This window comes from Miscanthus floridulus, chromosome 1 (genome assembly GCF_019320115.1).
Source record: "Miscanthus floridulus cultivar M001 chromosome 1, ASM1932011v1, whole genome shotgun sequence".
NCBI classification, from domain to species: Eukaryota; Viridiplantae; Streptophyta; class Magnoliopsida; order Poales; family Poaceae; genus Miscanthus; species Miscanthus floridulus.
The window spans coordinates 147766162-147836480 of NC_089580.1; the positions used below are offsets into that span (position 1 = coordinate 147766162).

The 70319-nt window shown below is 46.2% G+C and overlaps 5 protein-coding genes and 2 pseudogenes across 5 annotated transcripts; 2 read left to right on the plus strand and 5 right to left on the minus strand.

Annotated features, from left to right (window-relative positions):
* Nucleotides 1-2083, minus strand: part of LOC136497344 (branched-chain-amino-acid aminotransferase-like protein 1) — a 9620-nt pseudogene extending 7537 nt beyond the window's left edge.
* A 3667-nt stretch (nt 2084-5750) lies between these two features.
* On the minus strand, nt 5751-7916 carry LOC136497352 (phospholipase A1-II 7-like; annotated as a pseudogene).
* Nucleotides 7917-8965: 1049 nt separating this feature from the next.
* On the plus strand, nt 8966-11587 carry LOC136465013 (E3 ubiquitin-protein ligase SP1-like). The gene is made up of 8 exons (XM_066463921.1): nt 8966-9102; nt 9245-9297; nt 9744-9844; nt 10340-10531; nt 10907-11029; nt 11102-11167; nt 11283-11398; nt 11506-11587. Exons 1-8 carry the CDS (start codon nt 8966-8968, stop codon nt 11585-11587), a joined length of 870 nt encoding a protein of 289 aa, XP_066320018.1.
* Nucleotides 11588-16161: 4574 nt separating this feature from the next.
* LOC136465021 (uncharacterized) lies at nt 16162-16797 on the plus strand. Its single transcript, XM_066463928.1, has 2 exons — nt 16162-16180; nt 16301-16797. Exons 1-2 carry the CDS (start codon nt 16162-16164, stop codon nt 16795-16797), a joined length of 516 nt encoding a protein of 171 aa, XP_066320025.1.
* A 21355-nt stretch (nt 16798-38152) lies between these two features.
* LOC136497369 (putative MO25-like protein At4g17270) lies at nt 38153-42636 on the minus strand. Its single transcript, XM_066493162.1, has 11 exons — nt 42417-42636; nt 41667-41831; nt 41461-41579; nt 41049-41123; nt 40428-40521; nt 40270-40329; nt 39948-40013; nt 39769-39867; nt 38824-38868; nt 38631-38733; nt 38153-38481 (listed from the first exon to the last, which is right to left on the minus strand). The coding sequence occupies exons 1-11, from the start codon at nt 42525-42527 to the stop codon at nt 38420-38422; spliced, it is 999 nt and encodes a 332-aa protein (XP_066349259.1). The 5' UTR covers nt 42528-42636; the 3' UTR covers nt 38153-38419.
* A 4428-nt stretch (nt 42637-47064) lies between these two features.
* Nucleotides 47065-48776, minus strand: LOC136543567 (probable galacturonosyltransferase-like 4). Its single transcript, XM_066535976.1, has one exon. It carries the CDS (start codon nt 48415-48417, stop codon nt 47362-47364), a length of 1056 nt encoding a protein of 351 aa, XP_066392073.1. The 5' UTR covers nt 48418-48776; the 3' UTR covers nt 47065-47361.
* A 144-nt stretch (nt 48777-48920) lies between these two features.
* LOC136543577 (ER membrane protein complex subunit 4-like) lies at nt 48921-55010 on the minus strand. Its single transcript, XM_066535981.1, has 6 exons — nt 54791-55010; nt 54649-54705; nt 54283-54436; nt 52898-52995; nt 52748-52813; nt 48921-49193 (listed from the first exon to the last, which is right to left on the minus strand). The coding sequence occupies exons 1-6, from the start codon at nt 54902-54904 to the stop codon at nt 49155-49157; spliced, it is 528 nt and encodes a 175-aa protein (XP_066392078.1). The 5' UTR covers nt 54905-55010; the 3' UTR covers nt 48921-49154.
* Between the last annotated feature and the right edge of the window lie 15309 nt (nt 55011-70319).

The following is a 70319-nucleotide window of genomic DNA, read 5'->3' on the forward strand; positions in this document are numbered from 1 at the left end:
AACTAAGGTAGCACTAGAGAAGTTGGTATACTCATGCAAAAAGAAGGGGGGAAAGTAGTTGGTGTAGCATATAAGCTAAGGACTAAAGTGGCATGCCCTTTAAAGCAGCTTACTATATCATCGTGAAAGATGACATCTCATACTTTTAGATTAGAATCATAAGATGGACAGTGGTCACTGTAATAAACCACTGCATTAACCAGTCATAGATTTACCTCAGGATCCTGTTGCAGATCATCTGCATCTATCACTGGGGGTGGGCTCCCAAGTCCACATAATTCACTGTATATCGAGACAAGTTCACCTATGCCAAGCTCCATGAAGGATGGTGGAACAACTTTATCAAAAGATGGCTGGGATAATGGAATAGGATATCATTAGTGGTACACATTAGGTAACACGTACACCACAGAATATGCAAAACCTGCTAAAGAAAAAGATCTTGCAAAGCATCAGGTATTTTCTTTTGAAAAAATAAAGGCAAACGCAGCAGTGGCATGTCATAAGATAAAACTTGTGAAACAGAACAAAAAAAAGCTAAACTGCATGTGTGAGGCTTAAGGTGCCAGATACCAGTATATTCAGAGGGTTACGTATCAATATGAAATGCTTTCCCTTCTTCATGAGGTCGCTTGACAGGTTTGGGAGACGTTGCTTTGAGATGTGCTACTCAAAGAAAAGAAAGGGGGTTATCATATATAAATAAAACTTATCATTTCACAAAGCTGTGCAGTAGGTCTTTGAAATCATACCTTGCAGTAACGGTACTTTTTATCCCCTAGGCCAAAAATCACCTCTTTGACAACCTTATTTCCATCAGGGTCCTGCACCAGAAATGCCCCCCCAAGTGACTCAATTAGACACAAGGAACACAATTCGTAAACAGCATTTTCTGGGTGGAAAAAAATGCTCTGCTCTCGCCAAAAAGAGGCGTACATGAATACAGGATTATGGTACATGATAGTATTTTCCATACAAAATTTATCAGGATTATTTGAAACACAAATTTCCACCTAATTGGTCCTAGAGGCAGACATCTGTTTGAGACCAGAAAAGGATATGAAAGCGGGGCATTGCACCCTGAAAGCTTGAAGGTCGGCACTAAATTAGTTGCCTGTCTGCCAACCACCTCACTAGTTGAAACAAGCCATAGTTCCAGGCAATTCAAACTGTAACGTAAGATAGAGTTGAGCCAAGCATGGTGCCGCCGAATCTCACCATTTTAGACAGGAGCTCCTGCCGGTAGGGCCTGTCGACGCCGGTGGCACGCAGGAAATTTGCGTAGAGAGGCTCGTCAAGCACCTCCATGTCATCCCTCTGGAGGCATACATACAGGAAACAACAATCGAGAATCAGTTGCCAAGTTAAGCTAGCGCACATGAAGAAAAGTGGGCGCGAGGCTAAGCAGCAGCGCTCAGAGTGACACTCGATTACTCAATAATCAATAAGACAATAACGCAACAGTTTCCTTGGACGCGATGAGCATTCGCATAGGCCTCCTATCGCCTACCACAAGCCCTCGCGGGTCGGGGCACCGAGAACGCTCGCGTTGCATGCAGCTGAGCGAACGCGCGTGCACTGGAACGGGTTCCCGTCCGTCTGTGATCTCCCCTCTCCCGCCTCAGGATGAGTTGAGGCGCGAACAGAGCAGGGAAGGAGGGAGGAAGAGGAGGGTGGCGGACCTGGGCGAAGGAGTACATGAGGCTGGTGCTGAGGGAGCGCGGCGCCGACCACGCGTGGATCACCACGGGCGACTCCGCCTCCGCCTCCGGCGCCATTCGCCCGCGGCCGCAGCGCCTCGCCGATCGAGTGGAGACTCGAGAGGGGGATTTGCGGGTGGTTGGTTCCTCCCGAGTCGAATTGACCCGCCCGACTGGAGTGGAGTGTGAATTGGGAAGGGAAGGCCGAAGGGGGAGTACAGGAAGGCTAGTAGTAGGACTGTAGGAGGGAGAGGCGGGGAGCACCAGCGATGGTGCCCCGCCCTGGTGGGTGAGGCGGCGTGCGCGCGGCGAGGAGCACGACGCGACTGCCAGGTCCCGAGCGCAAAAGAACGTACGGCGAGCGCCGTGTGGATTATTGGTGTGAACTTATTGGTGCACGTGTTTACACGATTAAACAAGGAAGCAAAACTCAGTCGTGATGGATGCGATCGGTTCTCACGCTCCCTTTTTTTGTATTACAAATGAGTGATGACACGACGATCACCTGCATCTACTTCTTCTGTACTGGATAAGAATAACACTCGACTAGTTGCCTTTTTTTTTTCTTTTCCTTCTATCTCGGTGGCCTGTTAGTCGCTAGCTTTGCCGCCGGCTGACTTCCTTGCTAAACTAAACACCAATTGGCACGCACACTGCCGCCTACCCGCCACCGCCCGCCGATTGCTCCTCAGGGCCCAGGGGAATTTTTGTATTTAACATTTCTTATATATATAAATACCATTTGCATATTTAGCCATTTAAGGCGCTCGGAAGAGTTGGCTGCAGCAACGCTGCGGGCATATGCCGCTGCAGCTCTCCTCTCATCTTTTCTCGTATTTCCTCTTATGTTTTCTCTTAGCTGCAGCTTGGCTCTCCTCTTATATTTTTTATTTCCTCTATGGCTCTATGCAGCTGCAGCTTGCTCGTCCGAATATATGCAGCCATAATTTTAGCAAATATAGGATCACGTAATTGTCATCACATCCAAAGGAGTGAAGAACTCCTCCAACATATCAGTGTTCAGTGGAATGTAACCAAACAAAGATCAGATTCAGATAACTTCCAAAAACAGAAGAGATTGTCACTTTGGCGGTTTATGTTGCTGTTACAGAAGCTTTGCCACCATTCATGAGCGGCCACTGAATCTAACTCAGTGGTAGCACCAAGGATGGATGGCGCTTAACACCCCCATCTGGTCTTCCTTGTGTGGCTGCAGCTTGTTCAGTCTTCCTTGCAGCGTCTAGTCCTGCCTTCTTTACTTAATTTCAATACCTTGTACCACTGCTTCGCAGCGTCAGTCCACCCCACCTTTTGATCAGTGTCAACCGTTCTTGGATACTCCACCTTTTGATCAGCGTCAACCCTTCTTGGATAGCCTTGTATCCTCCCTTCAGCATACATACGCCTGATTTCATCAAAGTACTCCTCCCAGTAAGAGTCATCCATCTCGCGACGAGGACCATACATCTCTTCGTAGGTCCAGTCCGCGAGGTCGTTTGGGGCAAAACGGGCGCTGGCCTTGGACTGTCTTGATGCATTGGCCTTGTCACTTCTGATTGCGCACGCCTTGAATAGTTCATACCTCATAGCTTTCTCCTCCTCGTTCTTGTAGGTCCTCCCAAACTATTTCATCCACTCCTCAAACCTCGCCTTCATCGCCGGTTCATCAACGACGCTCATCATGCCCTCCAGTTCCTCAGTCTGCTTCACATTCTCCGGCTTGGTAGTGGGGGCCCTTAGGAAATCTTCTTCGAATCATCTCATCATGGTCAGTGACCTCAGGATGCCGCATTAGACAGTTGATGTAGTCACGGTACTGAACCCAAGCAACCTTGCCGTCTTCATCCGTGAACTTTGCTCTGATAGCTGAATCATCAACGGGGGGGCCTCTTCATGCCAGTCGTCACGACGTTCGTGATCTCCTGCTCGCTGGTCACCTCCAGAGATGAAGACGACGACTCATCTTCGTTGGAGTAGAGAATCCCAATCAATGCAGCTATCCCACCCGCGGCGGCTAAGGCGCCGATAGCGCCGTCGACGACGTCAAGATCCGTCGGAGTGTGGAGAGACCGAAGTGGCCTATGCAAAGCCAATCCTAGGGTTTCCGCCTGCGCCTGCGACTGCACCCGCGCGCGGGGCGGGGATCCCGCGTGGCGAGAACCGCCGGCCGATCGAGGAGAGAACCGAGGGCCCGGAGGGACATGATCACGATCGCTCCTGTCGCCCCCGCCGCCGCCACCCAGCTCGCGTAGATTGAAGGGTTTCGCTACTGCGTTACGTTGCAGGTCACGATTGAAAGGTACGTTTCGCTACTCCGTCTCACCAGACCGCCTGCGGCCCAGCAGAGAGGCACACCGCTGCCAGCCCAAACTCACAAGAACCGAAAGAACGCCTGCGGTCCAGCCGTTCAGGAGAGCCAGAGCCGAGACAGCCACACCGCCGCTCAGCCCACGAGCTGATCCTCAAAAAAAAAATGCTATCGCTCGGACGTCCGATCCGGGATGCTAGCGTCGGACGATGCTTCCGCGTACACATATAGATCTCTCGCCCTGCACCAATCCCGCTCCGGAGGACGTGTCTATCGATCCGTATGGAACTCCCATGTCTGGGCCCAACGCACGCAACTCGTTCGCCCATACCCATGCATGCGCGGGACTACTCCGAACACGCTTTGTTTCCCGTGTCCACATGCACGCAGCAGCAACGCAAGCAGGCGGCGCACTAGAAGCAGCACATATGTGCCCTCCCGAGATCTACTTTTGAAACATCCAAATGAAACACTTGTAACATACGTCTAAAACAGATGAAACACTTGAAACATGCGTGTATAGCCATAGCAACATGTGCAAAGACCAGATCTACTTTGTAACATACAGATGAAACATTTGCAACCTACGTCTGAAACAGATGAAAACTTGAAACATGCGTGTATAGCCATTGCAACATGTGCAACACCAAGATTTACTTTTGAAACAGTTAGATGAAACATTTGCAACATACATCAAAAACACCTGGAACACTTGAAACATAACCTTGCAACGTGCGTATTGTCATGGCAACGTATGCAACATTCTAGATCTACTTTTTGCAACGTCCAGATAAAACACTTGAAACAAAAGATCTGAAACACTTAAAACACAGCTTTCGCCGCGCGTCCACGGCCTACCTGGTGGTGAACTGCGCTAGATCGGCGAGGGGGACAGGGAACAGATGGAGGCCACCCTGACGAGGGCGCTGGAGTGGCAACGACGAGGCCCAGCCGAGTAGGGAGCCGCCGCCTAGAGGGGCCCCGCGAGGAGCGGCGTCTCCCAAGCCACCCTGGACGTCGTGGGCTGCTCTAGCACCCTCGCCACCATTGACAACATGTGCCCCATCGAAGCCGGCTGGTCGGGCTGCGACGGGGTGAGGGGACAGACGCGGTAGTGTGTGTGGGTGGGGAGGAGAGAAGAAAGTGAGCGGAGATTTTTTTTTTAGTTTTTTTAGCAACGTTGGTCACCGTTCGGGCGGGTGAGGCCCACGGCCCACCAACATGGACGTCATCGGACGTCTTATCCACAGCATTACCGAAAAAAAAAACGAGCTGACAGGACAGATGCCAAGACAGGGAACAAACCCCCGGAAGCCGGAAGCAGACCTGAGACCTCTCACTTTGTTTTTTGAGTTTTTCAGTTCAACATCGAGAGGTAGCGTTAGCGTGTGGTGTGCTGGTGTTGTGCCTTCTGTTCTGCACCTTTTCTGAAAACGATCCTACTACGAATGATGATACTACTCATACTCATGGTACGTGTCAGTCCTTTTGACGCGTAAGATCAAATCCAACAATTCAACGGTACTCACTCCGTCACAGAATAAACACGTCTCGCTTCCCGAGTAGTTATTTTTTAAAAAATCTAACTAAAATTATACAAAAATATATTAATATTTATTATGTATAATAAGTATTATTAAATTGAGTATAGATATACTTTCATAATAAAATTATTTGTAGATACAAACAATGATATTTAATTGTATATTCTTAGTCGAACTTAAAAAAATCAACTTCTCGAAAATAAAATTTGCATTTGTTTTTGGGACCGAGGAGGTATTTTTCTTATTCCCACAGATGGCCTGACCAGACTGTACAAATGCTTGCTACACATCTGTAGCACTAACATGCAGCAAAACGAGCATTTGAGTTCTGAATGGCCCTTGAAGGTCGTGCATTACAATTACAACATGCATGATGAGCCGTGCAGAGGCAGCTTCTTGATAAAGCTGAATCAGAAAGTCTCGAAGTCCTTGAGGACCCAACGCCCATCTGCGCCCCTGACCATGCCCTTGTTGAGTGCCACCCGCCACTTGGCCGGCACGGGGTACTCGTCCCTGAGCGCGTCGGCGGCCTTGTTGACGAGCGCCACGTCGCGGTCCACCTCCAGCTTGAACCCTCCGCCGTCGGCGTCGGCGCCGCCGCCGCTGCCCTGCTCCCCGGCCACGCCGTGCAGGTAGCACTCGAGGTTGTGGAGCGTCTGCGGCGTGCCCGGTTGGCGCAGCCACGGGGAGCGCGCCGTGTGGATGGGCAGCGGCACGGCCACGTCCACGTACCCCAGCGGCGGGTACAGCGGCACCACGTCGCCCTGGTTCTTCACGTGCAGCGCCCTCAGGTCCCCGAACGAGGCGAAGGCGGCCTTGAAGAAGGGACCCCCCACGTGCGGGCTCGCGAACACAATGGCCGTCACCGGGGAGGAGGAGGAGGAGCCGCCGCCACCGGCGGCGGGCGTGTTGAAGCCGTTGGCGACGATGTCCACGGCGTTGAGGGTGGCGAGCGACGCGCCGAGGCTGTGCCCGGTGATGGTGATGCTCGTCTCCTCGTGCTTGTACAGCTCCATCAGCCTCCTGATCTCCTCAAGAACCTGCACGCATGTTGCATACTTACTTTGATCGTTCAATAGGAGGACTACCTTTAGGAAGCTATCAATCGGCCAATTAATCTGGGATAAACCAAATAATCAATTGCTTCAGACAAGGAAAATGGCATGTAGCTTTCGAGTTTCGTGCATCCGACAGCTAATCCGGGTGTCCCTCTCGTGGGTTGATGGCTGAAACATCAGAGGCCGAAATGCTTGCAGGAATAATCAACGAGATACTCTAGCTGAGATCATCGAGATGCCATGGTGTCTTCCCGCAGAATACATTGGGAGCATATATAGTTATCGGCCAGGTCCACCAGCAGTGACAGGGAAATAGCGAAGGTAATGCCTCAGTCACGCCAAACTTATTAGTATTGCAAGTCAATATTAGATAGAAGAAGTCACGTCAGTTTTAGTCAGTAACCACCATGTGGAGACCCGGTACAAGTGTTGCAGACTTGCAGTGAAAAAAATGCGTTCATTTGAATGTGGAAAGGATAAAAGAGTTGAAAACCATGAGCACCAAAATCAGAATGACGTGTGTGAGTTCATGTTCATGCGTCCTATTCCTACGTTAGTTTAGACTAGTGATGTACCACGGATCGAACAACAACACAATCTCTCTGCAAATTATGTGCAGTAATGCAGTATTAAGAATCAATAAAAATTTTCATAGAACTAAGCTCAGTATAGTAAGATTGAATGAAATTCTCCAAATGAAACTATTAAAGTGATATTGATACCGATCCACATGCCTGGTCTCTGGCGCTGAGCTTGTTGTACTTGGAGCTGGCGTTGCTGGACGTGTAGAGCGACAGGAACCCCCTGTGCACCATGGCGCGCGGGTGCGCGTCCGCCGCGGCGCCCAGCACGGGCGCGGCGGGCACCGGCGTGAAGTCGAGGTCGTTGACCCACTCCAGGCTCCGCACCGTCCCGCGCCACGCCACCACGACGTCGCGTCGCCACCGCCACGTACCCCATCCAGTTGGACTCCCTGCACCACGGCTCCTGTCCCTGCAGCCCCGGCTGCGGCAGGAGCAGGAACGCGTCGGGCACCTGCAGCCCCGACGTGGCGTACACGAACTTGGTCACCCTGTACCGGTTGCTGCCGCCGGCGCTGGCGGCCAGCAGGTCCGCGAGGCCGTACACGCACGCCCCCGCGTGCGGCGACCGCGCCTCCGTGTTGAACCCGTCGTAGGTGGCCTGCGAGCTCGCCGTAGGAGATGACGGACGAGCGGAGGTCGATGTCGAGAGGGTCCAGGAGGCCTTTCCATGAGTCCTTGCCATGGAGCTCGCGCCACCTGCTGGCTATGCTTCCAGGCATCATCGCCGATGGAACTCGGGTTTCTTTGCTTTTGCTTGGTGCCTTAGTGTGTATTTGTATCACAGAATCACTACACGCAGATCGCTTCAATGTGGTTTTACTCGGTCACCTGCTCCTAGCACACTTAGGCCTTGTTCGCTTGAACTTATCAGCCGTACCGTTTCAGCGAAATAACAATATTTTTCTCTTATAACAAACCAGTATCAGCATCAGCATCAGCCGTTTTTCCAGCCAGCCGAACAGGGCCTTATCTTTCAGTGATATGCCATTGTTTATTTGCGAGGTTTTCATTAACGTGTCTATGTACACTCGTCGACTAAGTATGCCCAAGTATGTTATAGGAAACTGGTCGGCAACTACATTTGCGGGTTTATAGAAATACTCCTGCTTTCAAAATTATTTTATTTCATGACGTGTATGCATATCTTAAAATTGAAAGCTTGTAACTTCTGACCAGTATGCAGGCCAATAACATATATTAGCTTATTGATGATTGATGTAGATAGAACAGATACAATTATACTCAATGCGTATTTCTACGGTTATGATAGATCAGTATGTATAGACTATAATAGTCGTATTGCTCACCAGCAGGATTGTAGCTGTAACCGTTTCCAACAACTAGAATCAGAACGGGCACAGAAAGCATCCATGTTAATCAGCCCGTCCTGTGGCCCGGTCCGTAAGAATGCAGCGTTCCACGGCGACTGTATGGGCTGGGCTGATCGCTCCAACTAGTGTTGGGCCCTTCCCGACACGTGCGCGAGAGAGGAAGGCCCATCCGCGTGTTTCTTCTTCCCCGTGTTCAAAGCGGGGTTTCAAACGTAACGTAACAGAGAAGAACCACGACGCCCGCCGCGGATTAGTGTTCCTCTCGAGTCCCGACCACGGCTACCGCCTCGGCGCCTCCGATTATTTGTCCACCGGGCAGTCCGGCACTGACCCACCCAGGATCGCAGCTCTCGTGAAGTTCGAAAATCACATCCACGTTTCGAATAGGGTTTTTGCTTGCTCCGAGAGAGAACAGATCGAACGGATCGAAGCGCTCCGCAATGTACGGCCAGCACCGCGACGGCAATGGCGGCGGTGGCCGCGGAGGTGGCGGCAGCGGCGCCGGCTTCCTGTGGGGCGGCCTCGCGTGCTGCTGCGCCGGCGAAGGGTGCTACCTAGCGGGGAGGAGCTATGCTCGGTACGTACTACGGCCTCCTGCTTGCACGCACGCTTTTTTGCCCTCTCCTTTCCTGTCGATTACACAGCTACTCCTGCCGTCCTGCGTCGTGGTGGTGGGTTTCCTTGTGCTGAAAGCATGGTTGCTTGCTTCGTGCCTGCAGGAGCGCCAACGAGCTGCGATCGGCGCGCAGGTTCTCCCGCATCTCTGATTTGTGTGAGTATCCGTTTGCCGAATTGCCGATGGTTGTTTATTTTGCTAGTGACTAGTGAGTTTGCTTGGTGATCAGATAAGATAGCGGCTAATTTCCTACTCATATGCATTAGAGGTTTTTTATGTTTTAAATATAATTGCCAGCGGTGGTGACAGAACTGCTAAATCATATAACCCTTGTTGATTGACCATCAAACCAATTAGTTAGACAGGTAGGGAACGATAATTTCAGGTGCCACCTGCTATATATAACCTAACCAGGAGCTTGGTTTTTGTAATTCGTTAGTTTGATCCTAAAGGGTGCGATGCCCCACTTCTGACACCAATACTGTATTGGTAGTATCTTTTAAGCAAGAGTCTTGTTGGCATGTTAGAAGACAGATTCAGTGGTCTGATAGATTATCTGAGCAGCATCAGCGCTCTGACTTTATACTGTGTGTGTTTGACAGCTATGACGCTGGTCGCCTCATCCGCATACCTTCCTCTTGTAACTCTCTCTGGAAAAGTTGGATCAGACACATCCAGCCTGTTCGTTTGGCTGTGGCTTGTCGTAAACGATCGTAAATTTCCAGCCGGAACAGTATTTTTCTCTCACATAAACCAGCCAGCAGTACTTCTTCACGAACCAGCAACGATTCGAACCAGCCAACCGAACAGGCTCATAGGTGAACAGAGTGGTCAGGAGGCTGCAATTGTAGTAAGGCATTGTTTAGTTGGCGAAATTTTTTGGGAAAGGGTACTGTAGCACTTTCGTTGTTATTTGGTAATTAGTGTCCAATCATAGTCTAATTAGGCTTAAAAGATTCGTCTCGTAAATTTCGTCTAAACTGTGTAATTAGTTTTATTTTTTATTTATATTTAATGCTTCATGCATGCGTCTAAAGATTCGATGTGACGGGAAATCTTGAAAAATTTTGCAAAATTTTGGGAACTAAACAGGCACTAAATGATGTATCTACTGATTTCACAAAAAGCCTATGTTCGTTGAAGATGTGTTCACCTTCTTGTGCTTTCAGTTACGTGTCTCAGTGTCTGCCATTTGTAGGTAACTCAGATCTTCTTGAAAAAGGAGAAGAACAGGAAGGATGTCAAGGAATACATAGTGGTGAAGAAGGCAAAGGAGAAAGATGGCACTGAACACTTATTCCTCAAGAATAAGGAAAATGATGATCCCGAACAATGGATACGATGTTCTGAGGAGATATTTTCGAAAAAAAAAGAGGTTCCTTGGTATCTGGTAATTTGCTGCAACTAGCTCTAGCTTGATTGCGATGTTGATGCATATAATTTCAGGCGGCCTTCCTTTAAATGCCTAATTGCACTTCTGTCATTCTATACTTAATGAAAAATTTGTTAATTTTTTTTTGCCTACGAAGAAAAAAACCTGTTACATTTAGCGATTTGTGTAGACATAGATTTATGCTTGTGGATTATATTCACCCATAAATAATTTATGGCATTTTGTATACCATTTTTCTGTTTCGACACTCCACTGTCTACTGTCTAATCTTATCTTCTTTTGAGCATCTAATTAGGTGCTACAGTATCTATCATGTGAGTCCGGCTTTAAAATTTCTTGTTCAAATATTCTCTGATATCTTGCTTTTACTAGGATGATGGTACTGGCCGGTTGGAGATTGTCAGGGATCGTAGCACAGATGGTTCTCTTTTGTGCCTTGCAAGTGAGGATTTTGAGAAACAACCTCGTTCATGTGGATGTGAATGCTCAATCAAGGTCAGCTAACATAACTTAAACTTTATGTTCTGCTACCAGCTGGAAGGTTGTTTGTAATATATTTTTCTGCAGCTACTTGGACTAAGGCGAACTGAATGGATTCTTCCAATCGGTGATAAGTTAACTGTTGTTGGCGAGGTAATACTCATAAGTTCACTTAGGTAGAAATGTGTTGGTAGACCTGCGGGAGTCTTCTGTTTTGTCATATTTATTTATAGTCTATATTTTGGTATTTTTCATGTAATTGGAACAGGCTGTCAAAGATGAGTCTGGTAAAATTCTGATTAAACGTCCAACAAATGGTGGACCGTTTCATGTTACAAGAAATAGCATTGATAAAGTTGTTTCAAATCTTGGGAGTGACGCGAGGTACCAAGACGCTTCAGAATATTTTGGTCCCTTTTTTGAGAACAACATTTTGGTCCCTTTGTTTCTGAAATAGTGTTGCGTGCTCTAAGCCTCTTGTTTCTCAACAGGTGGTGCAAGATTTGGGCTGCGACATTTGCAGCTTCTGGCGCACTGCTTCTTGGAATTGGAGGCTATGCCACCATGTGCTGAGAAAAGGTAATACCTCTGGCTGGGTTTAGTTGACAATTTTGGGCAACCAAATTGACCTTCAGTTAGTTCTATCATATCAAGCTGTCAGGCACTAAGTAGTACAATATGTTCTTCCACTCTAGGCCATCTGATTTTTAACATGAACACCAGTTATACCGCAATGTGCTGTATCCATAACACTTGGTAAATGGTAACGAAGTATACAAATTGTTGTGAGAACGTCGCCTCTAAACCTGTTGGCGGCACGAGGAGTTCTGTTCTGGAAGTTGGCAGCGCTAACTTTTTTTTCCTGAAAGTTTTGCTGCCACGCAATTTGTTTAGTAAATTAGCTTTTACATGATGTAAGAGCAGATTTGTAAGAGCAGATTTGTTTTCTGGGGAATGTGATGCCGCTTCTCGTCGGTTCATAGAAGCCCACTTTAGTTTGTGCACGGAGCATCAGTTGAAAAGAACGGACATAAACTGCACCGCACAGATCCATCTGTTTCACGTCACCAGTAAACTACCGCCTTTTGTTTTGCCTATAAAAGTCGCAGTTCATTCTGCGCTTTGGCGCGCGCTCCAAGTTTGTGCGTGATGCAGGCAGACAAGGAGCCTGCAGCTGCAGCTGCAGCTGCCGCGGCCCCCGCCGCTTGCAAGCCGCCGAGCATCTGCCACAGGCTCCAGAGGGCCTTCCACGCCCGTCCAGCCTTCCGGCCCCTCCGCCGCCTCACCGTCCGCCACCAGGACGGCGGAGCTGCCAAGCCTGCGGGTGCCGGTGATGGAGCCAGCGCTGCGCCTGCGCCTGCCCCTAAGCACAGCGCCCCGCCATTGCCGGCCGCGCCGCGGCCACTAACGCCGTCGCCGGCTCCGGTTGGCGGCGGCGCTACCCCGGCCCCGGCACCACAGGCTGAGCAGCCGGTTCCCGTGCGCTTACCAGCCGTCACCACTAAGGTGGCGGCGGGCAGCGCGCCAACAGGGCCGCCGGTGCCTGTGCCACCGCCGGACGTTATGGCAGGGAATGGCGACAGCGGCGGATGACATAGGCCAGCAGACCAAAGGGAAGACCAGGTTGGGCTCCAGGGTCCGGAAGGCGCTCTCGTCCAAGTAATACTGTAATAGAGAGGTGAACAGAGTGGGAATTAGGAAGAAGTTAATGATCCTGCATGGTCGCGTGTATGCAGCAGCGTTCCTTCCATTTGACGATGGATGTGGTTTAATTAGTCTCTGTGAGACCCTTCTGTGAGCGTGAGAACGTTGATGTCGTGGCAAAGTTCATGGAATAAGAACAAAAAGCCCGTCATATGCCTAGGCCCGAACCACTTGTTGCCATCCGCCAAGAAGACCACACTTGTTACTAAATTATACGCCCGGTCCGGGTTCTTCTTTTTTTAATATAGGCAGCAGCTCTCCTACTACATCCGTTCTAAATTATAAGTCGCTTTGACTTTTTTTTGTTGATCCATTTTGTTATGTATGTAGATATATTATTATATTTAAATGCATAGCAAAATGGATGTTTAAAAAAAAAGTCAAAGCGACTTATAATTTGGAACGGAGAGAGTAAGTATCAAAGAAGTTAGTGATCGATTTCCTTAGGACTTTCACTTCTTCAATTAATTGTGTGTTATGGGATTTTAGTTTGTCCACTAAAGCAACTCCACCAGTTTCAAGATGGGAATAAACAGATTGAGAAAACACAGTCACTCTTACGAGACCTAGTACATGTTAGTGGACTATACGTTTTCCCTTCTTTTCCTCTCTGCCCCTTCTCGCCACCCGACTTCCCCTGTCCCTGCTCCAAGGTGCCTTCTCAAAGCCTCAACTCCCAACCTCCCCTGTGCACCTTCTTCCTCGCACATTCGGTGAGGCGGGCACGGGTAGCTGCACAAACTGCTCCTGACAGTGGGAGCAATGACAGCTAGCGATGATGAGAAGTAGCCCTCTGTTGGAGGCGCCACCACTGTGAGTTTCAGAAAGGTCGCTAGTGCTACGGTATGCCGATTCTGATCGATTTCCAACCTCGCGGCAACAAGCTAGCCCCGATGCGTTGGATGTAATGGGAGGCGGCGGTGGATGCGAGCGAACGGAAGGAACAATGGTGTGCGAAAAGGGAAAGGGATCCAGGGTTCTCCCCTTTCTTTTAGCTCAATTGAGAAAAAAATAGAAAAAAGGGTGTAAAAACTAGAGTAAGTTTTTTCACCTCATTCCTTTATACGATAGTTTTTAAGAAAAGAAATTATTTTTATCAATCGGGTGAAAATGCTTTAATAGCCCTCTATGTAAGTTTTATGTAGCAAATTAACTAAGTTTCATTTTGGGCTCTCCAGTGACTTAGGAACTAGACTTGAGAAAAACAAGTCCGATAGAAGCCCACCGAGCATATACAAGAGTATAGTTCTAGAGAAGAATAGAAGAGAGGTGCATCATCTATATGACGGTTGAGATCTAGCGAACACATTGCACAAGTAATAAGGAAATATATAAGATGTGGTTTTGAAGCTCTAGTGAAAAATATGGGCATACAAGAGTAAGTAGCGACGACAGTTTTTTTTCCTAAAAACACAGGAGAGCTACGCTCATTGTATTAAGAAGAAAGAAAGGGACTAGAGCCCTATAACACACGCCACACACAACCCCACACAACTCAGAAATTACATTCGCGCCCGAAAAACGAAAGGGGGCGACCAAAAGACTAGCACTAAGCTAACCACCAAGGAGAGGGGCTGTCAAAGAGGATAAACCCTTAGCTCCTGCTAGACTCCACAATCGACGCTCTTCTCCCAGCAAGGGTAAGAGCACCACCAAGGTTGGGGTCAATATTGTAAAAAACACAACGGTTCCGATGGTTCCAAAGAGTCCATGCCCCAAGCACAGTGATAGAGTTGAGACCTTTTTGCATCAATTCGCTTGTTGCTCCAATAGCCTTTTCCCACCAGCTGTGAAAGGAAGTGTCTGAAGGCTATGGTGACAAGGAATAGAGGACGACCTGCCTTAAAAAAGTAGTGATGGCAGTTGTAGTCTTGTAGAGAAGGATAGAAGAGAGGTGCATCATCTATGTGATGGTTGAGAGCTAGCGGACACATTGCACAAGTCATAAGGAAATATATGATGTGAATATGTGATAGGCCACAATAGTGTGGACGACCATTGCAATGAGCTGGTAGAGAACCAAAGAGCGGGGTGGTGGAACTTGGTGAAGGTAGGGTTAGCGTTTCACATAACGAACTCCATAATTTGGGACGTTCGGCCATGATCCACTAAGGTCCCGTTCGTTTCGCTGAAAAAATAAGCCGAAACACTGTTCCGGCTGATTTGTTGTGAGAGAAAAACATTGTTCCGGCTAAAAAAACAAGCTGAAAAAGACGGATTATAAGAGAAGCGAACAAGGCCTAAATACAAAAAGTCAAGGGTTTATGAGTAAAAGTACTATTCGATGTGTGATGGTGATCATATAATATATACATCGTAAGTATGTAATTTTATAGCTATAGTGTAAATAGAGAGCATAGAAGAGTAGACACGACCGTAAGTAGTTCTAGAGAAAGACACAAGAAATATGCATCATTAATATGAATAGTATAGTAACGTGTGGTGTGCTACACTAAGATAGATGACCGTTACAATAAGTTGGCGGGGTGGGGGGGGGGGGGGTTTGAGAAGGGCAAGAACAAAGGTAGAATTAGGGTTTCCAAATGAATCTGAGCCGTTGGGTCATTGATCCTATGAATATATAAAAGAATCAACAATTTTTAAGAGAAATTATTTATTTAAAAATACGACGACCTTTTTTTTATAAATCCCCCCCCCCTTCTGGCTATCTTCCGGGACGAAACGCGATTGCGAATCCCCTCTCCTTGATCTCAGCAATGGCGAACGACTGGGTTATATCCACCATTGTTCCAATCGGGCTATCAGGGCATCGAAGAGGAGGGGGAGCACTGGGACATGGGGAGCGAAGATGCGGCGGGGTCGAGATGAGCCACATTGAATGGGCCTTACCAAAAAGGGATGGGCATTGACAAGCTAGGGACGAAACGAGCGCCTGGGAGGGGAGCCGCGCCGAGCTGAGGGGCTTCGCCGGGGAGCCACACCGTGTCGAGGGAGGGGAATAGGGCAGCAGTGTGGGAGAGAGTCGGGACAAAAAAAAAGACGCGGATTGGGTTGAGGGGCTTCACCAAGGAGGAAATTGGACGACGTGATGGGAGAGAGCTAGCATGAAAAGAGAGAGAGACATGCACGAGTGAGTTGATGGGGGGGGGGGGGGGGGGATTCCTGGAAAGTAGGGAGATAGTTATCCCTAAGAGATGGGGGCTGAGGTGGGAGATTTGGGGGCTCCAAGAATTAGGGACATTATTAGTTAGGATTATATTGAATTAAGTTTTTTTTGCTCTTACACCAAAAGATAGAATAGGTGCCCTATTTAGGGTCGCTACTGAAGATACTCTGCAGGATTAAGGATTAATTTCTTAGCTATTTCTAGTTCTTACGAGGGTCGTGGACACTCGATTGTTTATGGTTTCATACAAGTTCATGAAAAGGTCCATGCATTCGAATATTATATTTATCCCATATATAGAAGACTAGTAGGAATAATGGTTGGTGCATTTGCTGGTTTGAGGAACGATTGGTGGCAACTCAGAAACCTATCACCGAATTTGGGGAAAAAACATTCCATTAATAACTTTTAAAGAAGGACAAAATATCTCTTGATCATTTCAAACTGATTTTTAGGTGATTCTACTGAACCGGTCAGAGGCGCTGCACAGTTGTGGAAGACAGCTGCGCCGCCCCGTGTCCGCTTCTTCTATTGGCTGGCTTTGCAGGATAGATGCCGGACCGGCGAGCGTCGTCACCGCCATGGCCTTCAACCAACGGACGCTTGCATCACCTGCGACCAGGAGCCAGAGACAATTGATCACATCTTGCTGGGCTGTGCGTACAGCCGCGAGGTCTGGGTGACCTGGATGGACTGGCTTCACTTGCCTAATGTGGATGTTCGGCCGCAGCTGTTCATGGAGTGGTGGCTGTCCAATAGGAAGCGCGTCGACAAGCACTTCAGGCGCGGGTTTGACTCCATCGTGTTCTTAATCGGTTGGATGCTCAACGCGAGGACCTTCGATGGCAGTACACGTACAACGAGGGAGCTCGCCGTAGACATTCGCCTCGTCGCGGAGGACTGGCGAATGGCTAGGTACAGGCAGCTCGGCATCCTTCTGGCTGGACGCTGAGCGCAGTCCCGTGGAGTTCTTAAATTTAGTTCAATCATGTAGTACCCTGTGTTGTCCGGTGGGTGCGTGTGTGTTGGCCTTGGTAATCAGAGTATTACCGGGTTTGTTGTTTCGCTTAAAACTCTCTTTCTGCTTAATGAAATACGCGTCGAAAGATGTTGTCTCAAAAAAAATAAGAAAAATAATATTATATAAAATTGTAGAGCTCGATACAATCGGCAACTTCGTATTATTTTGTATCAGCTGAACCAGTATGTGACCCTTTTCCTTTTAAACTAAGACCAGTTTGTTTTATTTTGTGCTCTAACTAATCGTGCTGGTTCTAACGCTCTTCCTCTGTTTGGACTGTGTGTGTGTGTGCATGTGCAGACTTACTATGACGAGGAGAAGGGTCACATACTGGTTCCGCTGCATCCTCGTCCTCGTTGTGGTGGGCGCAGCTGAGAAGGTGCTGGTTGGCCCGGTGCACCGGCCAGCGAGCATGACTGCTCCGTGCTGGCTGACTATGCTGGCAACCAGAGCGATAGACTTCTGGAAAGTGATCAGTTGTGAATTTTTTTTAACACTTTTTTAAACTAATTTTAAATCTAACCCTGACTATGGATGGATGGATGGATGGATGATGTGACGTTAAATAATAGAAACAGCACGGATGTCACCTCCAGACTACCTAGCTAATCTAATCCCCTAGCAAATGCATCACATAACGACAGGAGTGGCTCGCATCACACTAGCTCAACACTACATCTATACTAGTACGTCTACCACTAGTAACCTAACCTATTTTTTATTTGGTAATACACCAATTTATACTCAAAATTAGTTCAATTGTTGTAAATTTATTTGGTGTCTATGTTTTTTATACATATTTCCAACTATTAGCATGGTATTTGAACTTTTTCTATTGGAATTTCTTTGTCAAATTTATGACTTATTTTGTTATTTTGTACTTAAATTCCGAGTTGCCAGGCAAATTTAACGAGTGTTCACCAAATTACTAAATTACTAAATGGATTTTACCGAATCATATATGGAAATTTTAGTGCGGCATACCCCACGAAAAAAATCATAGATCCGCCACTGAGAACAAAGGGTGGTCTGGTGGCGAATTTGGTGGTCATCCAGTGCTGACCCACCGTCGAGGACCTAATACTGGGGTACCCGAAGAGGATGAGTTAATAACCATCAAACATTGATGGTTCCGAATAGACAAGAACGCAACTACACTTCTTGCCCAAACGACTAAAGATTGACTCCGCCTCGCCCGACCCCTGAGGGCTGGCTCCGCCTCGCCCGACCCCCGAGGGCTGGACTCCGCCTCGCCCGATGTCTGGGGACAGACTTCGCCTCGCCCGACGTCTAGGGACTGACTCCGCTTCACCCAAACGACCGAGGGCTAGCTCCGCCTCGCCCGACGTCTAAGGGCAGGCTCCGCCTCGCCCGATGTCTAGGGCAGACTCCGCCTCGCCCGACGACTGAGGGCTGGCTCCGCCTCGCCCGACCCCCAAGGGCTGGACTTCGCCTCGCCCGACGTCTGGGGACTGACTCCGCTTCACCCAAACGGCCGAGGGCTGGCTCCGCCTCGCCCGACGTCTGAGGGCAGGCTCCGCCTCGCCCGATGTCCAGGGCAGACTCCGCCTCGCCCGACGACTGAGGGCTGGCTCCGCCTCGCCCAACGTCTGAGGGCAGGCTCCGCCTCGCCCGACGTCCGAGGGCTAGCTCCGCCTTGCCCGATGTCCAAGGGCAGGCTCTGCCTCGCTCGACGTCTATGTGCTACTCCTTCATAACTACGCATGCAGATAAGGCGGGACACTCAAGTCAACCGCAATATCGAGGACCATACTGAAAGCTCTAGTTTGGTTTTGGTGAATTGATGAAACCCTAAGTGCTAACCTAGTTTATCAAGTGATCATGATATAGGTAGCACACTCCAAGTGGTGAAGCAAATGAAGATCATAACATGATGATGGTGATGCTATGGTGATGATCAAGTGCTCGGACTTGGAAAGAAGAAAGAGAAAAACAAAAGGCTCAAGGCAAATGTATAAATTGTAGGAGCCATTTTATTTTGGTGATCAAGATATTTAGTGAGTGTGATTACGTTTAGGATCGATAGCCGTACTATTAAGAGGGGTGAAACTCGTATCGGAATGCGGTTATCAAAGTGCCACTAGATGCTCTAACTCATTGCATATGCATTTAGGATCTAGTGGAGTGCTAACACCGTTGAAAATGTTTGTGAAAATATGCTAACACATGTGCACAAGGTGATACACTTGGTGGTTGGCACATTTGATCAATGGTGGTGAAGTTTGGGTGCAAGGGTAAGAAACTCCACCGGCGGAGTGTCTGCCCGTAGAGTGCGGACAGTCCGACGGTGCCACCGGCGTCCTAGACAGAAAAGACGGAGGTCACTGGGTGTAACCGGACGCTGGCCTCGGTTGGACCGGTGCGTCCGGTCAGGTGTAACAGCGAAGACGCTGGCGTCGGTCAAACGACCGGACGATGGGTCGCTCTGCGACCGGACACTGGCGGGGTGCGTCCGGTCAGTGCTGACGTACGCTGACGTAGAGCGTACAGAGGAGACATTGTGTGACCGGATGCTGGCTGTGTCCGGTCAAGCATGACCGGACGCGTCCGGTCGGGAAAATCGCGTTTGGAACCTTACTGGAAACGATCGGACGCTGAGGTCCAGCGTCCGGTCACTTTCTAACTGACGCGTCCGGTCATCTCTTGACCGTTGGGATCAGGCGAATAGTATTTGAAGCAGGGGACACGTGGCGTGAATCACGTGACCGGACGCTGAAGGCCAGCATCCGGTCGATCGGACCGGAGCGTCCGGTCACCCCGCGTTGCGCCCAGTGAAGGGGTACAACGTCTCTATTTCGTGGGGGCTTCTATTTAAGCCCCATGGCCGGCTCAAGCTCACTCTCTTGGCCATTTGCATTGACATAGCAACTTTGTGAGCTTAGCCAAAGCCCTCCCACTTATCTCCATCATTGATTCATCATCATAGTGAGTTTGGGAGTGATCCAAGTGCATTGCTTGAGTGTTTGCATCTAGAGGCACTTGGTGTTCGTGTTTCGCTGCGGGATTCACTTGTTACTCTTGGTGGTTGCCACCACCTAGACGGCTTGGAGCAGCGAGGATCGTTGAGCGGAGGGTGGTGATTGTCTCCGGCTCCGATCGTGGTGATTGTAAGGGGTTCTTGACCTTTCCCCGGCAGAGCGTCAAAAGGTACTCTAGTGGCTTGCTCGTGGCTTGTGTGATCCTCATCTTGTGTTGGTTGTGCAGCATCCTATTGAGGTTTTGGCGTGTGAAGCCAATTAGCGCGTGAACCTCCAAGTGAGTGTATCGCCACAACAAGGACTAGCTTGTCGGCAAGCAAGTGAACCTCAGTAAAAAAATCATTGTGTTCATCATTGATTCCGAGGTGATTGGTCTTCATTGTTATCCACACTTGTGATTGATTGGTTCATACATCTACACAGTGGTATAACCTTCTTACCTACTCTTTACATTACCGTAAACTAGTTGTCAAGCTCTTTAGTGTAACTAGCTGTGAGAGCTTGTTAGTTTGGTTAGTGTGGCTCTTTAGTTAGCTTTTGAGAGCACTCTAACTTAGTGTAGTGATATAGCTATTGTGTGGATACACTCCATCTAAACTAGAATTGTGGTAGGTGGCTTGCATTTTGGTAGGCTAGCGCAAAACTCGTTTCGTCTCATAATTGTCTAATCCTTTTGTTAAGTGTTGTTGTAGAAATTTTTATTAGGCTATTCACCCCCCCTCTAGCTATTAGGACCTTTCACATACCCTGCACGACTGCAGGGAAGTACCATCAGGATGTGACCAGACAGACGCTTTAAACCCCTCTAGGCATTGTCGATGTCCTACCACCGATAGCCTACCACGGGGGTACCCGGGGCAGTATGTTCGGGCTTCGGCGTATGCCGAACTCGATGGTTAACGCAAGAGACAGCCGATTTATCCTGGTTCAGGCCCTCGATCGTAGATCGAGTAATAACCTTACGTCCAGTCGGCCTTAGCCTTTGCGTTGGATTGATTGTCAAGAGTTGTGTCGTACAATTGTTCTCTCTCAGCCTCAGGAGCCCTGCCCTCCTTTATATAGTCAGGAGGCCAGAGTCCTAGTCGGTTTACAATGAGGTTTCCTGGTAGGATTACTTAATAGTTCTACTACTAAGATTACATGGAAAGAATCCTAGTTGGACTAGATCTTCTTTCTCCTTTGCGGGGTATCCTGTGGGTCCCGCATCGACAAGCCCCCGAGCACTTCATGGTTGAGCTCTGAAAGTCTCGCTTTGCTCTTTCAAGTCTTGTTGAGTAGGAACAAAATGTCATCTGAGTGCTTTCTGGAGCGAAACCTTGTAGCGCTTCTTGGGATCTTCGAGTGGTGAGTGCTTTTTTGAAAAAAGTACATCCATCTGGTTGTAGCCCCCGAGCCTCTTGCTAATTGGAACAAGGAGCTGGAGGATCTTGTCTTGAAGTTGCTCTGATTGTTCGTTGAAGTTTTATGAAAAAAAACTCGAATATGGCTCGTTCCGGGTTCTTTTTATCGTAATGTCTTGAAGTGGTCTGCGTTGAGTAAGTCGAAAAAGCGCACTCACTGAGTGTAGCCCCCGAGCCTCTTGCTATTTGGAACAAAAAGTTGGAGGGTCTTGATCCTTTATGTTGCTTTAAAATTTGTGTTCTGAAGTAGTTTCCGAGACTTGGATTATTTCATCATCCGAGTAGTTACGCGGCAAGCAGCTTCCGAGCTTATGTCCGGGGTCTTTTTGGTTGGGTGCAATTTTTCGTAAAAATTGCACTCACTGAGTGTAGCCCCCGAGCCTCTTGCTTTTGCTTTGCAAAAGTTGGAGGGTCCAGATTCTTGTCTTCAAAAAATTCTGTGGTTATGTATCCTGCTTTCTCCGAGTTCTTCTCTTTTAGAAAAGGGGTTGGATGAAGAGTCTTGATGTGTCTTGTATTCTTGGTCCTTTGTCTTTGGTTCCGAGCCTCCGGGAGTGGTTGAAAATGAAAGCCAAGCTCCCTAGCTTAGTGTTGATTAAGCTATGATGTTGGCCGAGCCCCCGAGCGTATATCCGTGTTGTTTTGTTCAGGAAGAACTCGGATGCGAGGTGTTGGCGTATTCTTTTGATAGTCTGCTGTTGTCAGATGTAGTTGTGTGGTGGTGGTTGAGTGTAAATGCCTTTTGTTCACGGGTTGTACTGTGCTGGTATATTCTTTCGAATATGCCCGTCTTCGAGTACTGTTTCTTCTCGCCTGAGCCATCCATTATTAAGTCCTGTCTTTTCGCTGTGTCCTTTGCTAGGCTTATTTCGTTGGTACTCCTGGTCCATGTGCGCCGATCCTTTGGCCTATAAATACTGTCTCGGGGTGCTTGTTTTCATTCATTGGACATTCTGTTGAAACCTTCGCGGTTGCGAACATGGTAGTTTGTGAAGTAGAGCAGCCCCCGGGCGTATTTTGTAGTTCCTGTGTGTCTCGTCGTAGCTGGAGGAAGTCTTGTGATAGGGATTAGAGGTAGGCTAGTCCCGCGACAGCATTGTGCCAGGATGTACGTGGTGGTAGTTGGAGGAAGTCTTGTGATGTGGGCTTTGTTCCTTCATCCGGTAGTTCTGGGTTGATCCTCGTCGCCTGTCTTGAGACCGTCCGGCGCAGATCAACACCATATCCAGCATCACATCGGTCTTGGGTAGACAGATGCCCGCCGGCCTTCTCTGCTCCATGTTGTCCTGCCGTGCTGCCGATTTCCGCCTTGGGTGCACTGCGTCCGTCCTTTGAAGAAAACAGTGTAGCTGATGGCGGTCTGTCCTTCCGAGTAGCAATTTGGGACGCGTAGTCGTTCCAGAGCTTAGTCGTGTTCGTGTTCCTCTTTGCTACTTTGCTTTTCGCGGTGCCGAGTTCGTTGGGTCTTGTAAGATTTGTAATCCTCTATTTTTGAAGTCGCTTGTAATGTAACGAATCTTGTCTTCTTTGTTGTCTTTGACTTTTCTGTTGTGATCCCTGTCGTTCATGAGACTACCGAGTTCTTTCTTACATAACCGGGTTCTTTTGTCCCTCATGAGGTAGCCCTTTCTTTCTTCTTGGTTCGACGAGTTGTTCTTGTAGTTATCTGATAACCCTGCTGTGGTGCTGTGCGGATAAGTCTGAAATCTGCCCGTTGGTTTGTACCGTTGTGTGGATTCGTGCCCACCGTCGTTTTAGCTGCGTCGGTAAATGGACCGTTGCGTTTCCACGCTGTGCTTTAACGGGCCTTATGGGCCGTTTGTATCACTGAGAAATCTATTTAAAGACCTTTTATCTTCCTTTCCCTTGTCGCCCAGCTCTTGCCTTTAAACCCTAGTTCTCAGAAACCCGCCGCCATCATTGTCGCCATTGCCCGAGCGCCATCATTTTAGCTTCGTCCTCCTTAGCGCCTTTTTTGCTCCCGCCAGTTCATGGGAAAGAAGAAGACCGCAAGCAAGTCTCAGGCGACCTTCGTGGATGAGGAGTCATCCCTGTCTTTGATTGAAAACCTGGAGTTCGTGGCCATGAGGGCAGCTTAGAAGGTTTGGCCTACTCCAACAACCAGCGAAGACCAGCTACGCGAGCTCGTTAGTGATGGCTTGATCCAAAGCAAAGTCATCGCTGAATGGAGAGTTCCGGGCGAGCATCGGGTTCCGGCCCCGGGTCCTGGTGAGATTGTCCTTTTTGTTTCTTTTGTCCGCGCTGGACTTTGTCTTCCTGCTTCCGCCTTCCTTCATCAGTTTCTTAGCTATTTCGGGGTTAGTCTGAACCATCTAACCCCCAATGCTGTTCTCCATCTTTCTGTTTTTGTTCATCTTTGTGAAGCCTTCCTTGGGATCCCTCCTTCTCTCTCTCTTTTTCGCTTTTTCTTTCGCCTGAAACCTCAACCCCGCCGTGAGGAAACCAGTGCCCTCGGCGGTTGCGGGATTCAGTTCCGCCAGGGTCTCAAAATCAAGTTTTTTGATTACGACCTGGTCGATTCTGTCAAAGATTGGCGTGCCGAGTGGTTTTACGCTGCCAATTTGATCCCTTCTCTTGTCGTTCACTCCGGATCCGGTCCTGTGGTGAATGACCGATGGGACAAGAAGCTTGAGTCACCTGCTGAGATTCAAGCGATCTAGCCACTCCTTGATAGGATTAGCATGCTGAAACAGTAGGGTTTGACCGGCTTTGGTATTGTTTCAAGTTTCCTTCGTCGCCGGGTTCAGCCCTTGAAAGAGCGGGAACATCTCGGCTTTGAGTATTCTGGGGCCGAGGATCCTTCGCGCATGGTCCCAGCTCTTGAGCTGACCGGTGAGGAGGTACTCGAGCGCCTTCAGAAGATGCTGAAAGGAGTGAGCGTCATTCCTCCTGCCATCTCTGAGTTCTCGGCCATCAACCCGCCCCCTGCTGTGAGTTGTCTATCTTTTTGTTTGAGTTCTTTATGTATTCTTGCTGCATCCGCTCTTGCTTAGCTTTTCCTTGTCTCGGTGTTTTATCTTTTTTCGCAGGAGCTTGGGCGGAACTTTGTCGATCCGATCCCCCTTGATGTTCCCCCTGCCGTGGCGGAGCCTGGGGATCGCCTAGCTGGTACTTCTGCAATTAGTAAGTCTCGAACCTTTACAGCCCTTCCTGGGGTTTCTTCCGGATTTGTTGATGTATATGAAGAATATGTTCCTCATCTAGTCCCTCGCGGTCCTCGCAGTGTCCCGAAGAGGGGGCGAATGGACGGGTCTTCATCTGGCTTGCCTGTCTCCAAGAAGCCTCGCAAACCAAGTACTCCCTCAAGTACTCCAGTTGTTGCTAGCATGCTCTTAGGTGAGCACATTTAATACTCTTTGTTCTTTTATTTTCCTGTTTCTCTCTTAAACCGAGTACTTTTCATCTCCTTTTCAGCAGGTGCTCTGGTTTCGTTGGCTGAGGAAGAAGAGGATGATGAAGTCCCCTTCATCATGCGGCGGTGAGTTGTTTTTCATGTTCTTGTTGCACTGAGTTTCTCCTCTTTGTTTTGAATTTTAGTTTTGACTTTTTGAAGTAATCGGAGGTCGGGTGTGAGTTCTTCCGAGGCTCCCGCGCCGACTTCTTCTGAAGCTCCGGTGTCGAGTTCTTTGGTTGTCTCTGTCCCGAGTTCTACCGCTCCTCCGGTGCGGAGTTCTTCTACGGCTCCAGTCCCGGCTTCTTCCGCGGCCCCGTTGTCGGCTATCCCGCTCCCGTCGCCGGGTGGTGGGGACGTCTTCGCCGTCGTGGTTCCCCCTGCGAGGCCTTCTCTTGGCTTCGCGAAGAAGAAAGTGGTTGGGTGAGTAGATTCTAGCTTTATCTTTTTGGCTTTTATCTTCCTTCCTCTGGTTCTTAATGGTGCTTCCTTTTATCATCTTTCAGTGTTTCGTCTTCTCTCATTTCTTTATCGACTTCTTCTCTGCCTCCTGCCGTACCCACGAGTTCCGAGCCTCGGGACTCACAACATTCTGTTGATGAAGTCGCCGCGGGGGCTTCAGAGCTACCTGGCGGAGTTGCGAACTTGGCCGTTCCAGAGGTGACTGTGGCCATCGCGCCAGGTCCTTCTGAGGATTTGGCTCCGGCTTCTCTGGAGGTTGCCTTGGTCGCTCCTTCTTCGCCCCAGCCGGCCTCTCCTTCCCCTTCTCTTGCTTCCGGCGGCCCTTCGATTTCCGGTGACGTGGTGCAACAGTTCGATGCCACTCATCGGTTATCGGAGCTGACCGCAGCCTGGGGGAGCTTGTCGACCCTTGCGTCTTCTTTTGGTGAAAAGCTCCAGGTAGGTTTTATTGCTACTTCTTTTTTGCGTGTTTGTTTCTCTTCTATCCTTACGTCTTGTTTCTCTTTGCCTCTTTTTGCTCAGTCTTTCTCTCGCGATCATTCTGGCTTCTTCTTCTCATCTGAGAATGAGAGGAAGTTGTCTTCGGAGGTGGACGCTCTGAAAGCCGATCTTGACCTCCTCCGGGCTGAGTTGGAGACGGAGCGTCAAGTGCACCAGAAAGAGGAGAAGACCCTTCGCGCCCAGGTAGTGGAGACGGAGAAGCAGAGAGATGCTGCAGTGGAGTCTGCGAAGAATGAATGCAAAGGTGCCGCGGGTTCTGCCTGTTTCTTCTTGTATTTTGACTTGTTTTCCCGCTGACTTGTTCTTGGGTGTCCTGTCTAGCTCTCCGAGTTGAGAAGCAGAAGCTCTCGGAGAGTATTGATGAAATGAAGGCTCTTGTCCGTTCTAGTCACAATAAAGCTGAGGAGGTAATTACTCATGCTGAGGAAGAACTCGCCCTTGCTAGGCTGATTAGGCGCGGAGCTGACAGAGATCTTGTGCAGGCCCAAAAAACTATTGAAAACTTGTCCGGGAAGCTGGCGACGGCTACTGAGAATTGGAATGCTTTGTGGAAATCTTTTCGTTCAGTAGCCGATGTCCTTCGGACTCCGGTGGATGACGGGCAATCTTGGGCGCAGTTCATTCCCCGGATTCCTGACTCGTTTCCAAGAGTTCGCGAAGAGGTGTGCCCAAGTATGTACCAAGTATGTGCTGGCCCAGGTCCGGGTCCTTGCTCCAGAGGCGCCTCTCTCCAAGATAGCAGAAGAAGCTGATAGCCAAGAATATCTTGACGCCGTTGAAAGGATGGAGCCTGAGGTCGAAGATCTAGCCAGTAGGGTTGTAGATAGTCTAAGTATTGATATTTCTTTTTCTGATGACAATGCCTGACTCGATTGAGCATCCTCTTGTAATATTACACTCCTTTTTAAATGAAGATTCTTTATTTTTGTTGATGTATTCTTTGCCTGGGTGCGGTTGAAGTTATTTGACTTGCTGAGTACCTTGTCCTGTTCCTGTCTCTGCTCCGTAAAACAACTCTGTGCGTTATTCTGACGAGGCCCCTCGATTTGTCGAGTACTTTTCTTTTCTTTCTCCCTTGTGATCCGTCGAGTGCTTTGCGTTAACAACCTTTCGCCTGCGCTATGTGAAATGACTCGGTATAGAATGTTGCCTTGATAAACTTCGGCATCCGAGTGCTTTCTTGAGTGGCGCTCATGCTTTTCTGAAGAAAAAAGTATTCCTTTTCCTATCTGGATGTAGCCCCCGAGCCTCTTGCTTTTCAGAACGAAGTGCTGGAGGGTCCTTTGAAGTTAAATTTCGGTCGACTTGTTTCGGGTGTTAGCTTTTAGCTACCCTCATCGGCGGGCTCAAGCATCTTTTCAGCTATTTTGCACTCGGCCGGGACGCTCAGGCATGTTTTCAGCCATTTTGCTTTTTGTTTCGGGTGTTAGCTTTTAGCTACCCTCATCGGCGGGCTCAAGCATTTTTTCAGCTATTTTGCTCTTGGCCGGGATGCTCAGGCATGTTTTCAGCCATTTTGCTTTTTGTTTTGGGTGTTAGCTTTTAGCTACCCTCATCGGCGGGCTCAAGCGTTTTTTCAGCTATTTTGCTCTCGGCCGGGATGCTCAGGCATGTTTTCAGCCATTTTGCTTTTTGTTTCGGGTGTTAGCTTTTAGCTACCCTCATCGGCGGGCTCAAGCGTTTTTTCAGCTATTTTGCTCTCGGTCAGGACGCTCAGGCATGTTTTCAGCCATTTTGTTTTTTGTTTCGGGTGTTAGCTTTTAGCTACCCTCATCGGCGGGCTCAAGCGTTTTTTCAGCTATTTTGCTCTCGGCCGGGATGCTCAGGCATGTTTTCAGCCATTTTGCTTTTTGTTTCGGGTGTTAGCTTTTAGCTACCCTCATCGGCGGGCTCAAGCGTTTTTTCAGCTATTTTGCTCTCGGCCGGGACGCTCAGGCATGTTTTCAGCCATTTTGCTTTTTGTTTCGGGTGTTAGCTTTTAGCTACCCTCATCGGCGGGCTCAAGCATCTTTTCAGCTATTTTGCTCTCGGCCGGGACGCTCAGGCATGTTTTCAGCCATTTTGCTTTTTGTTTCGTGAAAACAACTCGTTGAAAGTCATGACAAGACATGCTGTGGACGAATGTCATCTTTATTGATCATGAGTATAAACTACTACATATGTTGCTGAAGAGTATTGCTTTTCGTCGATTGTGAACGTTGGTCCCTTGTGGCTTGCATATCTGTTTTTTCTTGAGTTGTTTTTACGCGTAGAATCTTCTTAGCTGGCTGATGTGCCATGTATTGCTGACTTCTTTTCCATCTTCGGTTATTAACTTGTATGTTCCTGGTCTGGTGACTTTTGCGACAATGAAAGGACCTTCCCATGGACTGAGTAGCTTATGTCATCCATCAGTCTTCTATATCCTTCTTAGTACCAAGTCTCCGACTTGTAGTGATCGAGGTTGGGTACTCTTGTTGTAATGCCGTCTTAAACCTTGTAGGTATCTGGCTGATTGGAGGGTAGCGTTTACTCTGACTTCTTCTGAGCTGTCGAGTTCTAATCTTCTTGTGTGTTCTGCTTCTCCTTCATCGTATTGTTCTATTTTTGGGGATGTCCAGATCAAGTCGGCGGGTAGTACGGCCTCTGACCCGTAAACTAGGAAGAAGGGTGAGTGGCCTGTTGCTCTGCTTATTTGAGTTCGTAGCCCCCATACTACTTTCGGTAATTCTTCAATCCATTTGGACCCATAGTCCACTAGTTCTTCGTATAACCTTGGTTTTAATCCGGCTAGTATGAGTCCATTAGCCCTTTCTACTTGTCCGTTGGCTTCTGGATGTGCAACAGACTGCATAGTCTATACTGAAACCACAGTCTTGTGCCCAGCTCCTGAACTCTGTAGCTGTGAAGGGGGAGCCTAGATCTGTGATGATTCGATTGGGCATGCCGAAGCGGTGCATAATGTCTTGGATGAACTCGACTGCTTTGGTTACGCTGTATTTCGCGAGTGGTTTGTACTCAATCCACTTGGTGAACTTGTCGATTGCCACAAAGATGTACTCGAAGCCGCCTTTTGCTTTTTTCAGGGGTCCTACTTGATCTAGCCCCCAGCAGGAAAAAGGCCAAGCAGGTGGGATACAGATAAGATTGTGAGCTGGTACATGGGCTTGTCTTGCAAACATTTGGCAACCTTTGCATTTTCTGACAAATTCTTCTACGTCTTTCAAAGCGGTTGGCCAGTAGAATCCGGTGCGAAATGCTTTGCCAACCAGTGTCCTTGAGGCGGCATGATTTCCACAGCAACCTGAGTGTATTTCGTCTAGGATCTCTTTACCCTCTTCAAATGAGACACATTTTAGGAGTACTCCTGATGATGCTGCTCTTCTGTAAAGTTTATCTCCTACTAGAACGTAGTTTTTGCTTCTGCGAACAACTTGGGTGGCTTCTGCCTTATCTGCTGGTAGTTTGTTTTCTTTGATATAGTCAATGAAAACTTGGGTCCATGAAGTGTTGATTATCAGGATCTGAACAGCCTTTAGCCTGGATTTCTTGTGTTGTTTCACCGGGTTGTTTGATAGAGGGAACTGATAGCTCTTCTATGAATACGCCGGGTGGAACCTTTGCTCTGTCTGATCCAAGCTTGGCAAGGACATCTGCTGCAATGTTAGAATCGCGTAGGACGTGTAAAATTTCTAATCCTTGGAAGTGTTTTTCAAGTTTCCGTATTTCAGCACAATAAGCACCCATGTTTTCTTTGGTGCAGTCCCAATCTTTGTTGACTTGGTTGATGACCACTGCTGAATCGCCGTATACGAGTAATCTTTTTATTCTGAGGGTAATCGCGACTCGTAGCCCGTGGATGAGGGCTTCATATTCTGCTTCGTTATTTGTAGCTTGCCATAATATCTGAAGGACGTACTTGAGTTGTTTTCCTTCTGGAGAAATGAGGAGAACACCTGCACCAGCCCCGCCTAGTTTGAGTGAACCATCAAAGTACATCTTCCAGTGGTCAAGGATTGTATCTGATAAAGGCTGTTGAATCTCTATCCATTCGGCCACGAAATCAGCGAGGGCTTGAGATTTTATTGCTTTCCGTGGGGTGAAATTGATGTCAAGAGCTCCGATTTCGACTGCCCATTTGGATATGCGTCCCGTGGCATCTTTATTGCGTAGGATGTCTCCGAGTGGAAAATCCGTCACCACGGTAATCTTGTGGCTTTCGAAATAGTGGCGAAGCTTCCGTGAGGTGATAAGTAGAGCGTAGAGTAGTTTTTGTACATGCGGGTACCGGATTTTGGATTCTGACAGTACTTCGCTGATGTAGTATACGGGACGTTGCACTTTATACACGTGCCCTTGTTCTTCTCTTTCTATGACTATTGCTGTGCTGATTACGGTAGGAGTTGCCGCAATATATAGCATCATATCTTCATCTTTCTTTGGAGGTGTTAGGATAGGCGACGAAGTGAGGTATTCTTTTAGTTTTTTGAAAGCTTCGTCGGCCTCTATTGTCCACTCGAACTTGTCTGTCTTCTTTAGTAGTTTGAAGAAAGGTAACCCCTTTTCGCCGAGTCTTGATATGAATCGGTTGAGGGCCGCCATGCATCCTATTAGTTTCTGCACATCTTTGACACTTCTAGGTGGGCCCATCTCTGTTATAGCTCGAATTTGCTTGGTGCTGGCTTCGATCCCGCGCTGACTGACCAAAAATCCGAGTAGTTGTCCTGAGGGAACCCCAAATACACATTTATTTGGGTTCAATTTCCATCTCCATTTCTTTAAGTTTTCGAAGGTTTGCCTTAAATCTTCAATTAGAGTGTCTGGGTTCTTTGTTTTCACCACCACATCGTCCACGTATGCCTCCACATTTTCACCGATTTGATTCCCAAGGCAAGTCTAGATAGCTCTTTGGTACGTGGCGCCAGCGTTCTTTAGTCCAAACGACATGGTCTTGTAGCAGTAGGCACCGAACGGGGTGATGAAAGATGTCTTGCTCTGGTCTTCTTCTTTTAGTGCGATCTGGTGATATCCTGAATAGCAATCGAGAAAAGATAATAGCGTAGATCCTGCTGTCGAGTCAACTATCTGGTCAATGCGTGGTAGCCCGAACGGATCTTTTGGGCAATGTTTGTTGAGATCTGTGTAATCGACGCACATGCGCCACTCGTCCGTGTTTTTCTTCTGTACAAGGACTGGGTTTGCTAGCCAATCTGGGTGTAGGATTTCCCTGATGAATCCAGCTGCCATCAGTTTTGTTATTTCCTTTTTAATTGCTGCCTTCTTGTCGGGTGAGAATCGTCGTAGCCGTTGTTTTACAGGTTTGGAGCTTTTGTTAACATCAATTCTGTGCTCAGCCAACTCTCTTGGGACCCCTGGCATGTCGGCTGGCTTCCAAGCGAAGATATCTTTGTTGTCCCGAAGAAAGTTGGTGAGCGCGAGTTCCTATTTTGCCGAGAGGTGAGCGCTGATAATTGCTGTCTTGGAGGTGTCGCCTGTGCCTAAGTCGATTTGCTTGACGTCGGCTTCTTTTGGTGGTGCGATGATACTGGGTTTTTTAGCTGGTATTTCTAATTCTTCTTGGCTTGCTTCTGTAGCGATTGCGGCTATTTCTTTTCTTCCATTGTCGGCTTGCGCTTTAGCTGCGATTTGGATCGCCTGAACGTCGCAGTCAAAAGCGCGCTTTAAATCGCTTCGAAGAGAAAGTATGCCATTGGGTCCTAGCATCTTAAGCAGTAGGTACGGATAATGTGGTATTGCCATGAATTTGGCCAGTGCTGGACGTCCGAGGATTGCATGATATGACGAATCGAAGTCGGCGACTTCAAATTTGATAAACTCTGTTTGATAGTTTGAAGGAATTCCAAAGGTAACAGGCAAAGTAATTTGTCCGAGTGGCATGGCTGCTTTGCCGGGTACTATTCCATAAAAAGGCGTGCTTGTTGGCGTAATCATCCCGGCGAGTTGTAGTCCCATTTTCCTTAGAGTTTCTGAAAAGATGATGTTGAGTCCAGCTCCTCCATCGATTAGTACTTTGGTGACGGTCATACCAGCAATAGTCAGATCTAGGACCAGTGGGTAATGGCCTGCGTTCCCCACGCTAGTCCATTGGTCTTCTCTGGTAAATTGGATAGGATACTGTGACCAATTGAGGTATCTTGGTGTAGCCGGTTCTGCCGTCATAATGGTCCGTAGTGCTAGTTTTTCTTGATGTTTGCTTCTGCAATCCGGAGCCCCTGAGAAAATCACTGCTACCGTTCCCCTGGGTTTTTGGAATCCTTTGTCCTCGTGGTTGTCTTCTTCTCTTTTCTGATTGTCCTCTTTGGTGTTTTCCTTACTATCTTTTCTTGTGTATCGATCGTTGAAAGTGTAGCAATTTCCGATGGTGTGCCTCCCGCCAGGGTGTAATGGGCAACTTATGCTTTCAATGTCATCATATCTTCTGGGTTTGGGAAACTTCTTTGACTTGTCGGCCATTGCCACAGTATTGTCTGGTCTACGTTTTCTTTTTGGATGTCTGCTATTTCGGTGATTTCGCTTGTCTGAGTTGTCCTGGTTGCTTCTGTCCGGGAACCTCTCTCGTGTTTTTTCTTCTGCAGTAATCATCTTTTCTACTGTACGTCTGAATTCTTCATTGTTTCTCGGATTTTCTTTGCAGAAGTCTTGGAATTGCCACCTAGCCATGATTCCGTGAGAGAAAGCTTTAATTACTTCTCGTTCGGTTATGTCATGCACTTGAGCTCGTAGTTCGCCGAATCGTCGATAGTAGTTTCTGAGACTTTCGCCCCCCTTTTGCTTGAGTCCTTTTAGTTCCGCATGAGTGATTGGATGTGTGATGATTCCTGCAAAATTCTCACAAAAAGCTCTTTGCAAATCCTCCCAATTTCTGATAGATCCTGGGTTCAGTTTGTCGAACCACTGGAGAGGCATGGCTTCCAGTGCCATAGGAAAGAACAGGGTTTTGATATCGTCGTCTCCTCTGGCTAGTTCAATTGATTGTGAATATATTCTGAGCCATTGCCTTGGGTCAGTTTTGCCATCATACTTGGAGTGGTTAGACGGTTTGAATTTGTGAGGTAATCGTACCAATGCAAGCCTGTTCGTGAAACAGGGGAATCTGTCGGGTGTCTTGGTTTCTTTGAATTCGGATTCGGCACCTTCTTCTGGCCAACTGTCGTTTTTATGGGAATAATCTCGCGAGGTTGTCTGGGTAGGTACCCTACTCCTAGTCTTCCTTGGTTGTTCAAATCGGTGGCCTTGATTATGTTCCTTCCTACTTCCTCCGTCATGGCTTCCACCCGGCCCAAGTCTTTCGAAAGCGGATTTTCTTTGATTTTGATCTTCTTGCCTGTGGGTTGTTGATCTGGCGGGTAGTCTTGATCGAGCTCTCTCTTCATGCGTTCTCGGGATCGTTGATCGGAGCAAGTCTTGGAGCTATCCATACTTCTCACTGGGATGTGAAGTTGTTCCGAATTCTTCTAATGCTTCTCGAATCTTATCGTAAGGTGTATTCGCCGTGCGTCTCCCCTCGACTTCTTGTTGCGATTTTCTTTTGTCGTACTCAGCCAATTCTGACTCGTATCTGATCCAAGCTTCCCTGCGCTGCCTAGCACGGTGTTGACGCCCTTGCTTCAACTTGTTTTTTCTTTCTCTAGCTTGTCTCTGACTATCTGTTTCTCCGTCGTAGCCCTGGGCAAAAGGTGATATGTTGGATTCTGATTCATCTGATGATCTGACATCAGGTGCTTCCGGGGGATTTAATGGTGACCGCGGTCGTCGAACCATGAGCACTTCTCGCGCATGAGTCGTTCTGTTATTGGCATTAGTTTTCATGCTGTCGGAGTAACTGATAACTTTAGTAGATGCCTCGGTGTCGTAGATCGAGTCTCCTTCCTGGTAAGGTAGAATAGCTGTTGTTGATGTGCCGACTAGTTGGGTTCCGCTATCCTCAGGAACGGAACCCGGCCAGTGGATGATACAGTCCTGCGATGTTATTGTTAGCACGAGACCCTCCTGAGCTCCTGTCAGTGGTATCCCGAATCTAGGATTGAAAGATCTTTCGACCTGTCCCTGATAGGATTTTGCCATGTTGTCGAGCCCAAATGGAAAAGAACTCGACTTCTTGTGAGAACTCTGGGGGTAATCCGAGTTGTTTCGGGTTGTGCTCTGGAATCTTTCCAAAAGAGAACTCGGCTTCCAGAAAGCACTCGGATAAGACTTCGCCTTGGAGCCTGAATTCGAATCGGATACGAGTGGTCGTGAAATCTGATTTGAATCGGATACTATGAGTTGCGCGAATCTTCTGGTGAGCTGATCCGTTGCAGTTGTTGAAATAGGAACTTTTTCAAGATGATCTAGATCTTTGAGGAGATGGCTTTGAAGTTTGCCGTTGTTATCTGCCTCGCAGATCCATGAGCCGAAGATGAAAGTTGATCCCATCGGGAAGATTATGTTGTCGAGGTCCATCGAGCTCTCGGATGCAAAGTCGCCGAAAGCCCCTACCTGGCGCGCCAACTGTCGATGTCCTACCACCGATAGCCTGCCACGGGGGTACCCGGGGCAGTATGTTCGGGCTTCGGTGTATGCCGAACTCGATGGTTAACGCAAGAGACAGCCGATTTATCCTGGTTCAGGCCCTCGATCGTAGATCGAGTAATAACCTTACGTCCAGTCGGCCTTAGCCTTTGCGTTGGATTGATTGTCAAGAGTTGTGTCGTACAATTGTTCTCTCTCTGCCTCAGGAGCCCTGCCCTCCTTTATATAGTCAGGAGGCCAGAGTCCTAGTCGGTTTACAATGAGGTTTTCTGGTAGGATTACTTAATAGTTCTACTACTAAGATTACATGGAAAGAATCCTAGTTGGACTAGATCTTCTTTCTCCTTTGCGGGGTATCCTGTGGGTCCCGCATCGATAGGCATGTCAGAGCCCAAACAGTGTTGCGGATGTCGATATTTATCCTACAGTGTTATGGGCGCCGGCATTTGCCCTCGGACACGAATCCTGACGGAAACATACGACAACCGCTACGGTCCAAGAAGGAAACTCATGTCATCTACAGTAAGGAACGTGGGGCCTCTACGCCGTCTGCTCTCCATAGGGTCATGGCTCGGCACCCTGGTGCGCCACGCCACCCACCGGAGTGGGATGGGACGTGACCACTTGCCGAACGAAGCCAGAACACGGTCCTATCAGGATCGGCGAACGTGCCATCCCTGGCACCGTCTGCCATGTTAGCAGGGCAAGCTCAAAGGAGAAGGAAGACCCAGCACCTTCGAAGGACCTTCTCTGCCTCCAGTTTTTCCTCTTTCTCCCATCTGTAATCCCTGCTCCCCTTTGTTCTATAAAAGGAAGGGCAGGGCACCCCACTAAGGGGACGGATTGATTCAACACACCACGCACCACATAACACACAGCTAAGCAGCAACCAAGCTCTTAGCATCCTTTCGACCTTTCCATCAGAGACTTAGGACATGTCCCTCTCTCGACCGTTTGTACCCCTACTAGGAACCTTTTGGTGCTAATAATACGAGCAGCAGCAGCAGCAAACTGAACGTAGGGACATTCTGCCCGAACCAGTATAAACCTTGTGTCTTTTAGCACACCATACGGGCCCAACGCGCAATAAATATAAATTTACTAGTTGGTGCTTACTCGAAACACCGACACCCACCTTGATCGCAAAACAGCTAAGTAGTGGCAATAAAAAGAAGTGCAACTTTGGATATCTGAAAAGTGTTGCAATGAGTGGCAAGAATTCGGTGGTCATCCAGTGGCGGATCCAGCATGGGGGCTGAACCCCACTACCCCCACGCAGACAATGCAGAACCCCCGACCCCCACCGGCTGACTCTGGATCAGCCACTAATCTGAACATTCATATTTGTCAGTACTATTTTTTTTTAATATATGAGTTCACTAAGGGAAAATGTATCTCCAACGTAAGTTTCACAATGATATCCGTTGGTGGCGTTTGGATACAGGGATATAGGGGGTGGGATAGGGAAAGAGAAATGGATGAACGGCTAGGATTAAATGAGACGTAAAGAATGAATGATTATGATATAATTTTCTGTATCCCATTCCTTATCCCTATCCCTATCCAAACGAGCCGTAGATGTAACCCATACAAAGAAAGTGAACCATAAATTCCTGCCCAAAACTTGCCTGCTGTTTGAAAATGCTCAGCTTATTGCTAGCATATCGAGGAGACAGAACACAGATGACTGAGGAATGTTTGAAAAACTTCCGAGTTTCTTCATCATGAGTTGCCATAACTCCACCCTGTAAAAGCACAAGAAGGTTTCTTACAGATACCACCACAGGGAAATATTTGCAAAAGGAACATATTTGCAAAAGGAAGGAACAGCATGCTTCAATAGATTCAGAAAGCACATATTAAATTTGCATTTGTCTAAGATGCATGGTCATGGTTTAAGGCAAATTGAGAACGGGGTCCATGGATTGAACAGAGTGTTTTCACATTCTGTTACCAACTTGAAACTGGCAATTCTTTGTGGTTAACGTTTTGAACTTGGCCCAATGTATAGGTTGACTCTCAAGTCCACTATGCCACAGTAAACTCATATATACATGGACCAGCATCCACGGATTCCTTGCCATTATTAAGTCGACTGCTGACAACTCGACATCACATAAACTGGGAGGTAAAAGAAAACAAGATTATGGAACCTCACCGTTTTGATGAAGAACTTGTCATGCGAAGCCTTATCATCCCACACAAGCAGGCACACTCTGACACCCTCCTGCGACTTGAACTTGAGCAGCTCGCCAAGTGTAAGATCGCCACCCTCGGGCAATGGCCAAGTGTTCACGCACAAGCCGCACCTGATCGTACACCGACCAGCCGACGATATATATCATGTGGTGCGCCTCTAGGATGGCGTGGCAGATGTCCTCCCAGCACGCATTGTGCTGGAATGTCTTGCCGTTGTCGAGCTGGAGCTAGTGCAAGTGTAGATGTAGTGCTGAGCTAGTGCGATGCCAGTGGTAGACGTACTAGTGTACACGTACTAGTGTAGATGTAGATGTAGTGCTGAGCTAGTACTAGCTAGTGCGATGCTGAGATAAATTGGTGTATTACCAAATAAAAAATAGGTTAGGTTACTAGTGGTAGACGTACTAGTGTAGATGTAGTGCTGAGTTAGTGCGATGCTAGCTACTCCTGTCATCATGTGATGCTTTTGCTAGGGGATTAGATTAGCTAGGCAGTCTGAAGGTGACATCCGTGCTGTTTCTATTATTTAATGTCACATCATCCATCCATCTATCCATAACGACAGCGAGAGGAGAGAGCATGCGAGCTAGAGTCAGAGACAGAAAGTGTGGGTACTACTACTGGCACTGGACAGGTCTGGCGCACCGTGCACCCACTGTTTGGGACTTAACTGGCACCGGTCGCTTTTCATGTCAGGTCTAGAGCTCGTCGTACATGCAGGTGCGGCAGCCGGCAGAAGCGGGCGGGCATACCTGGCTCTGCCGCGCCACCGATCTTGGCGCGGCAGAGTACCTGGCTCTGCCGCGCCCTGATCTGTGGCGCGGCAGGCCCTGCCACGTCACTAGTCAGCGCCCTCGGTCTTCGCCACGTCATCCTCCTGCCGTGCCACCATGCATGGCGCGGCACAGGCGTTTTGCCGCGCCATGGCAATAGGCGCGGCCAAAAGTGTTAGTTTTGAAAATAAAAAACAAACAGTATTAGATTTAAAATTAGTTTAAAAAAGTGTTAAAAATAAAAAAAATCTCAGTTGTTAACTTGACAATGGCTGTCGTTCGATTTGTTTCGTTTTGTAACTCGGTGCATCCTACTGTATCGTATGCTGCTGCTCGCTTTGGGATTATGAATTTACTGCTACCTGCTTGAATTTGGATGATGTTGTTGTCTTTGCCGTGCCAACGGCTCCTCGTACCGGTTGGTCAGGATGTCCGGTCGGCACTCTCGCATGCCGTAACGCGGTTGGGGGGCTTTCAGTTTCATGGTGTTCTATGAGGGTAGTAAGGACGTAAGGTAATGTCTGGTTGCTGAATACGGTCTCGTACATGTGTTTGTTCACGCTATGTTCGGAGAATTTCCCCAGTGTTATTAGCTATTCTGAGTTTTCTCTGTAATCTCTGAAGGTTAGGACCCTTCTTCCGGCAAAAGGCAGAGCTGAATATAGGTTAGACCCTTCTTCCTGCGAAAGGCAGAGCTGAATAGCTGATTGCTCAGCCGAGACCATAGCTGGCACTCCCAAATTTCTAGTCTTTATAAGCGGCATGCAGATAATCAGAGAAAAAATATTACGAAAAAGTTTGTTTACATAGAGTTTAATTCGGAACAGAGGGAGTAGCATATCCAACAGCGTCCAAATTTGTTATAATTTTTCATGACTATTTGCACGTTGCCTTAAGTTCTGGAGCACTGGATAATTTCCCAGTAGTACCGTCGATTCTACATACTGTGAGTAGTACACTACACGCCACATTGCAATGGCTACACCTTCGCTTTTTCTCAAACAAAACTAAAATTCATTTGACTAGCTATTTCACGATGCGATTCTCTGTCTCTTTTCACTGTATAAATCATGGTACCACAAAATCATCTGTAGAATTCCGTCAAAAGGACAATCCTTTGCTACGGTTTCCTGAGACCAAAAACGAAACCCTCCAAAAAAAGACAACAGCTCTTGAAGGCTACATGTGCAATGTGATATACATGGTTTTGGTCTTGGCAATATATGGCTGACAAGTGCTGAAAGTCCTCCAGAAAGACACTCTTGCATTGCTAAACGGTAACTTGACGCTTTTGAGCTATGCCAGCTTCTGGATTTCCTGAATGATTAGGTCTTTCTCCTCATCAAGTTCATCGTCGCCTGTATAAAGGAGGAAAAATGGCGATCTTAAGATACTTCCATACTTCATTCCTCAACACTATGGTGTTTTAGTCTGTTAGTATCTTGATTCCCCAAGTGGCCAAGTGGTTCCATGTGCAAAAATATAAGATATTCATGCACAACAATACCTTTACTTGTAGGAAGACTGTGGAGTAGCTTCAAAACTTCTCTGCGATTGTCTAGCAAAGCTACAATGATACATCGAGGCTTATTCGGATTGGCAACAAATACCTGTTTGAGCACAGGAAATGGTTAATAGGGGTCATTCAAATGCATAGCCGCATATGCAAAGGTGTTCATGCTTAAAAAAAATCATCATACCTTAAAAACATGGAAGGCACATATTCTGATATTTTTGCTTGAATCCTACAAAAGATGTGGGTTAGAAGAAACAGAGCTACAAGATCAGCTTGAAGTGCATGAAAAAGTTGACTATTTGTGCAGGTTGAGAGCATCTATGATAATGTATTTCTAAGAAATAATAACCTGACTAAATGCACTTCGTGGCATATAAAGGAGAACTGCTGAAACACTTTAGATAGGATGTGTTGTTTTATGAAAGATCAGGAATGACATTGTTGAGCCTTTACTTTAAGCAGTCCTATAACTACTATTACCACCCATCTTATCAAGAAACGGATCTATTATAAGAGCTATTCCCTCCGTTACAAAATGTAGGTCGATTTAGCTTTCTTTGAGGTCAAACTTCTCTAACGTTGATAAAAATTTGTATGAAAAAGATACTAATATATATGAATATACGATACCAAATGAATTCACCATTAACTATTAAGACACATTTCATAGTGGATTAAATTAAATTAATTTAATGTTGCATATGTTGGCGCATCATTATGTAAACTTGGTCAAAGTTTGATAAGTCTGACTTAGAACAAAATTGAAACGGACGAAGGGAGTACCTAAATTGGTCAAGAACTCAAAATTTAAATGTTGTGCAGATATAAGTATAGTTCAAAATGCAGATCCGATACCCAAAAGATTTGCACCTGTACTGATGCACGAGAACCTCAGCGATTGAATGTGTATATAATGCAATAATACCTTTTCCCTTTCAAATCCCTAGTGGAAATCTGGTCTAGTATAATTAAATGTGTAATCTAGACATTCAATTTGTATGGCATGAAGAATATATAATAAGGCAGTAAAGTTATAAATTTAACCTAAGAAGAGACAGTAGTGCAATTATCATATAAATATATTTTTCTCAAGTAATTTCCAAAAGAAGAGAAGTAACATATATCATACCTTTAGTAGATTGATCATAATATTTAAAAAACGAACTTCCACAATGTATCTCTTCATTATTTGAGAGTTAGGAGCCTCCAGTAGAAACTCTGAAAGTAACTGACAACAACAGATGGCAGTATAAGTTTCCTTCTGAAGTGCATGAGATGATAATATAGCTAACCTAAAAATAGTCAAACCTTGATTGCCTGCCTTCTTGTTACATAATTCGTTGACGACAAGAGCCTTGAGTAGAGTTCAAAAAACTGGAAAAGATTACATGATCAGAGTGATAAGCAGAAGCAAACAGAATATATCTGGCATGCATGTATTGACACAATTGCAATACAATTTTTGAGCAAAGGATTAGTGAAGCAACAACATATAGCACATACTTTAGAGTATGGAATAAATAAGATAGATTCAAGCAGTATATGCTTTAACGAAACTTTATCTAAATTTTTTTCTGCTGTCTTTCTTTTGTTGACATGAGCAAAGGTGTATTTCAGAACAAGTAGGGACCTGCTCGTAGTGGGAACTCAAGAACTCTGCGACTACAGCTTCGTGCTTGGTAAGCAGATCCTGCAACAATCTTATCAAGAACGATCATCAATATCGATTCTTCAACCAACAGTAGGAGTTCAAATTACACAGAAAAAAACATGCACATATGGATTTACCTTGAAGGTGTTCAGAGCATCTGAAGCAATATCAAAGTTTGGCAGTTCAACATACTCAAAGAACAGCTCAAAGCTACCAGATTCCAATATGTATCTGAAAGAGCACTTCAAAATCAAATGCATGAAATTTCACTTCAAGTGCTATTGTAGGAGTCTACCTCAAGTTCTAAACAGAGTAGAAAAACTCATTCACTGAATAGACTTTACAGAAAAGCTAGTGTAAGGATGCAGATCTAGCCTGATTGCTGACTTAGTACATAATGTGTTGGAACTAGAAAGATATAAATAAAATGAAGGTTTTATTATATTATTCCCTGTAAAGTTGCGGTGTCTTTTTCATTAAAAAATTCCAAGTATAGATTAGGAAAACAACATATGTCCATTTTCTATCTTGCCTTGTTACAAGTAAATATCATACACCATCAGAGAGCAAGTGACTTTTATGTGCTACTTTATCATAAAAACAGAGAGTTCCAAGCAAGGTAAACCCAAACATATGGATCACCTCAATTTGTTTTCTCTGAGGCATGTAGTGCTATATTTATAAAGGTATGCATGCATCGTCTATTTAAATCATGAATATATGGGAATCACAGTTGAATGGTAGTTTTGAACCCTTACTTTGCAAGCGTAGGATACTTTATGCATTCTCTTAACATATTCCCACAGTTCAATGCAATATCCAAGTTCTTGTAGCTGTTGAAAAAACAACCGTTAAGCTTAATATAAAGGACATAACGCAGAACAAAAAAAAGGGCCAAGAAAATCATAAGCTGGTACCAAAAAAAAACGAAAATCTTGGAACAAAAGGCTCAAAGCTCAACACACTTTAGCTACACGCAAGTAGTTAAAGACACCATTGACAATTATAAAGGTCCAAAAAGGAGAATATGTGACATAAGCTAAGCACAAGCAGCTAGCTAACTACAAGCTTGTTGAAATATATCTTTCTAACCACACTATTACCTCGAAATCACTTTTCATGTATCAATGAATTATTTGTCATGTTAACATCAAGAAATGGATGGCTTACCAACCAACAAGGAAATCTAAAAGCTCCAGATGATTTTCAATATACTGCACGCAGCAATAGGTTTCATCAACCTTCTGCCTAAGCAAAATGCACCAGCAGAGAACCAGATCTTTTCTTACCTGTAAGCACAGAGCTAATAATCAGTTAAACACATCATTGAATTGAAAAAAAAGGTCATGAAGAACATTAAAGGAGAGCTAACGTACTCCCCAACCCAAGGAAGGCAGATTCTGGACGATCAGGGAAATGACGTCCTCCTTGCAAATCTCAAGGGTTATTTGCAGGACCTGCTCTTGATTTGGTTCTACTTCTCCATCACCAAAGATCAACAATCTCAACGACGAGATATTTTTCTCGACCTCTTCCAGAGCCTAACAAGAAGGTGAATACCAATCAGTCTACAAGTAGTATTCTAATAATCTGATAGAGAATTCAAAGTAAACTGAGTTACGTCAAAACAATCAGTTTGCTTTGAGGAGCAAGGAACAAGGGAAATAATCAATCGCATCCTGACATCACGGTGGAGGCAATGAGACAAACAAAACACTACAAGAACATGACACCCTAGCAACTGCATATTTGCTCTACCAATTTAATTTAGCAAATCAGTAGTTCTCTGTTTTATTCAAGCATCATCACGACGAAGGGTTGAGCCATTCCGCATTATCCCATTTGGACCCACCAAAATATGCCAGTAGTGTCACGACCAATCGGAACCCCTCAATTATATAAACAAAACAAAAAGAAGGAAATGATCACCAGGCACATGGGGAGAACCCAACAACGATGATCTTGAGATGACCACCGAAACGAAACTGGCACATCCGATTGAGGATATCCGGAAGCGGGTTCGCATGGATCGATCGGCCTCTAGAATCTAGATCTCCAAAGAAAAGTGCGCAAGAACTACTGAAGAGGAGGCCCGACGTTAGGGGACGGGGAGACTAGGAAATCACCTTGGCGTGGGTCCGCGTGTGGAGCGCGAGGAAGGAGTCCTTGATGGAGCGGACCACCTCCTCCGGCGTCGACGGCCGCAGCCGCGACGCCACGCGGAAGAAGAAGGACATCTCAGCTCTGGCGGTGCCTTTTCCTTCCTTGTCGAGTTGCCGGCGGGCCGACGGCGGACCGCGGACGGGGCGTAATAATGCACACTGGCGTCAATGTACAGGGACGGCCACGGTCGGGCTCGGGCGGTTGCGATTGCGACGCCCGTCAGTCCAAACCAGCGACCAATGGTATTTTCTTTTAAAAAAAAACTAGCATTAGCCAGCCTAAACCAGCACCAGCACCAGTACCAACGAGGCCGAGCATAGCTTTTGCATCTAACCCCCTGCCTGTTACGATACTTCTTTTCACTCCAGATTACTCCTACCTTCTAAAGATTTATGAATTATTTTGAACCTATCTATATGGAGATAAGAGCATCTCCGATAGTTTCAAAAAAATCACTAGGTAAACTAATGAGTTTTTCAAGTGACTAAAAAAACGTTGGGTGTATATTTATTGTCTTCCTCCCACCATTTCTAAAATCTCACTGATAGAAGGTAATTTACATCAAGAATTCGAATTGCCGTGATGGATACGTGCATATATAGCCGTGCGACGAGGTTGTTTTTTTTCCATGTACGGGAAGATTGGGAGTTGAGATAGAAAGTTGTTGAACAGTTTTTTTCAATCTTATCAAAATATTAGATTGAAATGAGTTTTGAAAACTCTCGGAGATGCTCTAATAAGGACAAAAATCACTAACACATGCACAGAAAATTTCACTGATAGTATCCGAATAAAAGCTAGGCATTTTCTAGAAGTAGGGTAGTCACATGCAAAGCATTTTTCAAGGAATAAAGTTAGAGCAATAACCCTCTATTGCATTCAATTGATGTAACCATTGCAGACCGGCTAATGTCCGGACGTTTGGACAGAGGCCCGCGTCTGAATGTCTGTGCTGTGGTTTCCCACGCTCGCACCAGCAATCCACGCCCGCGCTCACAAAAAAAACCAACATATCCCCGTCTGCACCTGGGTTTCACGTGCCCATGCGGGGCTCGCGCCGCTAGACCGTGCGTGGGAACTGCTTGCGTCCCCTCCATTTCTCACGCGCGTATTGCAACATGTGCAACACCCAATCTACTTTTGAAATATTCAGATGCAACAATTACAACAACGTTTGAAGACAAATGAAACATTTGAAATATGCTTCTGAAACACTTGCAAAAACACATGAAAACACTTGAAAACCATTACAAACATACGCAATATCTAGATAAAACACTTATAGCATATGTGTGAAACGTATGCAACATCCAGATAAACACACTTATATCAGTACGTCCAAAAACACATATGAAACATTGGGTACGGACACTTTCAACATACGTGCACAACATATACAATATTCCAATCTACTTTTGCAACATTCGTGTGAGAAACAATTACAACATACCTCTAAAACAATATTTGAAATATACACTTGCCACATGCGTTTTCAACACATCGCAACATCTCCTTGCTGCTTGCGAAATGGAGGCTCGCCGGCGTGTGGAGTTCACCGAAGGCAGCCGCGCCGTCGCCACCATCGACCGGATGGACTCCGCCTACTACAGTCCCCACCACCATCGGATATCTCGTCGCGCAGTGGATCTGGTGGAAGGAGCGGCGAGGCAAAGTGGGGCCGCACGGCTGGGGCACCGCCAGGCCGTCCGTGCGCAGCGCGCGGAGGTGGCCACGCTTTGGGCCACGTCGGGAGAGATGGAGAGAGAGAGAGAGAGAGAGAGAGAGAGAGAGAGAGAGAGAGAGAGAGGAAGGGGAGGCTGGGACGGAGATGCGGACAGTGCGGAGCCAGCAGCGTTGATCGGCGAGGGTGGGAGCGGCGGTGTTGCTTGCGGTGGCCGTAGGTATGGAGCGGAGTGTGCGTCGATGGTTTCTTTTCTTTTCTTTTTGATGCGGGAGAGGGGCGCGAGCGGTGCCACGCGATGTAGGCATCCTGGCGCAGGTCACGGGATGGACGCATGTGTCGTAGCATTATCGTAACCATTGCACTGATGCCCTCTAGATACATCATATCTTTCACTGCCAGATATCATGCCGTGTCTCTCCATGTAAAATCAGTGTTACGCAACACAAAACTTTATGTCTCTGTCCCTTGCATCTTTTTACTAACTCTACCTTACCTCCACGCCTCTACACAAATAACCTATCAGGAAAAATATATGCTAATTGTAATGCTCAGAATTACTTATTCTAAACAAGTTATTTGTACATGTGTTTACAAATTTACTGACACGAATATCCACAACTACATGTGAAACATAAATAAGAACCTGTTTGGTGCGGCTCCGCTCCGCGTGCTCCCGTGCCGGAGCCGGAGCCCTTTTGCCGAAGCCCAAAATCGTGGCTTCGCCTACCGTACGAGAAAACGGCTCCTCCTCACTCATTCCACGCTGGAAGCACTCCTACAACCTGCATCGTTTGGTGCGGCTCCACTGCCGGAGCCGGAGCCAGAGCAGCGCAGGAGCCGCACCAAACAGGTCCTAAATATATATAGACTGCATGAGAAATATACAATTTACGCAACAGACATATCGTGGCGAGAAGGATAAAGTTAACCATAGACAGACCAAGTCGCAGAAAAAAAAAACAAAATCATTGAGCGAACGACAATAGCCTTTAGAAATCTATATATGGTTAGGTAGAGAAACTACCTATTATATTAGAAAAAAAACTAGACTAAGCAATACAACAGAGCAGGGCTCCTGGAAGAGCCTCACAAAAAGTAGCAAACAACAAGACAGCAACTAAACACAAGAGAGCGGCCGGAATCTACGTGGTTTATTTTCCTCTCCTACATTCTTGTCCCTCTTTTCAAAGTAGTACACTAATTTTTCTAAAGTGGAAAATCAGTTGAAATTAGGCCAAGTCTCAATGGATTTTTTTTATTTTTAACCTTTATTAAAAACAAATTTTAAATATAACACCGTTGCTTTTTTATTTCCGAATCTAATCAGTTTGGCCGCGCCTAAGTCCCTGGCGCGACCAAAACACACTGCCGCGCCACATGCATTGGTGCGGCACGATCTGCTACGTCGGACGACGATTTCCACTTGGAAAAGCTTGCCGCGCCACTCCCGTTGGCGCGACAGCACCGTAACCAGGCGCTAAAAAGAAATGATTGTTCTAAGGCGACAAGAGCTTGTACGCAATTAATATACTGCTGAAACTTTATATTATTTTCTTTGGACGTCTTAATGACCTCAAATAGAAAAACTCGAAACTATAAAGTTGTAGATTTTATTAAAAGCTACAACTTTCGTATAGAAAGTATCTTCATTTGACACCATATAAGAAAGATATGATTTTTCCAAGGCGACAAATGTTTGTACGCTATTAATATACTGCTGAAAATTTGTTTAATTTTTTTGAGCATCTTAATGACCTCAAATAAAAAAAAACTCAAAACTAGAAAGTTGTAGATCTCGTCGGGAGCTACAATTTTCATATAAAGATCATCTCAATCCGAGATTATATGAAAAAGATATAATTTTTCTAAGTTTGCGCTTGCCGCGCCAGTCTGGTTGCGCGCTGTGCTACAGTGTTGCCACACCCATGGAAGTGGCGTGGCAAGCTTTTCCACGTGAAAATCGTCGTCCGACGTGGCAGATCGTGCCGCGCTGATGCATGTGGCGTGACAGTCTGTTTTGGCCGTACCAGGGACTTAGGCGCGGCCAAATGGGTTAGATTCGAAAATAAAGGCCCCATTCGCTGGTCTGAAACTTGGCTGAAAAACACTGTTCCGACTGAATTGTTGTGAGAGAGAAACACTGTTGGCTGGTTTGATGAACAGTGCAATGGGAGGGGAACCAGCCGGCTGAACTTTTCAGTTCAGACCAGCGAACTGAGCGAAAAAAGCAGCGGTGTTAGATTCAAAATTTGTTTAAAGAAAGATTAAAAATAAAAAAAATCTCTATGGGAGTTTTATTCCCATTTAGGCCTCATTCGTTTAGGGTGAATTGAAGGTAGGAAATAATCCACTGATCATTGCTATAAATAAACCTGCCATTCCATCTAGAACTGTTACATGCACCCGTTCCTAAGTAAACGAAGGAGCCCTTAATACAGTGACACATCGGCAAATCAGATAACTAGCCTTACAAAGGGTTGTAGGTGGGACATTGTGTCACTCTTTTATTACTACCTCTAGTCGGTATTACATGTCGTTCATGCATACAGATGTCAGGACATGTAATGCCGAACAGAGAGAGTAATAATATTTTAATAAAAGAGGCGGAGTCCATAAGCAAAAATCTATGTTGTGATAGCGTAGCGAAGATTATTTTTTGTCCTCTTTAGCAAAATTTAAAGTATTTAGGATTTAGGATTTCATCGAAGAACAAAAGTCCTGACCTTAAAATATTTAGGACATGTAATGCTGTTTACGTTCCAAAAGTCCTGACCATCTTAAATGATTTTCCTCAAACTCCTGTTTAAGTAAAATATAGCAGAGCTCTTGCCCTTTCATTCAGAAAGCAGAAAAAATAGAGCTATGTAAATATGCATTCGTTAAGTACTACTCTAGGAGTATTTACCAACCTGTACTGCATACGGAATCTGTGTGTTGTATTAACATGAACTCGAAATATACAGTAAAATAGTACATACATTTGTCAGCATGAGCTTCCCCACCATGCATACTAATAATAATCTGTACAAATTTACAACATGATCTATATATATACAAAATTAAGACGGTGAATTGCACTTGCACAGTATAAATTAAAAGTTCGAAGAGAGAGCCATCCATGCATGCATTGTTATGCTTCTTCCCCTCTGCAAGATCGAACTGTCCTACCATTGTTAGTAGCTCCTCAGGTGGAGGTGGTGCATGCTCACGTCACGGCTCACCAATCACCACTCGTCGATCACCGGCGACGAGTAACGGTAGAGGTCGTAGGGCGCCCAGAGGTAGTCGACGGAGCACGGCCGCCGGGCGTCGAGCCGGAGCCAGGGCTTACCCTTGCCGCTCCAGTGAAGGAGGCTGATAGGGCCCGGGTGGAGACCCCGGCAGCGGCCCTCGACGTTGTCGCCGCCGAGCCCGTGCTGGTTCCACCGGTGGTCCACCGCCCGGATGTGGCCCGCGAAGACGAGCAGGAACGGCGGCAGCGAGCCGAGGTGGTAGATCCGGCGGCGCTTCTGCACGGCCATCCACTCCTCCACCCGGCGCGTGTACCCGCCGGCGCGCCACTTGTCGACGTCCATGACCATGACGCCCGTGTTGAAGTAGCAGGGCCGGCGGCCGTGGAAGGTGCCGTTGAGCGCCGGGTGCGACCAGAAGGCGTCCGTGAAGTAGTTGCTGAAGTTGGCGTGGCAGTACTCGGGCGCCGCCACCACGTGGCCCGCGAGGTCGACGGACGCCAGCGTCCGGACGTCGTCCACCACGATCACGTCGGAGTCGAGGTACGTGACGCGGCGCACGTCGGGCGGGAGCGTGTCGGCGAGGTAGACGCGCGCGTAGTTGAGCGGCTGGTCCAGCTCCTGCCGCACCGACCGGGAGATGCGGTCGCGGACGCGCGACGGGTCGAAGCGGTACACCCGGAGGTCGAGGAACGGGAACGAGGCGCGCAGCGCTGCGGCGAGGCCGTGGTCGTCGGCGTCGGCGGCCAGGAAGTGGAACGCCACGCTCTCGGGGCACGCCGTGTGCTGCAGGATGGACAGCACCGCGGCCATGGTGCCGCGGAGGTAGTTGGCGTCCAGCGTCATGGCGATGTCCACCCGGCCGTCGCCGTCCGCCGTGCCGCACTCGGGGCCGTTCCGGAACGCGGGCGCCTCCCTGAACATGAGGACGGAGGAAGGCTGCCGGATCATCATGGTGCCAACGCGGGCGCCGGTGACCGCGTGACTGTCGCTCAGGATAACAACAACAAAGATGGCGATAACTACTACTATGGCACAATTTGAAGGCATTGTATTGTATGGCGCCGCCGGAGAGGGGGCACGCAAGGACCGAAAGGCGGCCGGCCGACTGGGGCTGCCGGCGACGCAGGTGGCAGTGGCGAATGAACACGTAGCGGGGTAGGTGGTGGCCGCCCTGGTCCTCGGAGATGGTGCGTGAAGGGTTTAGGAGGCGAGGGGGGCCACCATGGGAATGGTGGGGAAAGGAGGCAAAGGAGCGGAAGGCCAAGGGCTACATAAAGGCCGCAGCAATGGAGGGGCGGAGGGCCAGGAGACAAGCTAGGAGTGGAAGGGAAGATGCATGGTGGCTAACGCCTGCTTGCCGGCTTTGGGTGCTGCCTATACTTGGAGACAAGCTGGGATCATTCCGTTGCCTATTCATGGATATGGCTATTGCATGCATGGAGCGCCAGAAAATTATCCAGCAGATGCATGTGGAATCAGCTAGCGGCTGCTGAAATTAAGCAGCAACATATTCTTTCTTTTCTGAAACAAGGGTAGCAAAGGAACCAAGGGAAATGAACAAACTATCTATAATAAACTCTTGTCTGTTACTGTCCAGTGGAAATCCTGCAACTTTGCTGCACGGTCGCAAATTCGATACAACCGCATCTAGAAAATATATTAGTACAAATCCACAGACAAAAAAAACTGCACTTCTCGTGTATTCAGGAGTGCAGGGTAAAATTTCACTCGGTATTGATGTAATATTACATCTAGTAAAACAAGTTCAAAAGTGGAAATGGACATTAAATTAAGGGGACCCCTCCTCCGGCATACTCAACCTCCTGAAATATGAAACAAAAGAAAGAGAAAGAAACCAATTTAGGCAACCAATATAAGCTGGGTCATGGATTACATTCGGCTCACATATTAAAGTTTGGGTTTAGTCATCATGGCAAGATTATCACATTTAATTTCATTAAGCAAGCATGCACTCTAACAAAATGTTTCACTGGCAATACAACTATACAAGTAGTCAGATCAGCTAAATCAGTTCCATACTACAACCAGCAATCACGTATGATTCTGGCAAAGTTTCGTTTTAATTGTGCAGAAAAGAAACAGTCTCACAATGTTTTCAAACAAATATTCTCTAGGACAACTTCACATAAAAATGGAGTAGGAGTTTTGATTGATAAGAGCCTCAAGGATGGTGTGGTGGAGGTGAGAAGACAAGGGGATGGGATCATCTTAGTTAAACTTGTCATTAGTGATATGGTCTTAAACGTAATTAGTGCGTATGCCTCCAAGTAGGCCATGATGAGAGTACTAAGCGGCTTTTCTAGGAAGACTTAGATCGCTTGATTAGAGCTGTCCCTAGTAGCGAGAAGCTCTTTATAGGAGGTGATCTTAATGGCCATGTAGATACATCAAGTGCAGGTTTCGAGGCGGTACATGGGGGTTTCGGATATGACAGTAGGAACCAGGAGGGAGAGGAAGTCTTAGACTTCGCCATAGCTTTTGATCTGATGATAGCTAACACTTTCTTCCGTAAGAGACAATCCCATTTAGTGACCTTTAGTAGCGGTCAGTACTCTAGTCAAATCGACTTTGTCCTTATAAGAAGGAGGGATAAACGAGCATATGTGGACTGTAAGGTGATACCTGGAGAATGTGTGATCGCTCAACACAAGCTGGTGGTGGCTGACTTCCGCTTTCTGGTGCAAGCTCGTGGGAACAAACAAGCTAGGGTTGCTAGAACGAAGTGGTGGAAATTAGAAGGGGAGGCATCGAAGGTCTTTAAGGAAAAGGTCATTGAAGAGGGCCCTTGGAATGATGAAGGCGATGCAAACAGCATGTGGGAGAAGATGGCAACATGCGTTCGGAAGGTTGCTTCATAGGTGGTTGGAGTGACCAAAGGGAGTGGATGCGACTCGAAAGACACTTGGTGGTGGAATGAAGATGTGTAAAAGGCTATTAAGGAAAAGGAGTGTTATAAGCGCCTGTATCATGACAGGTGTGCAAACAACATAGAGAAGTACAAGGTGGCAAAGAAGACTGCAAAACGAGCGGTGAGTGAGGCAAAGGGGGGGGGGGGGGCTATGAGGACCTTTACCGACGTTTGAGTACGAAAGGAGAGAAGAACATTTATAGGATGGCTAGGGCTCGCGATAAGAAGACAAGGGACTTCAACTAAGTCAAGTGCATAAAGGATGAGAGAACGGCTCTTGGTGAAGGAGGAGATCAGACATAGATGGCAAGAGTATTTTGATAAATTGTTCAATGGTGAAAACGAGAACACCACCATTCAGCTGGACGACTCGTTTGATGACACTAACAGGTGCTTTGTGCGGAGGATTCAAGAATCAGAGGTCAGAGAAGCCTTGAAAAGGATGAATGAGGGCAAAACGATGGGCCCTGATGGTATCCCATTCAAGGTGTGGAGATGTCTCGGGGATATAGCTATAGTATGGCTAACCAAGATGTTCAACCATATTTTTTGTTCGAACAAGATGCCTGAGGAGTGGAGAAGAAGCATATTAGTACCAATCTACAAGAACAAGGGAGATATCAAAAGTTGTACTAATTATCGGGGAATTAAGTTGATGAGCCACACTATGAAGTTATGGGAGAGAATCATCGAGCAGCGCCTGCGAGGAACGACGTAGATATCAACAAACCAATTTGGTTTCATGCCTGGAAGGTCAACCACAGAAGCAATCTTCTTAATAAGATAGGTTATGGAGCGGTTTAGAGAGCAGAAGAAAGACCTCCACTTGGTTTTCATTGACTTAGAGAAAGCTTATGACAAGATACCAAGAAACGTTATGTGGTGGTCTTTGGACAAACATAAAGTCCCATCAAAGTACGTGACCCTCATCAAGGACATGTACAACAATGTTGTGACTAGTGTTCGAACAAATGATGGTAACACAGATTACTTCCTTCCCGATTAAAATTGGACTTCATCAAGGGTCAGCCTTAAGCCCGTACCTCCTTGCTTTGGTAATAGATGAGGTTACCAAAAACATACAAGAGGATATCCCTTGGTGTATGTTGTTCGCTGATGATGTAGTGTTAGTGGACGAAAGCCAAGCGGGAGTAAATAGGAAACTAGAGTTATGGTGGCAGACCCTTAAGTCTAAAGGTTTTAGATTGAGCAGAACTAAAACCGAATACATGAGATGCGACTTTGGCGGAGTTATACAGGAGGAGGGAGATGTGAGTTTGGAAGGTCAAGTAGTGCCTAAGAAGGATACCTTTCGTTATCTGGGATCGATGCTACAGAGGAATGGAGATATTGATGCGGACGTTAGCCATAGAATCAAAGTAGGGTGGATCAAGTGACGACAAGCTTCTGGCATTTTTCTGTGACAAGAGGGTACCACAAAAGCTAAAAGGCAAGTTCTATAGAACGACGATTAGACCGGCTATGTTGTATGGAGCAGAATGTTGGCCTACAAAGATTCGACATGTTCAACAACTGAGTGTTGCAGAAATGCGTATGTTGCGATGGATTTGTGGTCACACAAGAATGGACCGAGTTCGGAACGATGATATACGTGATCGCCTAGAAGTAGCACCAATTGAAGAAAAGCTTATCCAACATTAGTTGAGGTGGTTTGGTCATGTCCAAAGGAGACCTCCAGAGACACCAGTGCATTATGGAGTCCTAAGCCAAACTAATAATATGAGGAAAGGTAGAGGAAGACCCAAATTAATATGGGGGGAGACAATAAAAAGAGATTTGATAGCTTGGGATATACCTAGAGATCTATGTTTGAATAAGAGTACTTGAAAAGCAGCTATTGAAGTGTCTGAACCGTGACTTGGGGTTCTTGGTGGGTTTCAACTCTAGCCTACACCAACTTGCTTGGGACTGAAAGGCTATGTTGTTGTTGTTGTATTCTCTAGGACTGCCCAATTACATGATTTTCAGGCAGTTCATAGATAGTGCCAAAGATGCATTGTGACACAGATGAGACTATGTTCCATCTGATATCAAAACCAGTGCAAGCAACTATTAACGACTAATACCAGTTTAAGTAATACAGAGTTACACACTGTTACTTACAGTATCCAACTAACAATTATTAAAGCGAAGAATACTTTGAAACTATCATAAAAAACCTAAAGATGAGTGAACAATGTCAACACTAAGGGCATGTTTGGATACACATGGCTAGTTACTAGTTGGGCTAAATATTAGCCACAATTAGATATGGTTGGCTAGCTAGTTGGCTAACAACGAGTCAAAAAATTAACCCACCTATTAGCTCTCCTGTTTGGACGCACTAGAGCTAATTTGAGCTAAAATTAGCTCATGGTATGCAAACATGCCCTAAACACTGAAGTCAGGGAATTTAGTTCGTATGGTGTAAGGCTATCAGAAGCATACCCGAGCAGGAGCCAGTGAAGATACCCAATCTGATGGATTTGTTGGAAGAAGGCCCAATGTATTAAGCTGTAGAAGCAGTCATATCAGAACTTCAAATGCTTAGAGAAATACAAGATAATTATGTATAACTAGACATGTAAAAGAGCTCACCTTCCATACACCCAAACCCATGGCAGCTAAATTGAGGGCAACAAAGAGTAACTTAGGAGCAATAGTATCCACCCTTGGGTCCTTAAATGGTTCAAAAACTGCAAAGAGAACAACTGTTTATAAGAAAATACTCAATGCTAAATTGCTTAGAAACTAAGAATATCACTCAGTTTGGAATGACTACAATATATGCTTGATTGGACCTAAGAAATCAACTGAAGTATGCCAAGCTAGTATATTTCCTGTTTCCAAGAGAACTTCAGAAATATGGAGCTTGACAGAAGAAATGCCCTTTCCATATTGATCAACACCACATTGGTCATCTTGTTATAGTTTTTTATTTGCAATTTTATCCATTCACTTCCCTTCATAAAGCACACCCATAGCTGACCACATTATGGACCAAAAGCAAATAATTTGGCATGATTAATTGCATTTCAACACACACTGCATTAAGCCAATTCTGTTCTTCTCTGTAGTTCCATGTGCTGACTAACATAACGAACCAAAGCAGCATATAAGTGAAATATGTGGCTATTGTTACACTAGATGCACTATTGCAAATAATATTAAAGTATTTCAAATAAGATTTAGGGAATAAGATAACCTTATTGCACTGCATTGGAGACTCCTAAGTCAATCTGTATGTGCAGAATTTTCAGCTTTCAATAAGCCTTAAAGTGAAACTAACATTGCATTCTTTTATGTGGGCATACCAAATATGAAAAAAATGCACCAACGGAAGACTGAAGAGAACACGATGATGTCCTGGAAAAGTGTATTACTAGAGAAAAGCAGAAAGCCGATCACGAAAATTTTAGCCATCCCATGATATGGCTGTGCTTTATGCTATTCATTCACCAAGTTCACAGTGATGCTATTATGAGCAGCAGCATAAAAGGTACCCTTATGACCCGCTTCTGGCACACATTCTTTTCTGAATTGCAAATTTGCAATAGTACATATGTTACAGAACTAGTAAACATAATAATTCACAGGAACTCAATTCAGCCTTTTAGGAATGATTAATGTTGTGTATGATTTACAAACTGTACAAGGGTTACAAGCATAAAACATCGTCTTATTTGTCAAAACTAAAATGCACACCTAGAAGTTACTTGCACATCCAGAATGACTCAGAGCACACATCAAGTGGTGCATGTTCCTAAATGATTTAACTTGAACATGAAGGCTTAAAAGAAGTTAGATGGCAGTCCGTGGATAACATTGAGTGCCTTTGTAGCTCAGCTAAGCTAAGCTAAATTGCTAAGTATGGGCTTAAATACATAATATATACAAGTTGCCCATAAAACAGTCCTAAAGTGTCATGGATTTACAAGCCGAAGATAGATCATATCACTTGGGTGAAACCATAAAAGCAGTACCTTTCCCAACGGATCGGAACGCGTTGAGGGGTTGCCACAGAGCAGAGAAGGTAATCCCGATGCTGAAGAGGTGGACGGTGCTCCCTGCCATCCACATCATGAATCCCATCATCATCAGGTTCTTGAACGGTGCCTGCGCGACTTCCCAAGCTTTCTGCTCACATCAGGGAGCACACACAGTTAGATAGCAATTCCAAAGCCTAGAACTACGTAGACGCTAACTCTAGATAATCACTGAGGACGGCAAAGTTATCAAGATCTGAGCTCTTAAGAAACTGTACGATATGTTATCGTAGCGGGCAGGTCGCGCTGACCGCGGCCTGGATCTACTAGACCAAGCACAAATATGGTACCGATCGAACGAACCTGCGCCTTCCATGCAGTCTCGGAGTCCTTGCGCTGGCGCGCACCGGCGGCGTCGTCCTGCGAGCCAGAGCAGGCACGTGAATTGCGTGCGGGACACAGAGCAAAGCAGCGAAAAGGACGAACGGGGAGGAGTAGGGGTTACCGCGTCGGGCGCGGATCTGGTGAAGCCGGGCGGGTCGGGGACGGCGGGGGAGGAGGAGGAGGCGTCGGGGAGCTCGACCGCCCAGCGGCGAGCGAGGCCCTTTCCCTTCTCCATCGCCGGCGGGCCTATGCTCGGGGATCGACGACCTGGTGCTCCGCCAACGGCGTTTTTGCGGCCGTCTGCGTCTGGGCTCGAGACGGGGCCGAGTGCTAGTCCGAGTTGCAGCCTCCAACTAGTGGGGCCGTGAGTTTTATGGATAGGCCCTCGACAGTGTAATGTGTTAATTTATGAGTCCAGTAGGACTTAAGAGTTAAGACTGATCGATTCGGAAAAGAGTTTGGCCTGGTCCTGGTCCGCTTCGGTTCGATTAGGCCACGTTTGGGTAGTGTTTAGTTCGTAAAATTTTGCAAAATTTTTCAAGGTTTTTCGTCATATCGAATCTTTAGATGCATGCATGAAGCATTAAATATAAATAAAAAATAAAACTAATTACATAGTTTAGACGAAATTCACGAGACGAATCTTTTAAATCTAATTAAACTATGATTAGACAATAATTCGTACCATTTCGCCAAAAAATTCGTTAACTAAACAAGGCCTTGGCTACTTGGGAATTTGGGATAATCGCATATCCAGGCAAATGGGTATCCGAAGTTCAGGGACCGATCTTAGAATTCTAGCCCAATAAAATTGCTAGTAGTTTTTTTAGAATAAAATTGCTAGTAGTTTAAGTTTTCTTATTAAATCATTTTTTAAATTTAACCAAATTTAAGAAAAAAATGTAAAGACTTATGTTACAAATTAGTATCATCAAATATGCCATAAAATATATTTTCATAATATCCTTATTTGGCTTCATAAACATCTGTTATCTTTTTCTAAAAATTCAGTCAAATATAAAAATAACTTCAGGTAATTTAAAGAATAAATTTATTCATATACAAAAAGAATATTAAATTAATAATAAAAAAGACTTTTCTCTGTCGCTCCTACAGAAAGACTTTGTTGGGGTCATGGTACGGGTATGTTGTACGTTTCTTAAGTCTGGGACAAAGGGTATATAGCTTGATCTGGTTTCTTCCATTAATGAAACACGTAGCAAGTGTAATGGGAACGTGTTCTCGGAATAATAAATATGATCCTAATTAAATTAGTTGATATCATAAATGACTTAATTAGCACAAGTTTTCATTTAACGTAAAACTTAGAAAGTTCTAAAATAACAATAAAGATAAAATAGATAGCTAACTCGTCATGCAGCCTCTCCTCTTTTTCTTCTTCCATCAGTTGAATTTAGGGCCTCAAATTTTCATCAAGTGGCTGAAAGGTCCTAATATAGCTAGATGGGGTGAATAGCCTATTTAAAAAAACTCTACAAAACACTAGAGCAATTGATTAGTACAACCAACGGCGTAATATAATTTTGCTCTAGCTATAAAAGGGTTGCAAGCCATCTATCCCAATAATTCTAGTTGCTATGATCACTAGGCACACACAAGAGCTAAGTCACCACTCACTAAGCTAGTATGCTCTCAAAGACTAACTAAAGAGCCACACTATCCAAACTAAAAAGCGCTCAAAGACTAACTATACTAAAGAGATTGGCAACTAGTTTGCAAGAAATATAAGGGAGTGGGTAGGGTGATTATATCGTCGTGTCGAGGAATGAACCAATCATAATATAAAGTCAATCCAATCATCGAGAGAATTTTAATCCACAAGAGACAATCAATTTTTCTCCCGAGGTTTACATGCTTGCCAGCACGCTAGTCCCCGTTGTGTCGACCAACACTTGATGGTTCGACGGCTAATAGGTGTTGCACAAACCTAGTCCAACAAATGGACACCGCAAGAACCTACTCATATGTGAGGTAACTCAATGACACGAGCAATCCACTAGAGTTAACTTTTGGCTCTCCGCCAAGAAAGGTACAAGATCACTCATAGTCACCAGAGCCGACCACGAACAATTACTAACACGTGTCGATGCTTCTCCGCTGCTCCAAACCATCTAGGTGGCGGCAACCACCAAGAGTAACAAGAACTCCACAGCCACAACGATCCCCAAATGCCACTACATGTAATTACTCAAGCAAATGCACTAGGAATCACTCTTAATCTCACCATGATGATGAATCAATGATGGAGATGAGTAAAAAATATTTGCTTAGCCTCACAAGAATGTCAAGATTATCATAGTGCTAAGAAAGTAAGCCTCAAGCCGGAAAACCCCTTTAAATAGAGCCCCATGGTTTAAAGAGTCGTTGGCCTATCACAGGCCTGACCGGATGCTGCGACCAGACACTGCCCTGCATTCGGTCGGGGTGAGTCCGGTCACCCGATGGACGCCATGCGTCCCGCCTTTGAATGTCAGCCGCTCATCTCCAATGGTCACTTAGTAGATTGCTCACGTGTTAAGTTGTGACCGGACGCGCTGCTCAAAGTGATCGGATTCAGGGCCACGTAGAGTCCGATCGAGTCCAGTAAGGCACCAGAGATGTTTTATTATGACCGGACTCGTCCGCTCGAAGTTGACCTGATGCACCCATGTCTTCGGTCAACACTTAGCTCCTCTACACGCTCGCGATGTTGACGCCAGCGTACGTCAACCACGACCTGATGCATGCCCTGCGCGTTAGGTCGCGCGCTGTCGCTAGCGTCCTGTCACACCCAATTTTAAGGATAAAATTGAATGCACAAAACTCGTGTGTGCCTAGGAAACAATCACACACACAAGCTGACAAATTACATATAGTATCATCACGGTGTCTCATATATCAGAGTTATAATAAAACTTAGTCTTATACATCACAGCAGAAAGATAAAAAGATAATAAACTCTCGTGGGCTTTGTCACAGGGAAGGTCAACTGGTTGACCACAAGCCTAATAATCCTCCGGGAAATCCTCATACCCGTTGTCATCTGTTACCCATCCGGGATTTTTATCCAAATAAAGAAAATAAACAAGTGTAAGTACATTCCGTATTTAGCAAGCTAACATGGGGTTATGAAGCTCAAAAAGGATAGACTCTGGTTTACTACAGTTAGCATTTTTAATAGGTCAAGCTTTTATTCTCAAGTATTATCAAGTTATGCTTAAACTCCCATTTAATTCCCATAAGAACATATATCGGGGTCAAGTGTACCATATATCATCATTGAACAACTTTAAATGATCATCGACAAGTAACCAGTTATTCTGTGAGTTTTCCGGGCTGCTCGTAACCGTGAGCACGACTGTTATAACAGTTTGTTACCCTCTGCAGAGGTGGTGCATATTCATCGCGAGTCGTGATCCTCATATGTCCGGGTTAATTACTCCCATGTCACTACCAAGGTGAGCGGGCAGGGTACACTATGAAGCCATTTCATAGGTTTCCCTAACAAGTTAGGGCCGCTAGATTTCCTTGGCAGGCAGATGTAGGAACCCCCCTTTCCTATGGCACATATCCATCGTGGCTATACTCATAGGAACATAGGCAGCCCTATACCCAAAGTGGTAAGCCTCATTTGCGCCAAAAAGGTAACCTCTAACTAGTTAGGAAAGATCCTATTACTGAGCTAAAGTCAGAGCCATATAACTCTCCCGGTTGCACTATCAGTCCCAGCTTTTGCCGACAGATAAGTCCTTATGGAGGGCCGGGAGCAACATGAACAAAGGTCATTTGCACTTTCGCCCTATGGAACAGTTGTTTAAATCATGTTACTCACTTTGTTCCATAGTATCATTCATCAACATGTATGTCAAGTTCAGTTAGAGCACTCGCAATCTATCCATATGCATTTAACCCATAGGAGACAAAGAACAGGATAAACAATCACTAGGATGTCCTTACGGGTATCAAAATTAGACACATGCAAATGAGTAATTGATTAAAGTGAAATAGGACATCAAGGAAGGCCCATGCTATACTTGCCTTGGTTCACAAACTCGTGCTGGTCCTGCTGGTCGTCGAAGAGTTCTTGGTCTCCAACATGTTTCTCACCGTCTGAACGCGACCAACACGGCAACATACAACATTCCAAAAGCATTTATGCAAAGCAAACATTCCTATCATTAGAACAGTACACCAACAGTATTGAAAATAAGATAAAATATTTGTAAACATATTCTACGTCTCGCTATGATCACGTCAACGCGAAGTTCACAAAAATCGGAGCTAAATAGCGAAAGTTATGATTTAAACGGGTTTTCCTATAGCCATATATTTAATTAAATCTAATCATGAAATTAAAAAGTTTCAAACTTAACTAACAGTAGTTCTAACATGTAGATTATGAAATTACAAAGCTAACGCAATTTGAATGGATCAATTCAGAGCTAAAACGACAATTTTATAAGCGAAACAGTTCAAATGGCATTTCTGTAAATACTGAAAACGTAATTTTGACTTAATCCGTAGAGTTTACGCTTTCCAAACGGGATTGCGCATTCGGGGAAATACGCTTTGGACTGCGGGTTAGGACTTAGAAAAGTCTAGGGTCTCTTTTGAAAAATAGCCACGTGAAGGGGTAACTTCTAATCCTGGCCGTTGATCTCGCGATGGGCGGTTAGGATCGGCCTGGGGAGGGACGGCCGGCCGGAACAGTGTCACCGGTGGCCAGGCGCCATTACCGGCGGCGTGGAGGTCACGGTCGTGCGTGGTTAGGGTCTAGGGTTCACCAAATGGACATCCAAGGGCATCGGTGAGCGTGGGGGAAGAAGGGGGGTCGTGGCCATGCCGTTTCGGCGGCCGGGAACGGCGGCTAGCGCGGTGGCCGCCATGGCTAGTGACCATGGCTCGCGGAGCTCGCAGCCAAGGCTTGAGAAGCCAAGAAATGAGAAACAAAAAGCATGGGAGGAGAGGGGAGAGTACGGCGATGCTCACCGCGGTGAAAACCAGAGCGGAGGCGGCTCAGTGACGGAGGTTCGTGCGGAGGCGGACGGCGGAGCTCGGAGACCTCAGGGCGACGGTTCTCATGGGCACGGCGACGCGAGAGGGAGCGAGGAAAAACAGCAGTGGATGTGGGGACAGCCTCGGCTTCCTTTTGTAGAGGCAAGGGCGCGAGGGGGGCGCTCCCACGACGCCGATCGTGGGCGGCGGTTGCGGCTACGTGGTTGACAGGCGCGGGGCGAGCGGGAGGTTGGGGGCGGCGCCGATAGGTGGGGCCAGGCGGTCAGTGGCTGGGCGCGGGCACAGGCGCGCGGCAACGGTTGGCGCGGCTACTGGGCTGGCGCGGCTGCTGGGCCGAGCGGCCGAGGCACGCGGCTGGGCCGACGATTGGCGGGCCGAGCGGGGAAATGGGGAGAGGGGCCAGCGGGCCGAAAACAAGGAAGGGGAGGAGATGTTCATTTTTCCTTTTTATTTTCCAAACAAATTTTCCCAAAAGCATTTTCAAATAATTTTTTGAATTCATTTGAACTCTAATTCAAGAACAATCATCCCATGAATAAATATTGCAGCAGCATGTATGCATCCAAAAGTTTCTAATCTTATAATTGATTTTAATTCTCCAAAAATTATTAATTTCCTATAATTGAATGCACACTTATTAACATAATTAAATCAAATTTACTTATTTTAAAAGAATGAAAAATTTTGGGTGTTACAATTCTACCCCCCTTAAGATGAATCTCGTCCTTGAGATTCGGGTGATTGCTTACTCAAACAGTTGGGGATAAGTCTTTCTTAGATCCTCTTCTCTTTCCCAAGTAGCCTCATCCTCTGTATAACGATTCCACTGCACCTTGCACATCTTTACTGTTCGGCTTCTCGTAACTCTTTCGGCAGTTTCCAAGATCTTTATCGGATACTCTTCATAAGTAAGATCTTCCTTGACAACAAGTTCTTCCAAGGGAATTTGTTCTTCTGGTACCCTTAGACACTTTTTCAACTGGGAAACATGGAACACGTCGTGCACACCGGACAAGCTCTCAGGCAGTTCCAACCGATAAGCTACTTCTCCACGTCTCTCTAGGATCTTAAAAGGTCCTATATACCTTGGTGCTAACTTTCCCTTCATATTGAATCTTCTCACACTTCTCATTGGTGACACTTTTAAGTACATATAATCACCAATCTCAAAAGTCAGCTCTCTTCTGCGGGTATCAGCGTAACTCTTCTGTCGGGACTGAGCTACTCTCAAATTGTCTCTAATCATTCTCACTTGTTCTTTCACGTTTCTAAGGACATCGGGACTAAACACTTGAGTTTCTCCAGTCTGATTCCAGAACAAAGGCGTTCTACACTTACGTCCATACAACGCCTCGAAAGGTGCCATCTTGAGGCTCTTTTGATAACTGTTGTTGTACGAGAACTCTGCGTAAGGCAGACTCTTATCCCAACTATCACCATACTGAAGTGCACAGGCTCTCAACATATCTTCCAAAATCTAGTTGATCCTTTCCGTCTGTCCATCAGTTTGCGGGTGGTAAGCAGAACTGAAATTTAACTTTGTTCCCAAAGATCTATATACTTTATGCCAGAATTGCGATGTAAATTGGTGCCTCTATCCGACACAATTTTCTTGGGAACACCATGTAAGCACACTATTCTTTCCATGTAGAACTCTACTAATCTTGCACCATTATAGGTAGTCTTGACTGGTAAAAAGTGAGCAACTTTGGTGAGTTGATCCACTATTACCCATATCGAATCATAACCTCTTTGAGTGCGGGACAGTCCTACAATAAAATCCATACCAACTTCTTCCCATTTCCATTCAGGAATCTTCATTGGTTGTAGTAACCCTGCAGGTCTTTGATGCTCAGCTTTCACTCTTTGACAAGTGTCACACAAAGCCACATATTCTGCCACATCTTTCTTCAAACCATACCACCAATACTTTTCTTTGAGATCCAAGTACATCTTGGTACTTCCGGGATGTATAGAATAAGCAGACTCATGGGCCTCTTATAGAATTGCATCTCGGATAGCTTTCACTTCCGGTACACATATCCTTTTCCCGAACCAAAGAGTTCTATTCTGAATCCGGGTGCCTTTCCAAGCACTACATTCTCTGCTATCTCCTTAAGTTTTTCATCCTCCAATTGTCCTTTGCGTATCTCCTGCTCCAACGTAGGCTCTATCACCAATTCCATTGCATTAGTGACCAGGCTCAAGTTGAGATACTCCATTTCAGCACACAACTCTGCTGACATAAATGTTATCTGAATTCCATTGGCATAGCTCTTTCTGCTAAGTGCATCAGCTACAACGTTTGCCTTTCCCGGGTGATAATGCACTTCCAAATCATAGTCTTTGATCAATTTCAACCAACGACGTTGTCTTAGATTCAGATCTGATTGGGTGAAGATATACTTCAAACTCTTATGATCAGTATAGATATCACTCTTATGTCCAATTAGATAATGTCTCCAGATCTTCAAAGCATGAACCACAGCTGCCAATTCCAAGTCATGAGTAGGATAATTCAACTCATGCTTCCTTAGTTGTCTAGATGCATATGCAACCACTCTTCCTTCTTGCATAAGCACACATCTAAGACCCCAACGGGATGCATCACAATATATAGAGAAGTTCTTGCTTAAATCGGGCAAAATTAATACCGGAGCTGTAGTCAATCTCTTCTTTAACTCTTCAAAGTTTGTCTGGCATTTATCCGACCATACATACTTAGCACTCTTTTCCAACAGAGCTGTCATGGGCTTGGCTAGCTTGGAAAAACCTTCAATGAACCTTCAGTAATAACCAGCCAATCCCAAAAAGCTACTAATCTCACTTACAGTTGTTGGTGGTTTCCAATTCAGTACATCTTGCACTTTGCCTGGATCCACCGCTATTCCACCATTGGAGACAACATGACCCAGAAAAGAGACTTCCTTTAACCAAAACTCACACTTGCTCCGCTTAGCATACAATTTATGTTCCCTAAGCTTTTGCAAGACCAACCTTATGTGTTCTGCATGTTCTTCTTTAGTCTTGGAGAATATTAGTATGTCATCTATGAATACTACCACAAATTTATCCAGAAACTCCATGAACACCTTATTCATCAGATACATGAAGTATGCAGGTGCATTGGTCAATCCAAAAGACATAACGGTGTACTCATATAGTCCATACCGTGTAGTGAATGCTGTCTTGGGTATGTCCGAGTTCCAAATCTTAAGCTGATGATAACTAGATCGGAGATCAATCTTGGAGAACACATGAGCTCCTCTCAACTGATCAAACAAATTATCAATCCTAGGCAAAGGGTATTTATTCTTGATGGTAACCTCATTAAGTGAGTGGTAATCCACACACATCCGTTGACTACCATCCTTCTTATCCACAAAGATCACAGGTGCCCCCCATGGGGAAGAACTGGGGCGTATGAAACCTTTTTCTTGCAACTCTTTTAGTTGTTTCTTAAGCTCTTCTAATTCATTAACTCCCATTCTATATGGACGTTTAGCTATTGGTGCAGTTCTAGGTAATAATTCAATAATGAATTCAATGTCTCGGTTAGGTGGTATACCTGGCAAGTCATCAGAGAAGACATCCGGGAACTCCTCCACGACACGATCTTGTTCATTGACTTCACCATCTAGCTGATTCACTATGGCTGTAGGCTGAGCTTGCACTACCACTTCTATACAGATTCTATCCCCATTGAGTGATGTCACAACCACAGATTTCTCCTGACACTAAATCACTGCTCGGTGTTGTTTCATCCAATCCATTCCCAGGATAAGATCAATTCCCGCTGTTCTCAACATAATAGGCTTCACCTTGAAGTCTACCCCCTTAAGGAAATGCTAGTTGAGGGGCTCCAATAAGAAGCGGGCATACTACCTCCCGGGGAATTCACTAGTATTGGGTTTTTCATGGCACACAAAGGTATGCTATGCATTCTAACAAAAGCTTGGGAGATAAAAGAATGCGAAGCACCAGAATCAAAAAGTACGGTAGCAGAAATAGAGTTGACGCTGAACGTACCCAACATGACCTCAGGCGTCTCCTGAGCTACATCAGATGACACATAGTTCACCTTCGCTGTGAGAGGTGGTCGGGCGTTGAACTTCTGATTGTTGGTCTGGTTCTGAGGTGCTTGCTGGTTCTGCTTCTTAGGACACTGATGAGCATAGTGACCTACTTCTCCACATCGATAACAGGCATTGGGATTGTTGGGTGCACCACTCTTCACAGGAGCATTGTTAGGCACTCCCTGGCGTGTTGCCGGATTGCTAGTCTGTTGCGGGGGGCGCTGATTTCCAAACTGTTGCTGATACTGAGGGCGTTGCTGGAACTGGTTCCGATGAGGATACTGACCACGGTTTCCCTGGTGAGTTGGTCCTTGATTCCTCTGCTGGAAACCTTGCTGGGGATAAGCACGTGGGCGAGTGTTGCTTCCAGAAGCTTGCCCTTGGAGCCTTCTCTTCTTAGCTTCCATCTCCTTGCGCTTATCATCAATCACGATTGCGTGATTCATCAAAGATTGGAAGTTAGGATAAGTATTAGACATCAGCTAGAGCTACAGTCCATCATAGAGTCCCTTGAGGAAACGACGTTGCTTATCCTTGTCATCCGCTACATCATTAGGAGTGTAGCGTGATAGTTGTGCGAACTTGTCCCGATATTCCGCCATAGTCATTGATCCTTGCTTGAGAGATCTAAATTCTTCCTGCTTCAGTTCCACTAGTCCATCAGGAATATGGTATGATCGGAAACTGTCCTTGAATTCCTGCCAAGTGATAGCAGGAGCATTGTTGGGACGTCCAAACTAGAATGATTCCTACCAATCCTGAGCAGCTCCTTGGAGTTGCCCAGAGGCGTACAACACCTTCTCAAGGTCGTTGCATTGTGCTATGTTCAGTTGTTTCTCCACAGCACGCAACCAATCATCGGCCTCCATAGGGTCTGAGGCATGGGTGAACACCGGTGGGCGACCTTTCATAAACTCTCCACGCTTATCTCTAACCTAGACAGGCGGTGGCCCTCTTGCAGTTTTATTGTCCAAGCGCTGCATCATAGCTTGCATCAGTTGCGCTTGCATTCCCAATATCTATTCCATTGTCACAGGTGGCGGTGGTGGATTTATAAGGGCATCACACCCACGACCACGGACTCTGCCTCTTCCTCCTCTTGCAGCCATATGTTTTCCAACAAATGCGCAAAATTTAGAGATTTTTCCAGTTACAGAGAGCTTACAAAAGATAAGAAACAATGCTGAGAATTTTCTGGACAAGATTCAAATTCAGCAGTTCAGTAAAACTGTTATAACTCGAGTTTCAGAGATCTAACAGAGGTGCACCAAGATTCGTTAGAAAGCTTAGGACATTAGCTACAACTTTCATTTAGACCACTTTTACAGATTCGGACTCACACATAGTCAAAAGTAGAGCTAAACCGAAACTGTTCTGAGTTCCAGACAGCGCAGGAACATCAACTTGTGACAGCTAGATCTCCCAAACCTGAACAACTATTGACGTGATTCCAAAGACACTTGAAAGATACAGAGGTCTAGTTATCTCCACAAAAATTTCAGAATTTTATCATCCCAGATTTTGAGATACCAGATAAAGAACACAGGCTGCTCCAGAAATCAGCATAGCAGAGATAAGATAAAACAAAACATCTGCATTAAGATTTCATTCTAAATTTAAAGTTCCCATCTAAGGAAGTTGTGGACATGCCCACAAACTTCCAGCAATCAAGCAAGATACCAAATCAACCAAGTTCACAAATTAAACATCTAATCAACCAAGTTCACAAGACCAACAAGACTAAATAAGAACACGAACTAACGACGTGATAATCTAGATCAAGGCACCTAACACCTATGGAGCGGTGTCAATCATGGTGAAGGAACGGCGCTTCTTCTTGTAGATGGAAGGCTATCCCAGTTGTGCTCGAAGTTCATCCACTTGTTTCTGAAGACGTCTCTGCGCCCTCTGAGATGCACGCAGTTCTCCTTTGACTTCATCATCCACTCCCTGCATAGCGTGGACATGCTGCACCGTTGCCTCCAGAGTTGGGTCATTCTCTGGTGGAGCCAAAACCTGCCAAACACCCTCATGATCATTTCGAGGAAGGAACCTAAAGCGATCCTCCCTCATAGCCTCAAAGCGACGACCATGGTAGTGGATGTAGGCATTCTGTGCTGCATCCTTTATGCCATCCAAAGCATGGGCTCTCCTGGCAGGGGCACAGTGGACAGTCTCCACCTCATGTCCATTAATGATATCGTTCCATGCAGTGACCACCAGCTCTACCTTCCAGAAGGTAGCCTCCAATGGGTGCTTGTACTCGGTGCAGTGGTAGCTGATGGAGGCGTGCAAGTCGAGGAAGTAGTCGTCCAGCACGTGGGTGAGGAGAGTGTGGTAGTAGGCTGTCTCTAGAGCTGGCTTGAAGTAGTACTTGCACTTCTAGCCAATCTCCTCGTCCTCCACGGGGACAGCTGGGGAGGGTGCAGGTGTAGGGGAAGTAGCCGTCGACTCCTCAAGTGTAGCTACCATAGGATAGACGGGCACAATGACTGGTGTAGGAGCAGGTGTAGGCATCGGTGTAGCCATCTCCTCGTCGTCGGAGATGATCACAATCTCCCTCTCCGCCGGTGGGGCACGCGGGGTGAACATGGCACGATAGCCGGTGGTGCTGAGTCGAGCAGTCTTCGGATTATGAGACATCTATAGATTTAAAGTGAGATAGAATTAGAATCAACAATTTTAAATAATAGATTAAGGTATGAAAAGCATAAATGTTTTAATAAAATAACAAGAATAAGTCAGTAAGCAAGAAACCAGAGGAGCAAAGATGCTAAAACAACCATTTTCTAACTAGGCTTGCGTCCTACAGTCAACACGGCTCTGATACCAATTTGTCACACCCAATTTTAAGGATAAAATTAAATGCACAAAACTCGTGTGTGCCTAGGAAACAATCACACACACAAGCTGACAAATTACATATAGTATCATCACGGTGTCTCATACATCAGAGTTATAATAAAACTTAGTCTTATACATCACAGCGGAAAGATAAAAAGATAATAAACTCTCGTGGGCTTCGTCACAGGGAAGGTCAACTGGTTGACCACAAGCCTAATAATCCTCCGGGAAATCCTCATACCCGTTGTTATCTGTTACCCATCCGGGATTTTTATCCAAATAAAGAAAATAAACAAGTGTAAGTATATTCCGTACTTAGCAAGCTAACATGGGGTTATGAAGCTCAAAAAGGATAGACTCTGGTTTACTGCAGTTAGCATTTTTAATAGGTCAAGCTTTTATTCTCAAGTATTATCAAGTTATGCTTAAACTCCCATTTAATTCCCATAAGAACATATATCGGGGTCAAGTGTACCATATATCATCATTGAACAACTTTAAATGATCATCGACAAATAACCAGTTATTCTGTGAGTTTTTTGGGCCGCTCGTAACCGTGAGCACGGCTGTTATAATAGTTTGTTACCCTCTGCAGAGGTGGTGCACATTCACCGCGAGTCGTGGTCCCCATATGCCTGGGTTAATTACTCCCATGTCACTACTAAGGTGAGCGAGCAGGGTACACTATGAAGCCATTTCATAGGTTTCCCTAACAAGTTAGGGCCGCTAGGTTTCCTTGGCAGGCAGATGTAGGAACCCCCCTTTCCTATGGCACATATCCATCGTGGCTATACTTATAGGAACAGAGGCAGCCCTATACCCAAAGTGGCAAGCCCCATTTGCGCCAAAAAGGTAACCTCTAACTAGTTAGGAAAGATCCTATTACTGAGCTAAAGTCAGAGCCATATGACTCTCCCGGTTGCACTGTCAGTCCTAGCTTTTGCCGACAGATAAGTCCTTATGGAGGGCCGGGAGCAACATGAACAAAGGTCATTTGCACTTTCACCCTATGGAACAGTTGTTTAAATCATGTTACTCACTTTGTTCTATAGTATCATTCATCAACATGTATGTCAAGTTCAGTTAGAGCACTCACAATCTACCCATATGCATTTAACCCATAGGAGACAAGGAACAGGATAAACAATCACTAGGATGTCCTTACGGGTATCAAAATTAGACACATGCAAATGAGTAATTGATTAAAGTGAAATAGGACATCGAGGAAGGCCCATGCTATACTTGTCTTGGTTCACAAACTCGTGCTAGTCCTGCTGGTCGTCGAAGAGTTCTTGGTCTCCAACATGTTCCTCACCGTCTGAACGCGACCAACACGGCAACATACAATATTCCAAAAGCATTCATGCAAAGCAAACATTCCTATCATTAGAACAGTACACCAATAGTATTGAAAATAAGATAAAATATTTGTAAACATATTCTACGTCTTGCTATGATCACGTCAACGCGAAGTTCACGAAAATCGGAGCTAAATAGCGAAAGCTATGATTTAAACGGGTTTTCCTATAGCCATATATTTAATTAAATCTAATCATGAAATTAAAAAGTTTCAAACTTGACTAACAGTAGTTCTAACATGTAGCTTATGAAATTATGAAGCTAACGCGATTTGAATGGATCAATTCGGAGCTAAAACAACAATTTTATAAGCGAAACAGTTCAAATGGCATTTCTGTAAATACTGAAAACGTAATTTTGACTTAATCCGTGGAGTTTACGCTTTCCAAACGGGATTGCGCATTCGGGGAAATACGCTTTGGACTGCGGGTTAGGACTTAGAAAAGTCCAGGGTCTCTTTTGAAAAATAGTCACGCGAAGGGGTAACTTCTAATCCTGGCCGTTGAGCTCGCGATGGGCGGTTAGGATCGGCCTGGGGAGGGACGGCCGGCCGGAACAGTGTCACCGGTGGCCAGGCACCATTGCCGGCGGCGTGGAGGTCACGGTCGCGCGCGGTTAGGGTCTAGGGTTCACCAAATGGACATCCAAGGGCACCGGTGAGCGTGGGGGAAGAAGGGGGGTCGCGGTCATGCCGTTTCGGTGGCCGGGAACGGCGGCTAGCGCGGTGGCCGCCATGGCCGGCGACCATGGCTCGCGGAGCTCGCGGCCAAGGCTCGAGAAGCCAAGAAACGAGAAACAAAAAGCATGGGAGGAGAGGGGAGAGTACGGCGATGCTCACCGCGGTGAAAACCAGAGCGGAGGTGGCTCGGTGACGGAGGTTCGCGCGGAGGCGGACGGCGGAGCTCGGAGACCTCGGGGCGGCGGTTCTCATGGGCACAGCGACGCGAGAGGGAGCAGGGAAAAATAGCAGTGGATGTGAGGACGGCCTCGGCTTCCTTTTGTAGAGGCAAGGGCGCGAGGGGGGCGCTCCCACGACGCCGATCGTGGGCGGCGGTTGTGGCTACGCAGTTGACAAGCGCGGGGCGAGCGGGAGGTTGGGGGCGGTGCCGACAGGTGGGGCCAGGCGGTCAGCGGCTGGGCGCGGGCGCAGGCGCGCGGCAATGGTTGGCGTGGCTGCTGGGCTGGCGCGGCTGCTGGGCCGAGCGGCCGAGGCGCGCGGCTGGGCCGGCGATTGGCGGGCCGAGCAGGGAAAAGGGGAGAGGGGCCAGCGGGCCGAAAACAAGGAAGGGGAGGAGATGTTCATTTTTCCTTTTTATTTTCCAAACAAATTTTCCCAAAAGCATTTTTAAATAATTTTTTTGAATTCATTTGAACTCTAATTCAAGAACAATCATCCCATGAATAAATATTGCAGCAGCATGTATGCATCCAAAAGTTTCTAATCTTATAATTGATTTTAATTCCCCAAAAATTATTAATTTCCTATAATTGAATGCACACTTATTAACATAATTAAATCAAATTTACTTATTTTAAAAGAATGAAAAATTTTGGGTGTTACACGTCCGCTCGCCACGTCGTGCTGCATCTCCTCAGGAACAACTGACCGGACGCACCAGCGGCGTTCGATCCTAACGCTCGGTCAGCTCGCCACTACTGACCGAGACCTAGGGTTTGTCACCGGACGCGTCTGGTGTAACACCTCTGGTGTTACGAGCTTGCTTAGCACCGAGATTTAGACCTTAGAGAAATTTTTGAAAAGATTTTCTCAAATTTTTAAAATTTAACTTATATTTAAAAGTTTCAATTTTGGCGAATTATATTAAACAACGGGTTAATTAGTTCCTAGATGTTTTGTTTCTACGAGATAGATTAACGTGTGGACTAGTGCTTAAAAATATTTGATGACAAATAAATGGTGAATGGCTTATTTATTTGATTAAGCATGAAAAATATTTTTTATAAACAAAAATTGTTGAAAGTAAAATTTGCTAAATATTAAAACCTTAGAGTTTTAGTTATGCTTGTTAGTGCATAAAGTTGTTTAGAAAATGAATTTTTGTAAAAGCTAAAATAATATAAAAATATAAACAGGAAAAATCATATCATCAACAGGATATGCTTGTTCGAGTGTCAATGTGATATTTGTTAGTTTAAAAATAATAACGAAAGTACCGCTGGCCATTCAGCTCACCTACCTCACCGGTACGACGCGCGCGTTATGTGATTGGACTGAGCTTGCTGGCCGGCCACTGCTGCTTGCTAGCTGCCTTCGTGTCCCGCCAGGTTTGAGTCGTCCCGTCTATGCACTAGTTTGAGGGACGGTGGTGCCTCATCGTGTTCTCGCGTGTACTC

What these genes read in the sequence shown, in the direction of transcription:
- LOC136465013 (XM_066463921.1), top strand. Translation starts at nt 8,966, where the DNA reads ATGTACGGCCAGCACCGCGACGGCAATGGCGGCGGTGGCCGCGGAGGT. An exon ending in GCGGGGAGGAGCTATGCTCG is followed by an intron (nt 9,103 to 9,244) that starts GTACGTACTACG and finishes TCGTGCCTGCAG; the next exon opens with GAGCGCCAACGAGCTGCGAT. An exon ending in AAGAGGTTCCTTGGTATCTG is followed by an intron (nt 10,532 to 10,906) that starts GTAATTTGCTGC and finishes TGCTTTTACTAG; the next exon opens with GATGATGGTACTGGCCGGTT.
- LOC136543577 (XM_066535981.1), bottom strand. Translation starts at nt 54,904, where the DNA reads ATGGAGAAGGGAAAGGGCCTCGCTCGCCGCTGGGCGGTCGAGCTCCCC. An exon ending in AGACTGCATGGAAGGCGCAG is followed by an intron (nt 54,437 to 54,648) that starts GTTCGTTCGATC and finishes TGATGTGAGCAG; the next exon opens with AAAGCTTGGGAAGTCGCGCA. An exon ending in GTTCCGATCCGTTGGGAAAG is followed by an intron (nt 52,996 to 54,282) that starts GTACTGCTTTTA and finishes TTCTCTTTGCAG; the next exon opens with TTTTTGAACCATTTAAGGAC.
- LOC136543567 (XM_066535976.1), bottom strand. Translation starts at nt 48,417, where the DNA reads ATGCCTTCAAATTGTGCCATAGTAGTAGTTATCGCCATCTTTGTTGTT.
- LOC136497369 (XM_066493162.1), bottom strand. Translation starts at nt 42,527, where the DNA reads ATGTCCTTCTTCTTCCGCGTGGCGTCGCGGCTGCGGCCGTCGACGCCG. An exon ending in CAAGAAGGCAGGCAATCAAG is followed by an intron (nt 39,868 to 39,947) that starts GTTTGACTATTT and finishes TGTTGTTGTCAG; the next exon opens with TTACTTTCAGAGTTTCTACT. An exon ending in CAGTCTTCCTACAAGTAAAG is followed by an intron (nt 38,482 to 38,630) that starts GTATTGTTGTGC and finishes TCCTTTATACAG; the next exon opens with GCGACGATGAACTTGATGAG.